Source organism: Castor canadensis, chromosome 14 (genome assembly GCF_047511655.1).
Source record: "Castor canadensis chromosome 14, mCasCan1.hap1v2, whole genome shotgun sequence".
Taxonomy (NCBI): Eukaryota; Metazoa; Chordata; class Mammalia; order Rodentia; family Castoridae; genus Castor; species Castor canadensis.
In genome coordinates, this window is record NC_133399.1 from 22,744,203 (window position 1) to 22,816,291 (window position 72,089).

General features: G+C 40.4%; 2 protein-coding genes, 2 non-coding genes and 2 pseudogenes across 6 annotated transcripts in view; 2 read left to right on the plus strand and 4 right to left on the minus strand.

Annotated features, from left to right (window-relative positions):
• Nucleotides 1-15,380: 15,380 nt before the first annotated feature.
• LOC109677871 (uncharacterized) lies at nucleotides 15,381-38,945 on the minus strand. The gene is made up of 3 exons (XM_074054012.1): nucleotides 38,829-38,945; nucleotides 21,308-21,368; nucleotides 15,381-20,387 (listed from the first exon to the last, which is right to left on the minus strand). The coding sequence occupies exon 3, from the start codon at nucleotides 20,375-20,377 to the stop codon at nucleotides 18,713-18,715; it is 1,665 nt and encodes a 554-aa protein (XP_073910113.1). The 5' UTR covers nucleotides 20,378-20,387; nucleotides 21,308-21,368; nucleotides 38,829-38,945; the 3' UTR covers nucleotides 15,381-18,712.
• A 1,630-nt stretch (nucleotides 38,946-40,575) lies between these two features.
• LOC109677872 (DNA repair protein RAD51 homolog 3 pseudogene) lies at nucleotides 40,576-43,828 on the plus strand (annotated as a pseudogene).
• Nucleotides 43,829-47,429: 3,601 nt separating this feature from the next.
• On the minus strand, nucleotides 47,430-47,570 carry LOC141417134 (small Cajal body-specific RNA 17). Its single transcript, XR_012441740.1, has one exon.
• Nucleotides 47,571-49,177: 1,607 nt separating this feature from the next.
• Nucleotides 49,178-50,910, minus strand: LOC109677873 (zona pellucida-binding protein 2-like; annotated as a pseudogene).
• Nucleotides 50,911-56,599: 5,689 nt separating this feature from the next.
• LOC109677870 (uncharacterized) overlaps nucleotides 56,600-72,089 on the plus strand; it is a 19,053-nt gene continuing 3,563 nt past the window's right edge. Inside the window, exons 1-4 of one of the 3 annotated variants that reach the window (XM_020153633.2) lie at nucleotides 56,600-57,297; nucleotides 64,814-64,940; nucleotides 68,782-68,874; nucleotides 71,644-72,089. The exon at nucleotides 71,644-72,089 is cut by the window's right edge and continues 3,563 nt beyond it. In XM_020153633.2, the coding sequence (XP_020009222.2) occupies nucleotides 57,295-57,297; nucleotides 64,814-64,940; nucleotides 68,782-68,874; nucleotides 71,644-72,089 (669 nt within the window). In that variant the 5' untranslated portion in view covers nucleotides 56,600-57,294. Of the gene's footprint in view, nucleotides 57,298-64,813; nucleotides 64,941-68,781; nucleotides 68,875-70,117; nucleotides 70,255-71,643 lie in introns of those variants that run through there. The other 2 variants (XM_074054022.1, XM_074054023.1) reach the window with 2 other exon arrangements.
• Nucleotides 70,615-70,800, minus strand: LOC141417101 (small Cajal body-specific RNA 16). The gene has a single exon (XR_012441720.1).

A 72,089-nucleotide genomic window follows, 5' to 3' on the forward strand; every position in this document is an offset into this window, starting at 1 on the left:
GTACCCTCTAAATTTAAAACAAACAATGGACCTACATATACAAGTCACTGATTTAAACAATTTTGTAAAAATAAAATTGTTCATGTCACTGGCCTCCCTTATAATCCACAAGGACAAGCTATCATTAAAAAGACACATAAAACTTTATTTTTTTAAATCTTATTCATATGTGCATACAAGGTTTGGGTCATTTCTCCCCCCTGCCCCCACCCCCTCCCTTACCACCCACTCCGCCCCCTCCCTCTCCCCCCTACCCCCTCAAAACCCAGCAGAAACTATTTTGCCCTTATTTCTAATTTTGTTGAAGAGAGAGTATAATTAACCTAGGAGGTAACACACACGCACAGGAAATTAATGTGAGTCAACTCCCTGTATAGCTATCCTTATCTCAACCAGCAAAAACCCTTGTTCCTTCCTATTGGCAGAGTGGCTCATGTGGTAGAGTGCCTGCCGAGCAAGTGTGAGACCCTGAGTTCAAACTCCAGTACCACAAAAAAGTGGGCATTTACAAGACTTGGGATTTTCTACCTCTATTCACACATTGGCAGTTCTATATATCCAGATATAGCAAAATTTTTATTTTAACAGGTTGGGTTGGAAAGAAGTTGAGAACAGCTTTTTCTTAGTATATACACAGGCTTTCTACAAATGGCCAGTAAATCTTCAGTGGGCGTTTCTGATTGGCAAACGTGGCTGTCACACTACTGTTTCTCTAAGGTGGAACTGAGACCAGATGCCTAATGGCAGCCAATCATCGCACCTACCATCATCTGGGCCTCTACTGAGGGCCTTTGTGTTGTCAAGAAGGGATGAGACCCTGTCGAACTGGGACAGAGAGGCCACTACAGAACCCTCAGCTGCTTAGCAACAGGCCTAGAGACAAGTTTTTGAGAGCAGGCTAGCCTACTCTGGCACTCCCTCAAGGGCCTCCACTGTGCCCCATGGCCACCATTTTCCTAGTCATGTCATGCCCACCGGCAGTGAGAGGCTCAGCCTAGGCTGGGCTGGGTTAGGTGGGGGAAGCCCACAGGGTTGGGGACTGGGGTTTGAACTCAGGGCCTTACACTAGACTGGCACTCTACCACTTGAGCCATTCCACCAGGCCTTTTTTGTGTTGAGTCTCATGAAATAGTTCCCTGGGCTGGCCTCGAACCATGATCTTCCCAATCTCTGCCTCCAGAGTAGCCAAGATTACATGTGTGAGCCAGAACCTAAATATTCTTGAGCCGTACATGGTGGTGGACATTTGTAGTCCCAGTGCTTGAGAGGATTAGGCAGAAGGATCACTTGAGTCCTTAAGTTCTAAACTGTTGGCCAACATCATGAGAAAACATGACAAGAAAATTTTAATGTATTTTCATGACATATTATTTCATTACTTTCCCTTATGAGTGCAAAGCACCTTAAGTTTCTGCCATGATTTTTGTAGTGATCTTCAATGTGCTGGGCTTTCCATTTTATTTCCAAACTGTAGATCTAGGAAAACAGTATGAATTATTAGAATATCTGGAAAATTTATTAATTCTAAGTTCATGATCCACTGTGGCCCTGCTGACTTAGTCATCAAAATATTCCCTTTCCAGCCAGGTGCGGTGGCTCACGCCTATAATCTCAATTATTTTGGAGGTTGAGATCAAGAGAATTGCAGTTCAAAGCCAGCTTCATGAATTGTTCCTCAGACTCTCTCAAAAATACCCAACACAAAAACAGGGCTGGTGGAGTGTCTCAAGTGGTAGAGTGCCTGCTTAGCAAGCTGGAGACCCTGGGTTAAAACCCCAGTACTGCAAAAAAGAAAAAAATCTAAATTCCATTTCCATATTTTAAATCACTGAACACCACTGATGATCAAGAAACACTTGTTCTGTAGATGAGTAAGTGAAAGACTGTTGTCATCCTGCCAGGTTCCTGATAGGTTCATAAATTACAACTCTGTAGAGCTTCTGGGAAGGGTCCAGCAGAGCCTTCTGGGGTGAAGTTCACAGTCATATTCTTAAAGGTCACTGACTCCTAAACCATCAGACATAACACCTAAAGCAGGAAGGGTAAGGCAAACAGCCCTGGTTATCTATACCCGATTCATGACAAGTTCCCATGATTCTGGAGCTATTCACATAGTAGGGCACTTGGGGAACTGGGTTCAATCAGGAAAAAAATGACTAGGAGAGGTTGGGTCCAGCAAAGGATAGTAACTACATAGCGGTTCAACGAAAGATGATGATTTAAAACAGTGGTTTGGGGGCATGGCCTCACACCATATTTATCTGGATAGCTTTAAACAATATTGATTTCTACATTCTAGTGAAGGGATTCTGATTTCAGTCTTCACCTGGAACTTGATCTTGGGAGATTTCGAACATCCTCCTAGAAGATCCTAATGTCCAGTCAGGCATCAGGGACTCGGGCTCAGGGCTTGGAGTGCATTAGCTGTGTATGATTTTCCTGTGTTTTATGTGGATTTGTCCCAGTACAACACCTCAGTTTGGTCTAGCTAAAATCAAAGAACAAATTCAAGACTTAATCAGCCGTTTGGCTAAGCTGCTGCAAATGTCAGTGTATTCGGTGGACATGTCATTTGCCTTTATGCTATTTGCTACCATAGTAAGATATTTCAGACATAGTCATTGGATTTTGTCTGTGCTGGAAAGCATAAATAACCTACAAATATCAGAAGGGATGGAAAGAATGTGTATGCCTCTGGCGTGCATATATGCATTTTTTAGTTTCTCCAGTGATGAGAAATGGAAAATATACTGTTGGCCTTTGACATCCTCAGTTATTTCAGTCCTCAATTATTTCCTCAAATTGTGCCAGGTCCTTCCCAGATATTTAAGAATATTCAGTCAAGATCATTCCCATTGTTGAATACTATGTGGACACAAATCCTGCATTTTTGAGTAAGAGTTACTATGCAGGACCTGAATGGACAAGGGAAATTGCGTGAGTCTGTGGTCTGGAAGGTGTTTTAGTTTTGGAGTCATGCAGAGTTGATTTGGAGTCCCAGCTCAGCTGTTTAATGGTTGTGGGACTTTAGACATGTTTCTTGACATAACAGTTATGTAAACTTCACCTATAATAAAAGGCAGAATGCTGGGTGCTAGTGGCTCAGCCTGTAATCCTAGTTACTTGGGGGACTGAGATCAAGAGGATCATGGTTCAAGGTCAGCCCATGCAAATAATTTATGAGATCCCATCTCCAAAATAACCTCAGCAAAATGTACTGGAGGTGTGGCTCAAGTGGTAGAGCACCTGCTTTACAAGCTCAAAAAGTGAAAACAGTCTAAACAAGACAGGAAAGAAGGAAGGAAGGAAGGAAGGAAGAAGGGAGGGAGGGAAAGAAAGAAAGAAAAAGAAGGAAGGAAGGAAAGAAAGGAAGGAAGGAAAGAAAGGAAGGAAGGAAGGAAGGAAGGAAGGGAGGGAGGAGGGGGAGGGAAAGAAAGAAAAAGAAGGAAGGAAAGAAAGGAAGGAAGGAAGAAGGGAGGGAGAGAGGGAAAGAAAGAAAAAGAAGGAAGGAAAGAAAGAAAGGAAGGAAGGAAGAGAAAAAAATAAAGAAAGAGAGAAAGAAAGAAAGAAAGAGAAAATGATTTAGTCAAAATGTTACGTGGGTATTTTTTTTCTTAGTGCTTTGTACTCTGAATTGCTTCCCTGACCTTCCACATAAAAGTAAGGCCTCTACGTATTTCGGATTGTGAGAATTTCCAATCACTCAAAGATGACCATAATACTTTCACAATACATTTTCAATTGTTTATGACTAAAAACATGTTTTTAGCATGGTGCTGCATGCCTGTAATCCCAGCTACTTGGGAAGCTGAGATGAGGAGGATCTTGGTTCAAGACTAACCTGGGCAAATGGGTCACAAGACCCTACCTCAAAATTAACCAGAGAAAAGTGGACTGGAGATGTGACTCAAGCCATAGTGTGCCTCCTTAATAAGTGCAAAGCCCTGAGTTCAAATCCCAGACCCACTATTTATATTAAAGTTTGTTGTCTTGAACTGATCTCCAAATTTCACATGGGAATAAAAAGGAGTACCAAATGTTACTCCTGTTTCTCTTTTCTCTATGCTCTTTTTTTTAAAAACTCAAATGAGTTCCCAATTCTTTATTCTTATTGACATATCTCCTGATGTGTAAAATGTTCATGTTTTACCTTGGTTTCTTCCACTCTGACTCTCCCTTACATCCATCCCCATCTCTTCAAGAGATGACTTTCAACATGCAGATCTCCTCAAGTAACTTACCACTTTTTATTGGCTTCCTGATTTTTTACACCCTGCCATTCAGAAAGTGAGTAATGGTTACTTTAATGTGAACACTAGTAGTTCTTTTGGATTTAGGCAAGAAAACTAAGGATGGCTATAAATATGTATCAATTTATAAGTTATTTATTAATAACAGTGAGCACGCAAATTTTAAGTTACTGAAATTAGTCAAGTATTTAAGTGCAAAACCACCGGCTGATCAGTGATATAGCATGCTTACCATCAGTCTTCCCCATGCACTTACACATAGTGTTTGGTTGTATTTCCATTAACCTGAACTGTACAGTTTTTTGTGGGTTTTTTGTGCTGTACTAGAGTTTGAACTCAGGGCCTACACCTTGAGCCACTCCACCAGCCCTTTTTTGTGATGGGTTTTTTTCTAGACAGGGCCTCACAAACTATTTTCCTGGGCCTACTCTGAACCCCGACACTCCTGATCTCTGCCTCCTGCATAGCTAGGATTACAGGCATGAGCACCATAGCACCCAGCCCTATGTCATCTTTGGAGAAATGTCTATTTGGGTCATTGTTTAATTTAATTGGATTTTTTTCTGTTTAGCTGTTTGAGTTCCTTATATATTCTGAAAATTAATACCTTGTTGAAAAATAGTTCACAAATATCTTCTCTTGTTCTGTAGGTTGACTTTATACTCTATTGATTGTTTTTCTGTACAGAAGTTTGTTATTATTGTAATGGGTGTACATTGTGTGTGTGCATAAATATACATATATGTGTGTGTGTATATATATATGATGCAGGCTTGTTATATATAATACTTGTTGTGGAGGTTTATTTCCTCTATGTCTAATTTTCTGAAGGCTTTATTAAGGTGGAATGTTGAATTTTACCAAATGACCTTTATGCATCTATTGAGATATTCATATGGTTTTTAATCCTTCATTATGTTGATATGACGAATTACATTTTTCTATTCACATATGTTGAATGCTGCATCCCTAAAATGAAGTACCCATGATCAGGGTTTTTTTCGGTGGACTCCAGCATTGTTTAGCTGAAATTCAAGGACTGGGGGTTGGCTCAAGTGGTAGTACACTTCCTAGAGGACCTGAGGTCAATCTCCAATACCTCAAAAAAAAAGAAGAAATATATTTTTCTGATAAAAAATGTAGCACCTTCTGCTAGCTTTTGATTTCTATTTGCATGGTATACCTGTTACACCCCTTCACTTTCAGTGCATGTGTATTTTTGCTAGAAGTAGTTTTTTTCTTTTCTTTTCTTTGGTGGGACTGGGATTTGAACTTTGCACTTTGCAAGTGCAAAGCCACACCTCCAGTCCATTTTGGTCTGGTTATTTTGGAGATGGGTTTTCTGGAACTATTGGCCCTGGCTGGCCTCAAACTGTGATCCTCTGATTTTTTTTAACCTCAGCCTCCCAAGTAGCTAGGATTGTAATCCTAGCATGAACCACCAGTGCCTGGCCTCTTTTGGTAGTTTTTGTTTGGTGCTCTACATTTGGGTTCTGTATTTTTATGTGGTTCAATGGTGGCAATTATTGAACCACATAGTTTTTTTCCACTTATAGTGGAAACTATATACTGTAAACATTTCTTGTAAGGCTGATCCAGTGGTGATAAATTTCCTTCATTTTTGCTTTTCTTGAAAACTCTTTTAACCTTCATTATTGAAGGATAGATTTTTCTGGGTATAGTGTTCTTTTTTTTTTTTCCTATTTCTTTGGTGGCACTGGAGTTTGAACTCAGGGCTTCACGCTTGCAAAGCAGGCGCTCTACCACTTGAGCCATGCCTCCAGTCCCTAGTATAGCATTCTTGACTGGCAATTTATTCAGAACTCTGAATATATAATTCTATTATGTCAGATCTTTAATGTTTCTGTTGAGAATTTTGTTCTTCCTCTTAAGGATGTTCGTGTCTTTATTCTTTCTTCTGAAGTTTTTAGAATTCTCTCTTTGTCTTACACTTTTGGCAGTATGACTGTACTACAACTCAATCTGTTTTGGTTCAATCTATTAGGAGTCCTTTGAGCTTCCTGGATGGATGTCCATCTCTCTCTCTCATGATTGAAAATTCTTTTGTTAAATATGTATTTTTATGTTCCTTCTGTTTTCTACTTGGAACACGCATAATGCAAATGTTTGCTTCCTTAATGACGGAAAATACATATGAAAGGCTTAGTCACTTTTTATATTTTCCCATTTTAACTCTGTTTGGGTTGTTTTTATTTCATTCATTAAGTGCTTTACCTTTAAAATTCCTTTTTGGTTCTTTTTCCGTGGTCTTTCTGCTTTGTTCAGTGTCTCCTACATATCCTGAGTTGTTTTTTTATGTCTGCTATTCTCTTGTCTCCTTACGTTTTTCTAAAAATCATTACTTAAATAATTTCTCACACAGTTAAATTCTATTTAAGTGTGAGATTCCAGCCTATGGAGAACATGAGTGTAAAACCCTCTCTAACAGAAGTTTTAAATTGGTCCATTATCACATCCTGAAGTGGAAATGTTTCTTTCTTCAGTGGATCTAACTTAGCATTTTGGCACAGATCTTACATTAGTTTGCATTTATAGGGCATTGCATTCCCAAACCTGGGTTGATCTTCAAGTTGGAACAAGGATTTTGGCCATGGATGGTAGCAGAAGGCCCAAACCAAGCCTTCCAGGTCAGTCGGTGAGCACTGGGTAGGGAGATCAAGAGGAAGAGAACTATTCAGATATTGACCATGTTTAGCTGATTTCAACCAGCATTTTTTCCATGTACATTCCTGAGCACAACTAGTCTCATGTAACACACACTAGTTTTATACAGTTGTCAAAGATGGTCTTTACATGTAAATCCACCGCTGTTTTTGTTGACGCCACAGATTTCCTAGATTTGCCAAATATCTGATTCCTTTGTGGAATCAGATACTTTCCTCCATCTTCCTTCCTTCCTTCCTTCTTTCTCCTTTTCTTACCCTTCCTCTCCCTTTTCTTTCGTTCTCCCTTTCCCTTCCTCTTCCCTTCCCCTCCCTTTCCTTTCCCTTCCTATTCCTTTCCTCCTTTTCTTTTGGGGTTGAACTCAAGACCTCTTACTTGCTAGGCAGGTGCTCTGCCACTTGAACCACTCTACCAGCTCTATTTTTACTTCTTGCAACACTTCCTAAATGATCACCTCATGGACACTGTCTTTGTATAACTGTGATATCAATAGTCAAACAAGCTGGGTGCTGGTGGCACACACCTGTAATCCAGCTACTCAGAAGGCAGAGATCAGAAAGATAGAGATTTGAGGCCACCCCTGACAAATAATGCAAGAGACCCTATCTCAAAAATACCCAACACAAAAAAGGGTTGGTGGAGTGGCTCAATTGGTAGAGCAATCTCTAGCAACCATGAGGCCCTGAGTTCAAACCCCAGTGCTGCCAAAAAAGGAAAATTATCAGCATAAAGAAGTTGCTTTAATTTGATATATTCAAATATTTAGTATACTTTAAAAAAAAGAATTTCATTTTATTTTATTGTTTTTACATTTACATATATGTGTATACATGTCTATGTATACATTAGGGCCACCCCTCCCCGCCCCCCACTTCTGGGCAGAATCTGTGCCATCCCTCATTCTCCAATTTTGTTGAAGAGAAAAGATATGAGATAATAAGAAAAACAGCATTTTTGCTAGTCTGAGATAAAGATAACTATACAGAGACATTCCTAGCATTGCTTCCACGCACATGTGTATTGCAACCCACATTGGTTCATCTCTACCAGACTTCTTCACTACTTCCTGGTCCCCTTCCCATAGTGGCCTCTGCCAGTTTAAGATTACTATATTCCCTCCTATACATTGAGCACATCAAACACATTCAATCTTTTTTAAACGTTTTTCTAAGTATATAATGGTTGTACAGGGATTTCCTTGTGACATTTTCATATATGTGTTTAAGGTACCCTAGTTTAGTACATCTCCTCCATTATTCTCCCTCTTCCTCCTCCTTAAAATGACTTTAACAGGTTTCAATGTTCCATATTCATTCATGTATAGAAAATACATCAACCATCCTGGCACCAGTGGCTCATAGCTGTAACCCTAGCAACTCAGGAGGCAGAGATCAGAAGGATTGCGGTTCAAAGCCAGCCCAAGCAAATAGTTCTCAAGACCCTATCTCGAAAAAAACCCATCACAGAAAAGGACTGGCAGAGTGGCTTACGTGGTAAAGGCCCTCTTTAGCATGTGGGAGGCCCTGAGTTCAAACCCCAGTCCCGCTATTAGAAAGAAAAAAGCTATTATGATCTTCTCTATTAGGATTTAAGAAGAGATTATGATACAAATTGCTGTACAGATACAACAGTAAAACTTACATGAGGGAAAATGGTTTGAAGTTGTATGTGCGTGGTAACACTAATGAATGTCTGAGGAATAACCTTGAAAGATTATAAAGGTAGTTTGATTCATGATGGCAATAAGATATTTTAATATAACTTCTTAGGAGATGAAAAACTAACTTGTTAATGTACAAGTTTTTGAAATATTTAAAAAATATTTCTAAATAAAATGTGCAGAACTTTTGAGGAAAAGAACACATTTTTTTTTCCTTTGGTACTGGGGTTTGAACTCAGGGCCTACACCTTGAGGCACTCCACCAGCCCTTTTTTGTAATGGTTTTTTTTTTTTTTTTTTGAGATTGGATCTCACAAACTATTTGCCCAAGCTGACTTTGAACCACAATCCTGATCTCTGCCTCCTGAGTTGCTAGGATTATAGGCATGAGCTACTGGTGCCTGGCTGCACATATTTTAAAATTAGAATAAAATATGCCTAAAAATGAATTTATATATTCAAATTTGAGGAAAAGAAACACCCAGAATCTTTTTTTTTTTTTGGCGGTATTGAATTTGAACTCAGGGCCTCACACTTGCTAAGCTCTAACACTTGAGCCACTCCACCAGCCCACCCAAAATCTTCTTGACACAAGGAAGGTCTGTCTTCTCAGATATTGGGAGCGGGTGACAGCATTCACTGCCCAGTGCAGCAGAACACACTCTTCTAGGTTTTTTTTTCTTTCTTTGGTGGGACTGGAGTTTGAACCCAGGATTTCAAGCTTGCAAAGCAGGTGCTCTACCACTTGAGCCACACCTCCAGTACATTTTTCTGTGTTTATTTTGGAAATGGGGGGTCTCATGAACTATTTGCCTAGGCTGGCCTTGAACCTTTATCCTCCCAACTAGCTAAGATTACAGGCATGAGCCCCCAGTGCCCAGCTTATAGTTGTTTTTGATGGCACCATTGTAGCTGTCATGTAATCAGGAACACAAAAACTCACATCAAGGAACAGGTGTTAACTATATTATCAGGACTGTATTAATTCATTCTATAGGGGAGGGGAGTCAGAGCACCAGAGAATATTCCTAAGCACGACAGTCCAAATCCACTGCCAAACAGACTTGTTAGGGTTTGTGGGAACATTCTAAGACATGGAGCATTCATGTGGAGCTGGTAGAAAAATCATGGAAACTGACACCTCTCAGAACATGGAAGTCAGGTGGTTTGGAGAACAGCCTTGATTGGTGGAGTGTGACTGGTCTTACAGCTTCTGGCCAGTTACTCCATCTGCCAGCAAGCTGCCATTTAGTTACTCTGTGCCAAATGGCAGCACAAAATGCCCTTCTTCCCATGGTCTGACACTGCCTGCAAGGTCTGATGCAAGCAGGACTGAATATCCATAAACATAACCTGGTCAAGGTCTGTGTCTTATATTTGAGCCTGTATTTACTTCTGTTTTGATGCTAGGTGACGCTCTGGGTCAGGTTTCATCTATAGACAGAGCCATAAAAATTCTGGCTTGGCAAGCAGCGGTGATAACTTTGGTTATTGGATGAGTTGGTGATGGATGCAAATCTCTAATGTTATTGACTGCTCTGTCAGTAATCTATGAAAATTCATTCAAGCTGGATTTTTTTTTTGCATATAGGGCTTTAAACTCAGGGTCTCACACTTACAAAGCAGGCACTCTACCACTTGAGCCACTCCATCAGCCCTTTATTGTGAAGGGTTTTTTTCAAGATAGGGTCTTGAAAACTATTTGCCTGGGCTGGCTTTGAACCTCAATCCTCCTGATCTCTGCCTCCCGAGTAGGCTGGATCACAGGTGTGAGCACTGGTGACCAGCTCAAGCTGTATTCATATGTCATTCTTTGAGCTGTGAGTTCTATCCCTGTTCAGAAGCACACATTTCTTCTATACCTCAGAGGGAGGTTCACACAATTGGCAAGAAAAGAGTCAGGAAAATGGGCTGAAAGCTGGTGTTTGCAAACCCCAGATGCTTTTGTCTCCTGCATGGTGGCTCCCAACCTGACAAAAGGCTTCATTTCAGTCTTTCAATTCTCATGCACGATAGACTATTGACAAATTCTAACATAGGACCATAAAGGGAACAGATTCTGGAACATCTACTTCCCAACACTGCCACCAAAGATAGATGAGACTGCAACTACAATGATAGATTTCATTTCTCTTATTATGGGTCTCTCTTTTGTTGTTTTTGGTGGTATTAGGGTTTGAACTCAGGGACTCACACTTGCTAGGCAGGAGCTCTACCACTTTAGTCACTCTACCAGCACTTCATTGTGTGTGTTGGGTATTTTTGATATAGGGTCTCACTTTTTGCCTGGGCTGGCCCAGAACCGTGATCCTCCTGATCTCTGCCTCCTGAGTACCTAAATTTACAGGCTAACATTAAGGCACCAATGCCTGGGCCAAAGTGAACTTTCCAAATAAGGATTCACATGAGACTATATGGTAAACTTTACCTACTTACAAACTAATAGTCATTTTAAAAGAAAAAAATTCAATAGGTAGCTACTCAGGAGGCTGAGATGAGGAGGATCGCGGTTCAAAACCAGCCCAGGCAAATAGTTCAAGACCGTATCTCGAAAAACCCTCCACAAAAATAGGGCTAGTGGAATGACTTAAGGTGAAGGCCCTGAGTTCAAGCCCCAGTATCACAAAAAAAAATCAATAGGGCTGTTTCAAGTGGTAGAGTGCATACCCTAGCAAGTGTGAGGCCTGGAATTCGAACCCCAGAACCACAAAAAAAAAAAAGAAAGAAAACCTCTCCATATATTATATATTTAAGTTTGCTCATGGGTTATACACACTTCAACACAGAAAGATAAAATCAAGTGACTTAACAAGAACACAGTACCCATTCAACTCATAAAGTGTTGTTTTTAAATACAAATTTCTCACCTCAAAGATTCTTTGTGGAGCCAGGTGCCAGTGGCTCATGCCTGTGATCCTATCTATGTGGGAGGCTGAGATTGGGAGAATTGTGCTTCGAGGCCAGTCCAGGTAAATAGTTCCTGAGACCCCATCTCTAGGATAACTAGAGGTATGGAGATGTGGCTCAAGCAGTAGGATAACTAGAGGTACGGAGATGTGGCTCAAGCAGTAGAGAAAACCCAAGTTCAAACCCCAGTCCCACCAAAAAAAGGGCTGGGGATGTAGCTTAGTAGTAGACTTGCCTAGCATGTGCAAAGCCCTGAGTTTGATCCTCAGCCCTGAATATACAAAATTGCACCTGGGGATGGAGCTCAGTGGTATAGCGCTTGCCTAATTCATGTGAAGCCCTGAGTTCAAGATCAAGAAGTATAAAAGTATAATCCAATGATCCACATTTTAAGGATGCTGAGGGAGAAGATCACAAGTTTGAACAGGCCAACCTGGGCTACTTAGTGAGACACTGACTCAAAATAAAATTTACAAAACAAAACAAAAAGACTGGCAGATATAACTCAGTGGTATAGCACAAAGTGCCACAAAGAAAGCCAGATCAAAGCCAGAAGGAATGACAACAAAGAACAAAAGATGGAAATAATTCAAATGAGAGTATCATGTAACATAAACCTGACATTCTCACAAGTTTCAGACTGGTTATTAGTATGGATGACAAAATAAGCCTTCTTTGACCTCCCCTCAAAGGAACTTCTTTCAATCCAGAAGGAATAAAAACGTACAACGGGTAAGGGAGGCCTAGCCACAGTCACAAGAGGCCAGGAGGAAACTCCAACACCTCAGAATTGTCGCTTTACAATGGCTCCTTACAGAATAATTTAAAAAAACATAAAACTATGAAAAATAGTCACATTTGAAGAACATTTTGATTCACCCATAAACCCAACAGAATTCAAAAAGAGAAAATGTAATGGATTTAATGTAAAAACACTACCTGTTAAACCCCTGTACTCTTGCTTAATGGGGGCTTCCTGAATTACCTCAATTCAATATCCAACTGCAAGAGTAATAAGTGGAAATCCATTTTCCAGGGATATACTTCAAGTAACAGCAACTGGAAGGGCATGGTTTTTCACACCTTAATCCCATGTACTCAGCATGCTGAGGCAGTAGGATCACAAATTTGAGGCCAACCTGGATGGACAAGTAAGTGAGACCATATTCAAAATAAAATAAAGGCTAGAGATGTAGCTCAGTGGTAAAGTCTCACAAAAAGGTTCTGAGTTCAATACCCAGTACCAGAAAAAAAAAATGAGCAGGGCTGCTAGAGTAGCTCAAGTAGTAGGACACCTACCTAGCAAGCATGAGGCCCTGAGTTCAAGCCCCAGTACCACCAAAAAAATAAGCAAATGATGTATTTATAAGGTTCAGACATTTTTCATGATGTGAATTTTGTGGAATATACAAGGGTTAATTTGCATAAGAATTTTCTATATTGTTACATTAATAAGCATCTCTGCAGTGAGTCTGCCCAAGAATCTCGTTTCACATGAGGAACTAAGTATCACATGAGTATTCAAAATTAGAAACTTTCCATGGTGTCTCCTTTTTGCAGGGTTATATATTTTTGCAGCCTTGTATTTCGCAAGGATGTGTGCCATGGGCTTTCCCACATTGCTTACATTCAGTAAATTGCTCTCCATTGTGTGTTTTGTGTGTGTTTATAAATGGACTTTTATACATTATTTCCATGTAAAGGGTTTTTCTCCTGTGCATTGTCATGTGTCATTAAAAGGCTATGTGACTGCTGATGGCTCTCCCGTACTGCTGATTATCATAGAGTTTCTCTTTACTTCCTTCTGGTTAATATCTGGAGAATTCAATTTTTTTCATATGTTTTATACTCACAGAAATTTTTCTACAATAAGTCTATATTTTTTTGAAGTTTTATCAAGGATTTATTTTAGTATAACGGGATAAACTAGTCAAGATTGGGGTGGTGGTGGAGAGAAATATCTTGTTCCCCAAGTAGGAAATGGGAGCAAAGATTCCAGATTTTTTTTGCAGTAGTAGAGCTTGAATTTACAGCCTCTTGCTTGCAGCAAGCTCTAACACTGGAGTCACTCACTAGCTCCTTGCTCCTTCTCTATCTTCAAAGGGAAATGGGACAGCTGATAGCTTTACCACTGTCCAATGTGAACTCCTCCATATATTTGGAAGGAAAAACTTGCTTTGTCAAATTGTTGGTATTTGTCAGTTTTCCGGTGGGAATTCTTTCAGGTTCAAAAGAAATTAAGAGCCCGGCACCAGTGGCTCACATCTGTAACCCTGGCTACTCAAGAGGCAGAGCTCAGGAGGATCCCAGTGAGGCCCAGTGGGGCAAATGCTTCCCGAGACACTGTTGAAAAATACCCAACACAGAGCCAGGAGCTGGTGGCTCATGCCTGTAATCTTAGCTACTCAGGAGGCAGAGATCAGGAGGATCACAGTTCAAAACCAGCCTGAGCAAATAGTTCACAAGATTCTATCTCAAGAAAACCCTTCACAAAAAAGGGCTGGGGGAGTAGCTCAAGGTGTAAACTCCTGAGTTCAAGCCCCAGTACCACAAAAAAAAAAAAAAAAAAAAAAGAAAAGAAAAATACCCAACATAAGAAAGGGCTGGCAGAGTGGGTCAAGTGGTAGAGCACCTGCCTAGCAAGCCCAAGGCCCTGAGTTAAACCTCAGTAGTGCCAATTAAGGAAAAAAAAAAGAGAATTGGGGCAACTTATGGCTGTATGACATTGTTCAGACTCACAGGTTTTCCCTCCAGTGTGAATCCTTTCATGTATTAAAACTACAACTCAATTTAACTCAATTGGGGTGTTTTTTGGTGGGACTGGGGTTTGAACTCAGGGCTTTGTGATCTACCACTTGAACCACACCTCCAGTCCATTTTACTCTGGTTATTTTGGAGCTGGTGTCTCATGGACTATTTGCTCTGACTGGGTTTGAACTGCAATCCTCCAGCTCTCAGCCTCCCAAGTAGCTCAGATTACAGGCATGAGTTACTGGTGCCCGGCTGCACTAAGTTCAGTAAAGCGTTCTAAAATAACTAAAGCAAATGAGGGCCTTGCCATATTGCTCACACTCATGGGATTTCAGTCCAGTGTGGGCTGTCACATGAATGTGGAGAAGAAAAAAAAGAGTGGGGTTGGGATGTAGTTCAGTGGGAAACTAGTCTAGCATATATGAGGGCCTATCTTCAATACTCAGAACTTCAAAAAAAAAAAAGGGAGGGAATGGAAGGGAAAGGGAAAGGGAGGAAAGGGGCAAGAAAGGAAGGAGGGATGGGGAGGGAAACTTATGAAAAAGGAAGAGAGGAATGGAAAGAGAAAAGAAAAAAAGAAAAGAGCCCAGCGCTGGTGTCTCAAGCCTGCAATCCTAGCTACTAAGGAGGCAGAGATCAGAGAGGATCGCAGTTCAAGGCCAGCCCAACACAATGGATGGTGGAATGGAGGAAGTGGTAGAATGCCAGCCCCACAAGCATGAGGCCCCAAGTTCAAATCCCAGTATTACCAAAAATAAGGGAAAGGGAAAAAGAAAGAAAATGGCATCCACTCTTGAAAATGAGTAAGTAAAATTGTCTGTTCATGAGTTACCAGCCTGACCTTCTATGAGAAAACCATTCCACAAAGGGTGAAACTGTCAGATTTAATAAAGGAATTCAGTAATGGTACTGAATACAAAACAAATACACAAAAATCAGTTGCATACCCCAAATCTCAGCAAATACATTAACTATCTTAAAAGAAATTGATAAAGCAATTTATGAAGACATTAAAAATAGCAAAACACATAGGAATATATGTAATAACAATGAATGACCTTATGCAATGCAAATTACAAAACATTGCTGAATAAATGAAGCAAAACAAATACATGAAAAGACATGCGTGGATTAGAACATTTAAAACTACCAAGAGGATAATGCTTCTCAAAGCACATTCACTGCAATCCCAGTCAAAGTCATAATGGTTTTTATTTAGCAGAAGTAGAAAACTCCATCCTAAAATTCACATTGACTTTCAAGAAACCCTGAATACCAAAACAATTTTTGGGGGGTGGGTAACTAGTGTTTGAATTCAGGGCCTTACATTCACCAGACAGATGCTCTACCACTACTGGTGGAGTGACTCAAGTGGTAGAGCACCTGCCTAGCAAGCGTGAAGCCCTGAGTTCAAACCCCAGTACTGCCTAAGGAGGGGGAAAATGAAACACTAGATTGGGTGTGTGTTTTACTGACAGAGTCCTTGCATGGCATGGTCAATACACAGGGTTCAGTCCCAAGCACCACGTTTTATATACTATGTTTGACCAGAATTTTACATGCAAATTGTACACAGGTTCAAAAGGCCTGAGGAAACTCAGGTACACAGTCAATTATGAGAGAAAAGGATATGATAACTTTTGTTAATATTTGAAATTGCTAAGTCCTTCCCATAAAATGTGATGCCACTGTATCAATTTAATAGTACAAGAAAGGGTATCAAGTTTCCCCTGGTGGGGGGAACTTAAGTACACTTATACTAAGTAGGTTGGTTTTTGTTTGTTTCATTTTAGTTTCTGCAATGGCGGAAACCAAATCTGAGTCCTTGTGCACACTAGGAAAGTGCTCTACCACTGGGCTATATTCCATGCCTTTTTGGATCCTAATATATATCAATTGCTAAAGTAATAGGAAAATGTCATTAACTTTATAGAACTGAATTGTAGCCACTACAGATTTTTCTCCCATGGAATGTACAATGAGAATTAGATTCCACCTTGACTATTAAACATGACAGGAAAATATAATATTCCCTATCTTTAGTTCTGTCAGGAGGTATTAAGAACTGCCAAAATGCACAAACAGCATGGTTGGTTTTCTCCTTTTGTTTAGGTTTTAGGAATGGGAACATGACCCAGGGCTTCAGGCATACTAAACAAGCACTTCACCAGTGCTATGCCCCGTCTTGGTATCTTTGCCTTTCTCATCACATACAGGACACTGTAGATGTTATCAGACCTCAAACAGGCAGCAACATCACTGCCTGCATAAAGCAGTGGCCTACCTGGCTTACAGACACCTTATGGCCTGTGCATGTGCATCATCTCCCGTGCTCCTTGAGGTTTTTGTGAAACAGAAGGAATACCCCCTATAGTCAAGGCCTCCATAAACTCTCAGCTGTGTCCTGTTCATCTCTCTTCCCCATACTTTCATCCAAATACAGCTACTTGTGTCCTGTGAAAAACCACACTGGAGTTACACCATGGTGGTTGTTTCTAATCTCTGGTCAAAACTACCACTGTGGACTTGATCTTCTAGAGACAGAACAAGGCAGTGAGTTGTGAGGATTACCTAATTCTGTCACTGCTCTTCTCCGATCCACCTAACTCTATGAAACCTAATGATCCACCCATCATTCATGTGGACACAATCTGAGGGTGAAGGCGTCATCTTCCCATACAACCAGTTTGTTCACTGATTGCTACTCTGTCCTGTGATTCCTGGGCTTTGACCTGTGGGGGCGTTTCAATCAGGCTTTTTCAGGCCAGCAGCTTGCCTGGCATCCTCGAAGATACAATGTCTTGAAGTACAGCAGGCTGACATCCTGCAGTGCCTGGGTCACTTTCGTCTCTGATGACAGTAGCATGTCAGGGAAGGTTATGAGGCCAGGGAGATCTCTATCTTGCCTCCCACTGCTGTGCTGCTGAGATGCATCTGTTTCTATAAATGCTAATAACTGGAGGAGGGGCTTAGTGGTACTAGGGATCAAACCCTGTGAGTTACACATCCTAGTAAAGTGGTCTACCACTGAGCTACATTCCCATGTCTGCTACATTCTCATACAGCAAAACAGCAACACCCAGAAATGAATAAAACAGTACAGAGATTGTGAAAGCACTATGGAATTCCACTGAGGGAATCCAGAGAGGCAGTTTAGGTATAGACTGCTTGCAAAGCATGCAATAGACCCTGAATTTGACCGCCAGCATTACCATTAAAAAAAAAAAAGGAATGAGAGCTGAAGGTGTTTAGCTCAGCGATACAGTATAAGCTTAGCATGTGCAAGCCCTAGGCTTAATCCCCATCAACACACACATCATGAAGATAGTAACATCTCAGGTCTCAAGAAAAAAAAAAAGGAAGAGTGGAGAGAGGATAAAGGAGAAAGATGGAGGGTGAATCTAACTAAGATATATTGTAAGCACGTTTTTTTGTAAATGCCACAATGTACCCCTGGTACAAATACAATGTCCTATTTAAAAAAAAAAAGGCATAACTATAATACACTAACCTAGTGTTCAATCTTTTGCAGAACATGAAGGAGCTCTATGAATTTAATCCCCAGGTTGAGTGGTAAAAACTGTAAGAGAATCCAACCATATAAAGCCACTGGAAATCGTCCTGTGGTCAAAAACAAGTGGAGAAACACATGCTGAAGAAATCTCTGTAAGGGATTGAAGATATAATTCACTGGTATTATAAAGATATAATTGCCTAGCATTTGCAAGACCCTGGGTTCCATCCCCAGCACTGCAAAAAAAAATGTAAATTTGGTATTAGTGTAAGATTCTGGCATTTGGACCAAGGCTACAACCTCTCTACCCTCACAGATCAGATGGTATACTCCACTCCACTGCTGTAGCCAAGAGCACAGTGCTCTCTCCCCTTTGAACTTCCATTGAGGATTTTCTTCTTGTGGGAGTAAAACATCAGTACTTCTCCTGCTTCCTAAGTTTTGTTGCTATGACTTTATCCTTTGTGAATATGGTGAAAAGAGAGGGCTCCCTTCTGCTATCAATCCTATGCTTGTGTAATACCAGTTTAAAAATATTAGGGCCAAAAATACCCTTACTATGGCTCAAGATAGTTTTTCCATGCCAAGAGGTGCAAGCTCTGCATACTTCAAGCTGCTGCCTCCTTCCTCCATTTTGTGCTGAGGCTCTCTAAATGGTTGTTACTCAGAAAGAACAAGACCATTGTTTCAGACCCAGATGCAAAGTACTGACACACAAGATTTTACTCAGTCACTAAATACTCCTTGTCTCATCTCATGTCTAAGTGAAGTTATTCCCAAACTCAACATATTTGTGCACTTTTTTCTGCCCTATGAGATCTTTCATGTACTTGAAAATTTCTGGAACGAATGAAAGCTTTACCACACTTTGTACAATACTAGGATTTTTCTCCAGTATGCATCTTTTTATGTTTTTGAAAGTCACTGGAATGACTGAGGGCTTGTTCACATTCTGGACATACTTAGGGCTTCACTCCAGTGTTGAGTTCTTTTGTGCTTTTGAAAGGAACTTGAACGAGTAAAGGTCTTATCACACTTTGCACACTTATAGGGTCTTTCTCCAGTATGAGTAATTTCATGTCTTCGAAAAGAACTGGAACAACTGAAGGCTTTCCCACATTCCTTACATTCATAGGGTTTCTCTCCAGTATGAATTCTTTTATGTACTTGAAAGGAACTAGAATTAGTAAATGCTTTACCACAGTGTTTACATTCATAGGGTTTTTCTCCAGTGTGAATCCTTAGATGTATCTGAAAGGAAGTTAAACGACTAAAGGCCTTACCACACCGTGTACACTCATAAGGTCTTTCACCAGTATGAATAACCTTATGTCTTCGAAAAGAACTGGAACAACTGAAAGCTCTCCCACACTCCTTACATTGATAGGGCTTCTCTCCAGTGTGAGTTCTTCTATGTATTCGAAAGGAACTGTAATTAGTAAATGCTCTACTGCAGTGTTTACATTCGTAGGGCTTCTCTCCAGTGTGAATCCTTATATGCATTCGAAGGTACGTAGAAAGACTGAAGGTTTTCCCACATGTCTGACATTCATAAGGTTTCTTCCCAGAGTGACTTGCTTCATGCCTTTGAAAGGAACTCGGGCAACGGAACGTTCTCCCACACTCCATACATTTATAAGGTTTCTCTCCAGTGTGAGTTCTTTCATGTCTTTGAAAGGAAGTGGAAGTACTTAAAGTTTTACCACACTGTTTACAATCATAGGGTTTCCTTGCACTGTGTGCCTTTTCGTGTATTTGTAATGAAACGGACCTAATGAATGCTTTCCCACATTCCTTACATTTATAAGGTCCTTCTCCTGTGTGAAGTATCATGTGCCTTTGAAACATCGAGAGAGAAAAGAAAGGTTTCCCACACTGTTTACACTCATTGTATGCGTTCTTTCTAGTATGAGTTCGTTCATGGACTCGAAGGGTACTTGAACGGCCAAAGGCTTTACTGCACTTTTTACACTCATAGGGTCTTTCTCCAGTGTGAGATCTTTTATGTCTTTGAAAAGAACTTGAACAACTGAAGGCTTTCCCACATTCTTTACATTTATAGGGTCTCTCTCCTGTATGAATTCTTTCATGTATTCGAAAGGACCTGGAAGAACTTAGACTTTTCCCACACTGCTTACATTGATAGGGTTTCTGTTGAGTATGAGTTCTTCCATGTGCTTGAAATAACCTGGAAGAATAAAAGGCATTTCCACATATCTTACACTTAAAATGTCCATCATCATTGTGGGTGCTCATGTGTCTTTGAAAGCTTGCTAGAGAAGTATGTAACTTTCCACGTTGCTTACATTCATTCTGTTTCTTTCTAGTGTGAGCTGATTCAGACATTTGCATGGAGTAGAAATGACTGTTGGCTTGTCCACATTGCTTATCCTGATGTGCCTTCTCTCCATCCTCCTGATACTTAAATGATTTGTTTGCAGTGTGAACTCTCATGTGTCTACGAAGGGGTGAGTGACCAATGAAGACTTCTCTACACACAGTGCATTCATAGGACTTCACTTCACTTTCCTCACACAGACTGAGATCTGGAATCTTGCTGAAGGTTTCTCCACACTGACTACCTTCTTTCCTTTCCCAGAGTCTTTTCATCACATGGCTTCTGTAAGCATGAAAAGCAAATACAAAAAATTAAAATATATTATATACATGTATGGAAATATCAAATTAAACTCCTTTGTACAATTAATATATGCTAATAAAAAACATTATTAATAAAGTTCTGTTTCTTAATAATTTTGTTTGGTTTTGGCGGGACTGAGGTTTGAACTCAGGGCTTCATGCTTGCAAAGTAAGTGCTTTATCACTTGAGCCACATCTCCAGTCCATTTTCCTCTGGTTATTTTGTAGATGAGGTCTCACAAACTATTTTCCCCAGCTGGTCTTAAACCACAATCCTCCCCATCTCAGCCTCCCAAGTAGTTAGGATTAAAGGCATGAGCCACCAGCACCTGGCTACTTTTGTATCTAGTACCATGAATTACATTACATTGTTAATACTATCAAGGAAAGAGAGGGCTTTATGTCACCTTAGAATTTCTTGAACACAAACTGATCGAGAAAGATATATATAGCTTGATCACAGTTATAATCAAAGTGTTAATATTCACACATAGGAATTATTAATGCTGATTCCAACTGAACTACCTATGTAAGAATTAAGTATTTAATTCTAGACTTTTTTTTTCTTTTTTTCCTTTTGCGGTATTAAGGTTTAAACTCAGGGCTTTGCACTTGCTAGGCAGGCACTTTATGACTTGAGTCATCCTCCAAGCTCTAGAGAAAATTTTTGCAGATTAAAAATTTTGAAGTTGGGCTTATTTCTTAGGCTTTGTTTTTAAATTTTCTCAACCAGTACATGGTGGTGCACGTCTGTGGTCTCAGGTACTTGAGACACTGAGGCAGAAGGATCACTTGAAACCATCCTAGCCAACATAGTGAGAAACTGTGACAACAAAAAATTTAAATAAAAATGTATGTTTATAACACACTGCATTTCTCTCCCTTTTGAGTGCAGAGTACCTTATGTTTCTCCCAGGATTTTTATGCTGATCTTCAGTGTGCTGGTCTTCCCATTTTATTCCTAAAATACAGACCCAGGAGAACATTATGAATTATGAGAGTATTTTGAAAATCTATTACATTCTAGGCTCACACTTAGACACCACTTCTTTATTCACCCAAGTATTCCCTTTCCATATTCTACTTCTTTTTTAGCAGTATTGGGATTTGAACTCAGGGCTTTGCACTTGCTAGGCAGATGATCTACTACTTGAGTCAGACCTCCAGCCCTTTTCTATATTTTAAGCCAGTGAAGACCACCAATGATCAAAAAACACTTGCTATGCAAATGACTAACTAAAGGAATATTGTCACCCTTACCTACAGAGGCCAGGTTCCTGATGGTTTCACTCATGACATCTTTGTAGAGATTCTTTTGAGAAGAATCCAGCAGAGCCCACTCCTCCTGAGTGAAGTTCACAACTACATCCTCAAAGGTTACTGAGTCCTGAAACATCATATATAATGTATGGAGCATGAAAGGTGAGACAGACAACACAGGATATCTATACTAAATTCATAAGAAGTTCTCATGTTTCTGGCCTTCGAATATTAATTTTATGACTGGGTCCTCAAATTATTTCTCTCCATATTCATATCCTGTCCTGTGGCCCTAGATGAACAAATGAATCATTAATAAGGAAATAATGAAATCAGGATGTGGGTCCCCTTTAATTTCTCTTTTGAGAGATGTCTAATACCTGTTTTGACAAAGCTGTACTCATAAAACAGCAAAGATTACAATACTGACACTATTTTTCCTTTGAAATGCCGGCTCACAATGTTCAACCTTGGCCCCTATTGGGGATATTAAATATTTGAAGGAATCCTACCATACTAAGTGGCCAGGAGTAGCTCATTCCATCCTAATAGCTTATACAAACAACACAGTATTTGTTATACTCCTGCTTTCATACAGAAAAGACAGTGCCTACATGAAAATTCCTCAAAATCAGAAGCATTGAGTAAGTTGCTTTGAGTCTCTAATGCACTTCTTCCCTGTTTGAAAACATTTTGTCACATGGAAATATTATATTGAGAAGTCATAACCTGGCTGTTTTCCCCTAAAACAAATTTAATCGAGCACTAAGTAATACTAATGAAAAATATTTCACCATCCTGAGAGGAAAACTGAATTTTTATTAGGTGATGTCAAGTAAGAATGAAATAGATGGAAGATGGCACATGTTCCAAAAAGGAACTCAATGCTACCAAGATATCATAAATTAGATGTCTGTATAAAATTCCCTAAATCCAAAGGTAGGCATTTTAGAAGTCAAGAAAACGACTTTCCAAATCTAATAAAGGAGTAAAAATGTCATGCCAGAGGAGTGGTTCTGTGGAAGATCAACTGCCAGCCAGCACACACAAGACCTTGGACTCCATCCCAGCCCTGGAAAAATTATATAAGGAAAATCTAAAAATGGTCAAAGTCTTTTTTAAAAAACTACTGGAGGTTGAGGTCAGGGTCATGTGCTTGCTAGGCAAGAGATCTACCACTCGAGTCATACCCCCATCCCTAACAGTCAAAATCTTACTAGAAAGAAAGAAATGATAGTATGGGCACACGGGGAATGTCTGCAGCCCAGCAAGGCAAGAAAATCACATTAGCCCAGGAGTTCAAGGCCAGCCTGGGCAAAATACCAAGATCCTGTCTCAGAAAACTCTCCCACTTTATTCACACACACACAAAAAGAAAGGCTTGTAAGACTATAACATTCTAGACACCATAGTAATATCCCTGATAGAAACAAATAAACCAAGAGACAATTGCAAGCACAAAGTCCTGACTTCAATCCCCAATCCCCTCCACACACACAAAGAAACAAAGTGCTCCTCAATTGGCCAGCATTTACATGAAAAGTGAATTATAGGGTAGACATGGCATAGTCAAAGTAAAAAAAGTCATGAGCTCTCACATGTATGGAATCTAGAATTCAGAATCCAGTTGGAAAACTATTTCAATGCCTTCTATTCCATGGGCAACAGTCAATTCATTGTATGTGAAATGTGAAAGATGTAACTAAAAGGTTTTAATATGTCTTTTTGTTAAAAAAAATATATACAGAAATTCCTTGTATAAGGCATGGTGGCACGCACCCATAATCTCAGCACACAGGAAGCTGAAGCAAGAGGACTGCAAGTTTGAGGACAGTCTAGCCCATATTGGTAGTAGTTCAAGAACAGGTTTCACTGCATAGTCACTGCATTATGTCATTGCATAATGACATAATGTCTCAAAAACAAAACAAATATTAAACAATACAAGAAGTTAGGGATAAACCCAAATACATTAAAATTAAGGGAGGGCTGGAGGCATAGCTCAAGTGATGAGTGCTTGCTTGCCCTGCAAGAACAAAACCCTGATTTCAAAACCCAGTACTGCCAAAATACAAAATAAACATACCATACTAGTGTGAGGTGTTAATAAAAGGGAGAGCTGGACATGGGATACATGGATACTTAAAAAAAAATACTAATTAGCCAACATGACAAAATAGAGGAGGTCTGAAAAGACCCAAATTAATAAAATCAAAGATGAAAATACTAACAAAACCCAGAGGGTCATTAGAGAGTACTTTGAAAACTTATAGTCAAGTAAACTGGAAAATCTAGGTGAAACGGATAAATTTCTAAATTTATATAACCAACCAAAATTGAGCCAAGAAGATATTAATCACCTAAATAGACCTATAACAAGAAATGAGATTGAAGCAGTAATAAAGAGCCTCCCTACAAAGAAGAGCCCAGGACCTGATGATTTCACAGCTGAATTCTACCAGACCTTTAAAGAAGTAGTAAATACTCCTCACACTTTTCCAGGAAATAGAAAGAAAAGGAACACTATCACACTCATTCTATGAAGTCAGTATTACACTCATTCCAAAACCCAAAAAAGATGCAACAAAAATGAGAATGACAGACCAGTATCTTTTATGAATACAGACACAAAGATTCTCAACAAAATACTGACAAACATAATTCAACAACATGTCAAAAAGATCATACACCAAAACCAAGTCAGTTTCATCCCAGGGATGCAAAGATGATTCAACATATGCAAATCTACAATAATACAGCACATAAACAGAACCAAGGACAAAAACCACATGATCCACTCAATAGATGCAGAAAAGGCTTTTAACAAAATTCAGCACCCTTTCATGATAAAAGCTCTGAAGAAACTAGAACTAGAAGGAACATTCCTCAACATAATAGTATCAAAATACTATACTAAATGGAGAACAACTGAAACCATTCCTGCTAAAGTCAGGAACAAGACAGGAATGCCAGCTTTATCCATTCCTATTCAATGTAGCTTTGAAATTCCTAGCCAGGGCACTAAGACAAGGGCAAGAAATAAAAAGAGATTCAAACAGGGAAGGAAGAAGTCAAATTATCCCTATTTGCAGATGACATGATCTTATACCTAAGAGACCCTAAAAACTCCACCAAAAAGCTATTAGAACTCATAAACTTTTGGCAAAGCAGCAGAATACAAAATCAATATACAGAAATCAGTAGCCTTCCTATGTACAAACAATGAACAGACCAAGAAAGAAATCGGGGAAATAATCCAATTTACAATACCCTAAAAAAAAAGTACCTTGGAATAAATATAACAGAGAAAACCAAAGTCCTTTTGAATGGAAGCTGTAATTCTACTGAAGAGAGAAACTGAAGACGACATCAGAAGATGGAAGGATCTCTCATGTTCATGGATTAGTAGAATCAAACATTGTGAAAAGACCCATACAACCAAAAGCAATCTTCATGTTCAAAATCCCAAAGCCATTCTTCACAGAGACAGAAAAATTATCCTAAAATACATATGCAAGCACAAAAGACCTTGAATGGCCAAACCAATTCCAAGCAAAACAGTCCAATGCTGGAGTTATCACAATTTCCAACTTCACTATGCAACAGAGGCATAACAATAAAAGCAGCATAGTACTGGCACAAAAACAGACAGGAACACCAATGGATTAGAATAGAAGACCCAGACATAAACCCCTGCAGCTACGGCTGACTGATCTTCAACAAAGGAGCCCAAAACATACGCTGGAGAGAAGATAGTTCTTCAACTAATGTTGCTGGAAAAACTGGGTATCTGCCTGCAGAAAGCTAAACTAGATCTGTCTCTCACCCTGTACCATATCAACTCAAAATGGATCAAAGACTTTAATATAAGGCCTGAAAATATGAAACAACTATGGGAAGTAGTAGGATATATATTGGAACATATAAGCACAGGGGAACTCAAAAGGCTCAGTATCTAAGAGAAAGAATGAACAAATGGGACTGCATCAAACAAAAGCTTTTCACAGCAAAAGAAACAGTCACTAGACTTCAGAGACTGCCCACAGAATGGGAGAAAATCTTTGCCAGCTATTCATCAGACAGCTATTCATCTGATAAGGAACTAATATCCAGAATCTACAGGGAACTCAAAAAACTCAACCCCCAAAGAATTAACATGCTAATGAAGAAATGGGCACATGAATTAAACAGGGCATTCTTAAAGAAAGAGATACAAATGGCCAATAAATACATGAAGTGTTCTATTTCCATGGCTATAAAAGAGATGCAAGTCAAGATTTGAGTCTAAAACTGCATCTCACCCCAGTTAGAATGGCCATATTCCAGGGCAATAACAACAACAAAATGCTGGTGAGGAAGTGGTGAAACAGGAACTGTTGGTGGGAATGCAAATTAGTACAAACATTATGGAAAGCACTATGGAGATTCCTTAAAAAGCTAAAGATAGAAATGCCATAAGATCCAGTGATATCGCTCCTGGGCATATACTCAAAGGAACATAGTCAGGATACAATAGATACACCTGTACACCAATGTTCATCACAGCACTAGTCACAATAGCTAAGCTATGGGAACAATCCAAATGCCCTACAACTGATGAATGGATCAAGAAAATGTGGTTTGTATACACAATGGCGTTTTACTTAGCCCTAAGTAATAATGACAACATATGGTTTGAAGGTAAAATAAATGCAACTGGAGGACATCAAGTTAAGTGAATTAAGCCAGGCTCAGACAGACAAAGGGCACATGTTTTCTCTCATGTGGATGATAGATCCAAAAGACAAACATACACAAAAACAAACATGATCATACACAAGTCATAAGTAGAACATGTTTGTAATAGTGGAACTCAGGGAAGGAAGGAAAGGAAAAGAGAATGATAAGAGCATCAACAATATCATTAAACATAACCATGAAGGTAGAGGAAATGAGGCTATGTATTGAAAATTGCTGAAAAATGTGGGGTGGGAGGTAAAGGGATAAGGGAGAGCAACAGAAGGAGTTGAACAGACCAAAGTAAAGTATACTCACAGCAGGGATACCTTGAGAAACCCCCTGAAGATTGACTTAGATATTAATAACCAAAGAAAGGACTGTAAAACAGGTACAGTGTGTGTGTGTGTGGGGGGGGGTACTTGTGGGAGAGGGGTGCATGAACAAAGGAGATTAAGACAAGGGAATATGATTAATGGACCTCATAAACATACCAAATAGAACAAAGAAACCTCCTCCAATAGTTTTAAACTGGGGCAGGGAGGGGAAGGGGAAAAGGCGGTGGGGGTAATCCAATCAATGTACAATATAAGCCTACTTAGAATTGTCACAGTGAATCCTCCCATACAATGAATATATCCTAATAAAAAATTAATAGAAAAAAAATACTGAAGAAAGAAGAAGTACCATACTGGTGTGAGGTACTGATAAAAGGGGGAGCTGGACATGGGGTACATGGGTTCTTAAAAAAAAATTAAGGATATTAAAAGAAAACAGAGCATTAGAGTGTGCAAAATTATCTGCAATGCATGCAATACAAAATAATTATGTGTAAAGATGAATGAGTATATACTCATATACATCCCCTCAAATATATTCTTACACACACACACTTTCAAATATTTGGGGGAGGTGGTACAGGGTTTTGAACTCAGGGCTCCACACTTGCTAGGCAGGTGCCCTGCCAACTGAGCCTTGCCACAGCCCTCTTTTGTGATTTTCAAGATAGGGCCTTACTATTTGCCTCATCTCTGTCTGCAAAGCAGCTAGGATTGCAGGCAGGAGCCAGCAGTTCTCAGCATACATATATTATTTCAAAATGAGTGCAATGCTAGCAATCTCTCTGTTTAGCTATCTTTGTCCCAAACTAGCAAGAACACCATGTCTTTCTTATCTCTTCAGCAAAATCGAGTAAGAGGAGGATGGAACAGGGTCTGCCTGGAAGTGGGTGGGTGGGGGGGCACAAACAACATATACATACGTAAGTAAAAAAAAAATGAGAATGTTATCAAAAAAGGTTGACAGAAAATGAAAGACTGTATTTGAGACGAGGTCACTCTTCTTGAGAATGAGGAAAGCCAAATATAATGTTAATTACATGACATTACATATTAGTTGAACAGATAATAACAAGAGCTGATGACCATGAGAGGGAACAAACACAGTACCGCATGAATGATGGAGCAGTCACATGACATACTGCATTACTTCCTGTAGTAGACATTATCACAAACTGGAGCCCTGCAATTTCTCACTAAGGTATCAAGACTTTACAGTGGATCTGCAGTAAAAGATTAATGTAAATTGAAAGAAGCAATATTTTTCATAAGAGGAAAAAGCAAACTTGAAAACACGTAAATACAATAAGCTCTGAAAGGGATTAGTGAATTGGATGGTCTCCAGCCTGAGATGCTGGTAAGTGTGAAATACAATGAGGCAAAGAATCCACTAAATAACCTTTTCATTATAATTTCACTAATACTCTTTTTTTTTTAGATATACGAAAGGAGGTCAAACTAAAAGAAGACTGTTTAATAGCAGGGCAGGAGGTTGAGCTAATGTTAGAGTACCTCCCTAACATGTTCACAGTCTTTCACTCAATTCCCAGCAATATGAAGGCGAAAAAAAGATAAATATTTAGTTATGATTAAAGAATCAGAGCGTGGACATCAACAGGACAAGATGGGAATGAACCAGGGAAGGAACCATCAGAATATAATGACTGCCCAAGGAGCAGTTATGAACCTTGGTGAGGATTCCAAGGATATTCATATTATAATTACTACTAAATCCATGCACAAATTTTCCATTCATTCTTTGGTGAATATAAAAGTTTAAGGTAGCTGCTGGACGCCAGTGGCTCACACCTATAATCTTAGCTAATTGGAAGGCTGAGATCAGGAAGATCTTGGTTCTTGGTTCAAGGCCAGCCCAGGAAAACAATTCAGAGACTACCATCCCCAAAATAACCAGAGCAAAATGGAACAGAGGTTTGGCTCCAGTGTTAGAGTGTAGGAGCCAGCAATGGGACTGTGCCTGTGTGATTTGGTGTTTGGCCTTGTGAGAAAGCCCCAAGGAACTGAGGCAAAGGCCTCAGAACCAGACATCCAGAAAAACAACAGTGCTCAAGGTTCCCCAGATGGCTTCATGTCCTTCAGATGTAAATAAGAAGGTTATGCTGACTGTGTGCTTCTCCTGCTTCTCTGTTCCCATTTTAAAAGAGACATAACAAAGAGTTAATTTTAACTGTGCTTCTCTGTACTAATGTAACCTTGACACTTAATACTTGACATGCTTTTTCTGACCAAATGCTCTCTGTGAGAGAGGAGTTTATAAAAAAACAAAAGTGATCTTCATTAAAGTGGCTATTGAGCAAGATTCAGTAGTCCCCTCATCTTTTACAGCTCCGGTCACCCAGGTCCAGCCGATAAATGACAACAGGAGAGTACCTGGTTTACAAATGTAAAGCCCCTGAGTTCAAACTCTAGTCCCACAAAAAAGAAAAGAAAAACTTAAGGTGGCATCTACCTGTAGTGCTATGTAGACAAGGCTGAGGCAGGAGAACTGCCTAAGCCCAGGAGTTTGAAGCTAGCACAGGCAACAAAGTAAGATCCTATCTTTTAAAAAAAAATTAAAGAAAGGATCTGGGGGTGTAGCTCAATTGTACGCATGAAATTAGAATGTGTGAGGCCCTTGGCTCCCTCCCCAGCACTGAAAAAGAAAACAAAAATTAAAGAATGGATTAAGTTTGGAAAAGAATATAATCCAACATTTTCTTTGTCACAATCTGAGTTATAATTCACAGACTGGTCAACAACAACAACAACAACAAAACACTGAACAAAACTGCTCACAGGACAAGTCTTTAGCAAAGAGCAGGTCAGGGTACACGCCAACATCAGGTAGCAGAGTAGGTTAGCAAGGCACAATCAAGTGTGAAATGCCTCAAGAGACCAAGGAAAGCAGTTTGGCCTGGGATTTTCTTTGACATTAAGAGGTGAGGTCAAGCTTCCTTGTGGAGTCCACTGTCAACAAAGACAGAGTGCTCACACAATCTAATCAACTTACTTGACCCTGGGCACAAGGGAATGAAGAGGAGTTGAAGCTTAAAAGTTGGAAGCAGGTTGGTGATGTGGTTCAGTGGTAGACACTTACCTAACATGCGTAAAGCCCTGGGTTCCATACATAGCAAAAAAACAAAAAAACAAAAGCACCACCTTTCAACAAATATGAAATACTGAACTCGGGCTAAGCCTGCTGGTACACACCCATAATCCCAGCTACTTGGAGATAGGAAGATCACAGCTCAAGAGCAGCTTAGACAAAAAAAAAAAAAAAGTTAGTGATACCCTATCTCGAAAAATAGCCAGGCACTAGTGGCTCACTTCTATAATCCTAGCTATTCAGGAAGCAGAGATGAAGAGGATCACTGTTCAAAGCCAGACCAGGAAAACAGTTTGTGAGGCCCTATCCTGAAAAATACCCAACCAAAAAAGGACTAAGTAGTAGAGAGCCTGCCTAGCAAGTGTGAGGCCCTGAGTTCAAACCCCAATACCACCAAAAAAAAATAGTAGTAAGATGGGTGTGGTGGTACAAGCCTGTAATCTCAGCTATAGGTTAGGTGAAGATAAGATGATACCAGTACAAGGCTTGCCCCGAACAAAGGTATGACACCCTATCTGAAAAACAAACTAAAGCAAAAGGACTGAGGGCATGGTTCAAGTGGTAGAGTGTTTGCATAGTAAGTGCAAAGCCCTGAATTCAAACCCAAGTTAAAAAAAAAAAAAAAAAACCCTGAACTCAGATACTTCTGATTTTACTCTAGTATGGAAAAACACAGAAGACCACACTGATATCCTGAAAAGGAAAAAGGAAATGAACTGAAAATCAACCACTCTTTTACACCCATCAGAGACATGAACACTCATGGCAAAATGTCCTCAAATAGACAATGAGACAAAACCACGAAATACTACTTATTAGAGCAGTTCACAGGTAACTGGACTCTGAAAAGCAGTCCAAGGGTAACAAAAACCAAACTAATTTTTAGTAACTAAAGGCTGAGTAGGACAAGTTTGAGAGGTAAAAACTCAGGTTCCCAGTGTTAGGGCAGACACCCAATTTATTTAGCTCCAGAAACTCTAGTAGGTCACAAAGAAGCTCAAAGAAAAATCACTGCCTGTTTCCAATGTAACTGTTTTGTAATGTGCTTAGAGAATTATTCTAACAAGTCTCTCCTTGAAAGGAAATCACATAGCTGTCAGGTGCTGGTGGCTTATGCCTGTAATCCTAGCTACTCAGGAGACAGAGATCAGGAGGATCGTGGTTCGAAGCCACGAAGTTAAGAGACTCTATCTTGAAAAAAACCCTTCACAAAAAAGGGCTGGTGTAGTGTTTCAACATGTAGGCCCTTAGTTCAAGCCCAGTACAGAAGAAAAAAAAAAAAAAAGAAAGAAAGAAAGGAATCACAGGGCTTGGGCTAGAGATATGGTTCAAATGGTAGAGTGCTTGCCTAGCAAGTATTAAGTTCTAAGTTCAAACCCCAGTACTGCCCCCCCACCACAAAAAAGAAAAGAAATCAGGGGGTGGGGTGTAGTTCTGTGATGGAGGGCATACCCACATAAAAAACTAAACAAAAACAAAAGAAACTACAGTATCCGCAAGTACACGGTTTCAAGGAGACTGCTGTTGAAGAAAAAACACAAACGCTCAGGAAGCACAGGGCTCAGTACTGTACTTCAGATACTTGATTCACCCCATGACACCACTCATTACCACTAAAGACAGGCCACCCTCAACAAATCTAAAATTTTTACTTTATCACTTAAGCACATTAACTTTTACCTTGCTTTTGGTACATTTGCTTTTTGGGAGGCAAATTTTCACAAAATTAAGGGCAGGGAAAAGCTTGGCAGATCACACACCCATTACATGCAACTTATGATAACATGGAACTGAGTGAGAACTTCAAATCCACTGAGCTCCTAATGCATGCATGGGAATTAAAACATTTTGTTTTTGAAATTTCTTTTAGAAAAATAATTTTTTTAAAATTACTTATCTTTTGACTAGCTTTTTCAAAATTGTGTGTAATACATTTATAAATAAGACAGGCCTACTGTACAGTTATCCCTCAGTCCCTGTGGGGGACTGGTTCCAGGATCCCAACAGATACTAAAATTCACAGATGCTCAAGTTGCCTATGTAAAATAGAGAAGCTGTTGCGTGTAACCTGTGCACATCCTCCTGTAGAAATTAAATCATCTCTACATGAATTATCATTCCAAACAGAATGTAAATAGCACACACACGGTTGCTCTACTCTTACTGTTAGGGAAAAAGCCTATACACACTCATAATAGACACGATTGTCTAAAAAGCCTAACACATGGAGACATTATCAAGGTGAAACTTCTAGTGAAAAGGAAGTAACTAATTCCCTCTCTAACCTTCCTGCAGCTACTAAGAGGTAGTCAGAGGCACGGATGAAGGCCATGACCCAGGGAAACCAGCACCACATGTGCCTACTCCCACATCATACCACCACATGCACAGGGCTCCTGTCCATCAGGTCCACACAACCTAAAGAACTGCTGCTCAGAGCTTATTTATGTCCAGGGTTACAACCAAAAACTGGATGACCATGATGAAGAAGACAGATTTCTAGAGCCACAGAGAAAAATCTTAGCTTACCTACAACTAGGAAGGATAAGGACTCAGTAATTGAAAACACCCTGATACACCAGGTACCAGTGGCTCCTACTTGTAATCCTAGCTACTTGGGAAGCTGAGATGGGTAGGATCGAGACCTGCCTTGGCAAACAGTTCACAAGATCCCATCTCCACAATAACCAGAACAAAATGGACTGCAGGTGTAGCTCAAGAGGTAGAGCATTTACTTTGCAAGTGTGAAGCCCTGAGTTCAAACCCCAGTCCCACCAAAAACAACAAAAAAATACTGATATGGTTAGAACATTTGTATGTAACAAAGTTCTTGTCGAACCTCACAAAGCAACAGTACGAAGAGGTGAGACCTTCAGGAAACAATTAGGTCATGTGGACTCTGCCCTTATGGAGGGACTGGTTCCTTATGAAATGACTAGCGAGAACTAGATGGGCCTTTTCCCTTCCACCTTTCCTCCTGTTGGAAGCAAAGACCAGACTTTCACAGGCACCTAACTTACGGGTTCCTCAACTTGGGACTCATGATCCAAATAATTTTCAGATGGTAAGTTACCCAGGCTTGGGATTTTTTTTTTTTTTTTTTTTTTGCTGTACTAAGGCTTGAACTACACCTTGAAACAACTCCAATTCCATCAGCTCTTTTTTGTGAAGTGTTTTTTTTTCCAAGATAGTGTCTCAAGAACTATTTGCCCAGGGGTTGGCTTTGAACTTCGATCCTTCTGATCTCTGCCTCCTGAGTACCTAGGATTACAGGTGTCAGCCACCAGCAACCAGCTAGTCTCAGATATTTTGTCGTAGCAAAATAAACAGACTTCATAACCCCCACCAACAAACAAAATCCAAGGACCAAATAAGTTTCACTGCTAGAATTTTTTTTTCTTTACCTATTTAAAATATTAATGCTAACCTTCTGCAAAGTCTTTCAAAATATTGAGGAAAGAACACTTCCAAATTCATTCATTTTTTTTGGTTCAGTGTTGGGAACTGAACACAGGTCTTTGCCCGTGCTAGGCAGGCATTTACCTACTGAACCGAATCCTTAGCTCTTACTACATTCATTCACTCTATGAGGCCTGACAAAGACAAAGACTCTATAAGAACAAGAAGTGCAGACGAATGCAACTTATTTTTAAACAAACACTCTCAAATACTTACTCAAAGCTGCAATAATTAAAACGGCATGGAAAAGGCATAAAGGCAGAGATATAGACCAATGGCACAGATACCAGAAAGATATCCTTGACTACGTTAAAAAAAAAAAAAGTTATGCCCATAATATGTGCTGCAGAAAAGACAGCCTCTTCAACAAATGGTGCTGGGAAAACTGGATTTCTACCTGCAGAAGATGGAAACTAGATCCCAGCCTCTCACCTTGTACTAGCATCAATTCAAAATGGATTGAAGATCTCACTGTAAGATCCGAAACAGTGAAATTACCAGGAAAAAACAGGGAACACACTGGCCCACAGAGACATAGGTAATAACTTTATGAATGGAATTCCCATAGCTCAGCAATTAAGAGAAAAGTATTGACAAATGGGACTGCATGAAACTAAAAAGCTTTTGCACAGCAAAGGAAAACAGTCACCAGACTGAAGAGAGTCTACAGAATGAGAGAAAATCTTTGCCAGTTAAACATCTGACAAGGGATTAATAACCAGACTATACAGGGAGCTCAAAGAACAAATCTCTCAAGGAATCGACACCCACTGAAAAAGGCAAATGAACTGAACACACAATTATCAAATGAAGAAGTGCAAATAGCCAATAAACATATGAAGAAATGCTCAACATCTCTGGCCATAAAGGAAATGCAAATCAAAACTACACTGAGATTCCACCATATCCCAGTCAAAATGGCTACCATCAGCAACACAAACAACAGGCTGGTGAGGATATGGGGAAAAAGGAATTCTCCTACACTGCTAATGGGAATGTTAAAATTAGTACAATCACTATGGAAAGCAACAGGAAGTCCCTCAAAAAATAGAGCTGCCATATGATCCAGCCATTCGATTCCTAGGCATACATCCAAAAGAATGTGCTCCAGGATATGATAAAGCCACTTACACACCCATGTTTATTACAGTGCTTTTTACAATAACCAAGCTTTGGAAGCAGCCCAGATGCCCCACAGGTGAATGGATTAAGAAAACGTGGTAAATATACACAATGGAGTTTGATTCAGCCATAAAGAAAAATGAAATTACATTATCTGCAGGTAAATGGATGGAACTGGAGAACTTCATGTAAGTGAAGTAAACCAAGCTCTTTTTCAAAATAAGTCAAAGGTCGTATGTTTTCTCTCATATGTGGAAGCTAGATCTATGTTAAATGTATATATGGAAACATATATAACCAGATAGATAGAGACAAAGAACAAAATTGTATTAGTGAGCCTGTCTGAGGGGCATACAGGAGGTGGGAGAAAGAAAATGTTAAAGAATGAAAAATATTGAAATAATCCATCTATATATGGATATAACATAATGCACTGCACAGTAAGCTGTTGAATATTAGGGTAGCATGATGACAGAGAATGAGTAAGTAACAGAAGGGAGAGGGTTAATTTGATAAAAGCACAATATATAAAGACCTGAAGTACCAAGGCAAAACCCACTTGGACTATCCATATACATTTGATTTAAAAAAATGAAGGACACACTGCTGACGAATGGATTGAGAAAATGTGGTATTTATACACAATGGAATTTTACTCAGCCACCAAGAATGAAATTTTGTCATTTGCAGGCAAATGGATGGAACTAAAGAACAGCATCTTAAGTGAAGTCTGTCAGGCTCAGAAGGCCAAAAATCACATGTTCTCCCTAATATATGGATTATAGACCTAAAACAAATGCAGCAATATTATGGGACACAGGTCACACTAAGGGGAGGCTGCGCACGGGAGGGATAGGACAGAAGAAAAGCAAAAATTTGAATGTGATGTGCTCACTCACTGTACATGAATGAACACAGAAATCTTAAACTGGCCAGGACCACCATGGGAATTGGATTAGGGAGGAGTGAAGAAGACTAGAAGTGATGAACCAACTGGGGTTGTAATACATATATGCATGAAAACAACACAAGCAAACTCCTTGTGTTGCTATCCTTATCTCAAACTAGCAAAAACGGCATATTTCCCTTTTAATCTTTTATTTTTTTCTACAAAATAGGAGAACAAGAGGGCAGAACAGGTCTGGTGGGGAGGAGGGTAGATTATGGTGCAAATAATGTATACACATGTATGTAAATGCAAAAATAATACCTGTTGAAATTATTGCAGGAATCAGGGAAAGGGGGATGAAAGAGAGCAGTGGAGGGGGTGAATTCAAGTATGATATATTTAATAAATTGTAAGAACCTCTGTAAATGCTACAATGTACCCCCACCCTGCACAACAATTAAAAAAAAATGAAGGGCAAACTGGACACCAGTTGCTCATGCCTATAATCCTAGCTACTCAGGAGGCAGAGATTAGGAGGATCACGGTTTGAAACCAGCCCAGGCAAACAGTTCTCAAGACCCTTCCTCAAAAAAAACTCTTCACAAAAAAAGGGTTGGTGGAGTATTTCAAAGTGTAGTCCCCAAGTTCAAGCCCCAGTACCAAAAAAAAAAAGAGCCAAGCACCGGCTAAAAGAAACCTGCTCTTTCCCCTGCAGCAGGCTTGGCATTCCATTTAAAATCACCCAAAGAGCACACCCAAGTTACTACTTCTGGGGAAGAAAAACATAAATAAGAAATTTAGCTCCTTCTCTTCAACCAGACAGCTGGGAGGATACAGAAATGCAGATCTTCGTGAAGACCCTGATGGGTGAGTGCATCACCCTTGAGGTAGAGCCCATTGACACCATCGAAAATATCAAAGCCAAAATCCAAGACAAGGAGGGCATCGCACCCAACCAGCAGAACTGATCTTTGCAGGCAAGCAACTGGTGGGCTGCGGCATTCTCTGAAACTACAACATACAGAAAGAGCCCACCCTGTACCAGGTGCTCCTCCTGTGCTGCTGCAGCATCACACCTTTCCTGTGCCAGGTGGCACAGAACAAATGCAACAAGATGATCTGCCCCAAGTGCTATGTGTGCCTGCACCCCCATGCAGGCCACAACACCACCCTGTGCTCCAAGAAGGTGGCCAGGGGTAAAGTCCCACACCCACCAGGGGTGGCCTCCTGCCGGAACCCACAGCCCAGGGGTCTCAATAAAACTTCCCTAACCTTGACTGGAGCAGCTTAAAAAAAAATTAAGAAATTTTTAAGAGCAGACATGTAACCTTTTTTGTCTGAAATCACCCTAATTTTTTCTTGTCTTTTTGCAAATATTTTATCTTGTAACTCTACCAAGAAAATATTTTACAATTAATGAAAATATGAAGTAGAAATAACTGAAAAAACTCCTTTCAAGGTGATAAACCCAGGAAGAGTAAATGCTGACAGGGAACACAGACATATCTGAAATTAGTGTCAAGTAGGTCATTCTACCATGTGGGACATCCTCCATCCCCACTCAATGTCCATTCTTCCAGCAGACACTGAATTAGCTCCCTATGTATCCAAAGTGCATTTTGTGTTTAAGGTTCTTGCACCATCCTGCTTGGGTGGGTTTTTCTTGTCTCTGGGGTAGAGTTTCCCCTCTCACTATACTAAGAGTTCCTTCATGGCAGGAATCATTTGTCTTTTCCACCTCAACACCAATGTCCAATTGCCTGATCACCAACAAGTCTCCAAAGAATGGAACAGGGGCTTAGTGAAGAAAAATTGAGCCTCCTGGGGCTGTATATTTAGATGAGCTGCAAACCAGGAGCTGCTCCCCTGAGAGGCCCCACACCCCCTTCCTCACTCACCCTTTTCTCTGGTAGGGGTGACCAAGGGGCTGACATTCACTAGACATATGGATGTGTGTATCTTCTGAAACCCAAGGCAGGAGGGTGGGCAGAGGAGACATTACCCTGTAAAGTTTCCAGAGTGGGACCCCAATCCAGAGTCATTCTGCTAAAATGTGCGGGTTTGGGAAGAAAAAAGGAGAGACACAAGGATTTTTTTTTTTTTTTTAAAACACAGTGGCAGGTGGTGTTTTGTTTTGGTTCTTCATGTACTGGGACTTGAGCCACTCCACCAGCCCTTTTTTGGTGATGGGTTTTTTCAAGAGAGGATCTTGTGAAAGATTGGCCCTGAGCTGGCTTTGAACTGAAATTCTACTGATCTCTGCCTCCTGAGTTGTTAGGATTACAGGCCATGAACCATTGGCACAAGTGGGGATTGAAGACCCCAGGCAATGTATGTACCAGCATCTTTTTTTTTTTTTTTTTGGCAGTATAGGGGTTTGAACTCTCAGCTCTGGGCTTGCTAGGCAGGTGCTCTACTCTTGAGCCACTCCACCAACCGCAGATGGTTCTTTTATGCTTTACTTTCATGTGGAAAGTCCACAAATAGAGATGGGGTGTAGCACAGTGATAGGCACCATGCCTAGTATGTGTGAGGGTTTTGGTTTGGCATCAACACATCAAAAAAAAAAAAAAAAGCACAAATAGAATACAATGCTTTTTGAAAGTCCATCCACTAAACTTGTTCAAATATACAGTTACATACCAGGCACCCACACCTGTAATCTTAGCTACTCAGGAAGATAGATTAGGATTGGGGTTGGAAGCCAGCCCCAGACAAATAGTTCAGGAGACGCCATCTCAAAAAGACGCCAACACAAAACAGTGGCTCAAACGGTAAGAGCGCCTGCCTAGCAGGCACATAGGCCCTGAGTTCAAACCCCAGTGCCACCAAAAATAAAAATACAATTACAAGACTGTGGCTCAAACAGTAGAGCGCCTGCTTTGTAAGCCTGAAGCCCTGAGTTCAAACCCCAGTCCAACCCTCCCCCGCCCAGAAAACCAATACATAATTACAAAAATGTGTGAGACGGCTGGTGGCGGGGCATGCCGCAGTTGTAGCGCTCTTGCCTGGCATGGGCAAAACCCTGAGCTCTATTGTGTGGGATGGAGAAGTGTGCGTTCAACACACATAATGAATGTTATATAGTTGATAGTGGGGTGAAATGGAGAGCAGAATTTGGTATTTGGGAACACGGGGAGGAATCCCGAAATTTACAGATTTCTCAGTTCTAGGAAAAGCAAGGCTGGCGCACAAGGCTGTGGATTCGAGATCGTGCTTTCCACATACTCAGAAAATTCAAGGTACTCACGTTCGCCCTAGAGAGGAAGGAGGAACTGAGGTCACCACGAGTCTCCCCCATGACCCTCCCTCCATCAATCACCCCAGTGTCTCGGTTAACAGAGGGCTGACGGCCAAAAGATGCCAAAGACAGCTCCAGGCTGGTCCCAGTGATTGAGCAGGGACGGAGCGGGATGCCGGCTCCGCGCAGCCCTCGAAGCTCAGCGGGGAGGCCCGGTCCCAACACCGCGGGTTCCGACTGGTTCTCGCAACCAGTTCGCCTGCCCCCCGGGTCGCCCGCCCCACACTCACCATTTCAATGCTTATGGGTGTCTGCGTCCCTAGTGCTCTGTCACAGAGGGCCGGACGACGCACTACAGTCACCCGAGGCCCTCAGGTAGTTAATGGACGTGACACGCTTTCCAGTGGATGACCGGAAGGGGTAGAGGCGTTCCTTCACGTACCCAACGTCCCTTCACGCGCTATATCCCGCAGCGGTTCTGATTGGACAGTTCGCATAGCCCCGCCCCCTCGCGAATGAATGACGGCGAGGAAGGTAATGTAATGCCCATTGACCGGCAGCTTCCGCTCCCAGCCATATTCCTACTGAATGAGATCCGGGACCTTCCCCAGAGCCAACGCAGAGGGTCCCCCCAAGCTTTCTATGATCTGGGGACGGTGTGCGCAAAGAATTCCGGACTCGTTTTCACACGGGATGACGCCCCAGTGCTGTAAGACGGACGCCCAGGCCAGGCTAGACTGGAGGAGCAGGATCTCCGTGTACTGAGAGTCAGAGGTTTAGCAGAGAGCCCTGTGGAGATCAGGCCCTACTCTAAGTTATTCATATTGTACAGAACAGTAGCTAAGTAGCTTTCAGGTTGTGCCTTGCCCTCCGTGACCCCATTTTATTAAACAACAGTTTGACTGGAGGTGTGGTTCAAACGGTAGAGCGCCTGCTTTGCAAGCACAAGGCTCTGAGTTCAAATCCCAATGCTGCTACCAAAACCCCCCCCCAAAACAGTTTGCTCCATTTTAAATGCAAATGCTGAGGAAAAGTGACTCAACAGGGCTGGTGGAGTAGTTCAAGTGGTAAAGTGCCTGCCTAACAAGAGTACCACCAAAATAAATAAATAAATAAAAATCAGTGACTAAACAAGTAAACAACTACCATCTGTCCAATACATCCCATGAGGAAGACTGATAACCTATTTACACAAATAAAAGATTTCCACCTGTGAACTTGTCAAACTAAATCAGGAACACATAAGCATGTGTTCCTTATTTGAAAAACCAGACCCACAAACTTAAACACACCAGACCAAGGAATGACGCATCCCCTCCCCTGGACATATAAAAGGATGAACACCCAATGCCTGGGTATTGTAGCACACACTGACCTATTATCAGAACATCGGGTTTCAAAGACACACTGAGAGACATTCACTTGGATCTTTGAGGGGTTTGGCAGTGTGAAACAGACATTTCAAAATATCAAAAAGGTAAGTTGGGGATCCTTCCTTGGCAGTTCTTTAAGACTCCTTAAGTTTCCCATAGTAATGAAAAGTAATGTACTCATAGGAATCACAGCTCAAAGAATACTATGATATTCTGTGTGCACATAAAAGCATTCTTGTTGTTATTTCAACATATAAACATACTATCCCAAGTGTAGTGGTGAATTTTCTCAGATGTATAGTTGGCCATTCCCAAAATGGAAAACAACCACATGTGGGAAGGAGTCTGGTTTGTATTCAATTCTTCCATCATAAACCACTGCTCTGGGTTATATCCCTATGTCTTACCTTTATTAGAAAATTAAGTAAATGGAACAGCATGTTGCCCTATGAGTCCCATTTGTAAATTTGATGCCATATTTGCAAAAGAGTATAATCATAGAAACCTGACAATATTATTTTTGTGATGTTGGGAGTAGAACCCAGGGTCTTGCGTGTATTATGCACTGCACTCTCCCACCCCTAGACACAGGGATACAGCCCATTCCTAGCCCTTGAAAATGTTCTTCTGAGGTTGATCATGTTAACAGTATCTGGGACAGATGATGGCAGGCACGCTGAGATCCCATTATTATGTGGAACGTGAGTTTGAGAAGGGCCAGGTGCTAATCTTTCTTAAGAAAAGGGAGGGTATGAGGAAGGTGAAGAAAGATCTAATAGAATCCTTTAAAAGTGAAATCAAATCTCACAGAATCAGGAAAGCATGATTAAAAATGAGAAGATGGAGAAAAAAAGATTTCCTTCTTTCTCTAATAAAACACAATGTTGTTAAATTCCCCACCCCTTGGTCATAACATGTGCTGAAATCTAAGTATATGTAAATGATACCTCCAAACAGTAAAATTGACTTTGGGCTTTTCTGGACCATTGAAAGACAAAGCTTCCAGCTAATTTATTGATAAAAAGAAAATTTTAAATTCCCAGTTTTAGATTGGAGGTGTGGCTCAAGAGGTAGAACGCCTACTTAGCAAGCACAAGGCCCTGAGTACAAACCTTAGTATCACCAAAAAAACTCAAAAATTCCCAGTTTTAGGATTTTGAATATATCTGAAAATGTTAAGCATTGTCGTCAGTTTACTTCACCCCTTCCTTGAATAACTGAACATATCAATAGCTCTTTCCAGTGTTTCAACTGTGGACTTGAAAGGATGTCACTTCACACATAGAAAATCCCATGATGAGTAAGCACTGTGCAAATAACCATAAAGTTTTTCTCAAGCTAGGAGGTACTCTGTGATATAAAGGAGGTGGGGCAAAATGTCACTTACTCTGTTCAATAGCAAAGAGATAGTGCAAGAAATAAAGGGCAGTTGAAAATCTTTGCAAATGACATGAAACAGGGGTGAGAATGTAGCTAAATAATAGAGGGCATGCCTTGCTTGTGCAAGGTCATGGGTTCCATCCACAGCAAATGACCATGGATACACACACACACACACACACACACACACGAGAGAGAGAGAGAGAGAGAGAGAGAGAGAGAGAGAGAGAGAGAGAGAGAGCAAACACAAGAAATACTTATGGCCCAAAGTAATGAGATGTGGAAACTAACATCCCAAATAGAGATCACAAATTACCCACACTAAAACTTTTAACCATTGCAAGAATAAGAATGACCTATACAGCTGTGCATGAGTGGCTCGTATCTATAATCCTAACTACTTGGGAGGCTGAGAGTAGGAGGATTGCAGGGCAAATACTTCAAGAGACCCCCATCTCCAAAATAACCAGAGCAAAATGGACTGGAGGTATGGCTCAAGTTGTAAAGAACCCGCTTTGCAATTGTAAAGCCCTGAATTCAAACCTCAGTCCCACAAAAATAATATAAAAAAAGATGAATACATTTAACTCTATGAAGAAACACAACTGCTCATCTCAAGAATGTAGGACATGTATACAGATCCATACTGTGCTCATCAACACACTGGAGCAATTCCTGAAACAGTGTCCAATGTGTATAAGATCTGGAAACAAAAGGAATCAATAATGACATCCTCACTTACTGCTCTTGTTTGCATATGGTTGTGGCTTCCATGTTTCCATGAGTTGAGATTTAAATCCCACTGGGAGATATTAATACAGTGGAAAGCTAATTTACCTATCCCATCTAGACATGGAGCTTTTGGGAGATGATCTAGATTAGATAAGGGACTAGAGGTGGGCTCAAGCAGTAGAGTGCCTGCTTTGCAAGAGTGAAGCCCTGAGTTCAAGACCCAGTACCACCAAAGAAAAAAAGAAATTGGGACAACTTAATTTTATAAACTAACAACAACAAAAAGATACAAAAAAACCGAATGAAAACGAAAAGAAGGAAAACACAACAACAACAAAAAAGATAATGGGATGACTTCCCTATTCTTGATTCAGTTTGTAAACAACAAAACACATTTCATTAAAAGTCATCCACTGGGCCCCGCGCTGGCGTGCGTGGTCTGGCCGCGCGGCGTTGTGCGGCTCTGGGTCTGCGCGACTGCAGCTGCGTAGGAAACCGCCGGACTTTGAAAGGCAGCGGGATGTAGTGAGTTTCCCGCTGTGTCCAGCCGTGCGGGTGGAGCTTGTTTCTGCAGGTTTCCAAACTGCTGAGGAACTTCTAGAAGTGAAGCCCTCTGCGCTCAGCAAGGAAGTTGGGATATCTAAAGAGGAAGCTTTAGAAACTCTGCAAATTATAAGACAATGTCTCACAAATAAGCCGAGATAGGCTAGTACCCCTGAGTCAGGCAAGAAGTGCGCAGCCCTGGAACTTCTCGAGCGGGAGCGCACTCAGGGCTTCATAATCACCTTCTGTTCAGCACTAGATAATATTCTTGGAGGCGGAGTGCCCTTAATGAAAACAACAGAAATTTGCGGTGTACCGGGTGTTGGAAAAACACAATTATATAGGCAGTTGGCAATAGATGTGCGGATACCAGAATGTTTTGGAGGAGTGGCGGGTGAAGCAGTATTTATCGATACGGAGGGAAGTTTTATGGCTGGTAGACTGGTAGACCTTGCCACTGCCTGCATTCAGCACCTTCAGCGCATAGCAGAAACGCACATAGGAGAGGAGCATCAGAAAGCGCTGGAGGATTTCACTCTTGAAAATATTCTTTCCCATATTTATTATTTTCGTTGTCATGATTTCACAGAGCTACTGGCACAAGTTTATCTCCTTCCAGATTTCCTTTCAAATCACTCAAAGGTCCGAATAATAATAGCAGATGGCATTGCTTTGCCTTTTCGTCATGACCTTGATTACTAAATGGCCTAGCCCAGCAAATGATTAGCCTTTCAAATAAGCACAAGTTAGCTGTAATTTTGACTAATCAAATGACAGCAAAGATTGATAAAAATCAGGCCTTGCTAGTTCCTGCATGAGGGGAAAGCTGGGGACATGGCTGCTACGATACGGCTGATTTTTCACTGGGACCAAATTGTCAACATTGTACAGTACAAGTCTCCAAGCCAGAAGGAATCCACCGCGTTATTTCAAATCACACCTCAGGGATTCAGAGATGCTGTTGCAACTGAACGTTCGTTGCAAACAGGAGACTCACTGAATTCCCGGAAACGGTCACGAGAACCAGAGGAAGAACACTAGCCCCCGAACTAATCTTAAAACATAAATAAATGGGTCCGAGTAGTGGATGCATTACTTTAAGAAGTAAACACACACTTTGATATGAATGAGTAAAGATTATATGAAGTGAATGGGAAAAATAGTTAAGGAATATGTGTCTCTGAAAAAAAGGTTTTCTAAAGCAGTGTTCTCCAGTTACATTTCAGTGTGTTTTCATTTTTAGTAACATTCAGTAGAGGTGATATGAGTATTACATTTTCCAGTTGTAGAAAGCTAATCTCATGTGGCCTATCTGAAGTTACCAATCAAACTGGCAAATTTCTTTGCCAATTAATTGCCTAGAAAATTCTATGAATAAAAGTTTTCTTCATATGCTTAAAAAAAAAAAGTCATCCACTGGGTTGGAGGCATGGTTCAAGAGGTAGAGTGCTTTCCTACCAAGCCTGAGGCCCTGGGTTCAAACACTAGCTCCTCCCCGAAAGGAGTCATCCACTAATACTTAATACTTGTTTTTGTACACTGGAGTAATGGATTAAGTGCTGTCTTAGAAATGCCATATCAAGTATTTTTATGAGCGTATATTAATTGTACAATGGGGTTTCATTGTTATATTTCTATACCTGCATATAATGTACTTTGATCAAATTCACCCCCTCTATTACTCTTTCTTATTCCCCCCCCCTTCTTTCGGTGGTACTGGATTTTCAACCTAGGGCTTCATGCTAGTGAGGCAGGGGCTGTAGCACTTGAGCCGTGCCTCCAGCCTCCTTTTCCTGCTTTTTAAACAATTAATTAATTCATTAATCCTTTATTTGGGGAATAGCTGGCAATGATTTTCTCTCATTCTATAGGTTTTCTCTTGATTCTGGAAATTGATTCCTTTGATGTGTAGAAGCTTTTTAATTTGATATGATCCTACTTGTCAACTTCTGCTCTTATTTCCTGAACAAGTGTAGTTCTATCCAGAAAAGTATTACCTATGCCCATGTTTTCAAAGGTTTCCCCTATACTTTCCTCTAGTAGTTGCAAAATTCTTAGATTTAAATCTTTAATCCATTTTTAAATTAGTCTTTGCACAGAGTGAGAGATATAGGTGAAGTATAAGTGGATATCCAGTTTTCCCAACACCAGCTGTTGAAGAGGCTGTTTTTTTCTCCAACAGGTGTTTTTGGTACCTTTGTCAAAAATCAGACAGCTGGAGCTGTGTGGGCTTTTTTCTGGATCTTCTGTTCTATACATTAGCCTATATGTCTGCTTTTGTTACAATACCATACTGTTTTTGTTACTATGACGCTGTTGCATAATTTGAGGTCAGTTATTGTGACACCGCCAGCATTACTATTTTGGCTCAGGATTGCTTTGGCTATTCTGGACCTTTTTTACTTCCATATGAATTTTAGGATTGATTTTCCTATGTATGTGAAATTTGAGTGGCATTAGAACTTTGATGGTGATTGCATTGAATATGTAGATTTCTTTTGGTAGGAAGGCCATTTTCAGAATATTAATTTTTTTGGCAATACTATGCTTTGAACTAGCCTCGCACATGCTAGGCAGGCACTCTATCACTGGAATCACCCCATCAGTCCTTTTTATGTTGGGTATTTTTGAACTATTTCCCTAAGCTGGTTTCAAACCTCATTCCTCATTATCTCTGCTTCCCAAGTAGCTAGGATTACAGACATGAGCCACTGGCACCTGGCTTCAAAATATTAATTCTGCTGATCCATGAACATGGAGATCTTTCCATCTTCTGATGTTTTTTCAATCTCATTCTTTAAGATTTTACATTTTGCATTGTAGAGGTCTTTTACTTTGTTAGGTTTATTCCTAGGTATTTTCATTTTGATGCTATTATGAATGGAGTTGTTTTCCTTATTTATTTATCAGCTTGTTTGTTTTTGGTGTATAGAAAAGCTATTGATTTTTGTATGTTGATTTTGTATCCTGCTACTTTACCAAAAGTGTTTAGAAGACCTGAGAGTTTTTTGGTTGAGTCTTTAGTGTCATTTAAATATCATATTACCTGAAAATAGGGATAATTTGTTTTCTTCCTTTCCTGTTTGTATCCCTTTTGTTTCTTTCTCTTGCCATATTGGTCTAAGCATTCAAGCACTATATTGAATTATTGTGGAGAGAGTGGACACCCTTGTCTCATTGTTGCCCATAGAGGAAATGTTTTCACTTTATCCTCATTTATTACAATGTTGGCTCTAGATTTGTTATACACCTTGTGTTGTTCCTACTCCAGCTCTGGTAGAATTTAGCAGTGAATCCATCTGCTCCTGCACTTTTCTTTGTTGGGAGTGTCTTTATTGCTGCTTCAATTTAATTGCTTGCTTTAGATCTGTTTAGGTTATTTATAACCTCTTGGTTCAATTTTGGTAGGTCATATACACCTAGAAATTTGTTCATTTCTTTTTTTCTTTTTGAAACACTAGGATTTGAGCTCAGGGCTACATCCTTACTAGGCAGGTACTTTGCCACTTGAACCATTCTACCATCTTATCATTTCTTCTAGATTTTTCAGTTTATTAGAATATATCTTTGAAAAATTCCCAATGAATTTCTTAGATTTTTGTTGTGATATTCCCATCCCTAATTTTACTAATTTTGGTCTTCTCACTCCTTCTTTTGGTTATTTTGGCTAAGGGCTTATCAATCTTCTTTATCTCTTCAAAGAATCAGCTCTTTATTTCATGATTCTTTGTACTGTTCTTTTAGTCTATTTCATTCATTTCTGCTCTGGTGTTGATTATTTCTTCCCATCTACTGCTTTTTGATTTGGCTTGTTCTTGTTTTTTTAAGAGCTTAAAGTGCATCATTAGATTAATTTTTTGGTGGTACTGGGGTTTAAATCCAGGGCTTCATACTTGCTAAGCAAGTGCTCTACCACTTGAGCTCTCTTCCAGCACAAGGGACTTCCAATTTTTTAATGAAGTCACTCATAGCTATAAACTTTCCTCTTAGCTGTGCCTTTACTGTGTCCCAAGTAAGTTATGTTTTCATTTTCATTTGATTCTGCAAACTTTTTTTGTTTTCTCCCTTTTCTCTCTCTCTCTCTCTCTCTCTCTCTCTCTCTTTCTCTCTTTTGCAGTACTGGGGCTTGAACTCAGGGCTTCATGAGTGCTCAGGCACTCCACCTCTTGAGCCATTCCACCAGCCTCTCCCTTATTTCTTTAATGATCCACTGGTCATCCAACAGTGAATTATTCAGGAGTTAATTGTTCAGTCTCTATGTGTTTGAACATTTCCTGTAGGTTCTCTTGTTATTGATTAAAAGTTTTATTTCATTGTGTCTGTAAAATACAGGAAATTACTTCAATGTTCTTGTATTTATTAACACTTACTTTATGTCCTAATATGCGATACATTTTGGAGAAAGTTCCATGAACTGCTGAGAACAATGTGTATTCTGGTGCTGTTGTGTGGCATATTATGTAGATGTCTGTTAAGTCCATCTGATTAGTAGTATCATTTATTCTGAAATTTCTTTTTTTTTTTTTAGGGACTGGGGTTTGAACTCAGAGCTTCCCATGTGCGAAGCAGGTGCTCTACCACTTGAGCCGCACGTCCAGTCCATTTTGCTGTGGTTATTTTAGAGATGGAGGTCTCATGAACTATTTGCCCAGGATGGCCTCAAAACACGAGTCTCCTGATCTCTGCCTCCCAAGTAACTAGGATTACAGATGTAAGCCACGATGCCTGGCTCTTCTGAAATCTCTTTGTTGATCTTTTTTTCACTGTCATCATTGACAGGGCTCACAGTTACAGTGGCAGAGGCATCCCTAACCCTTCCTCCAGCCCTGCCTTAGCCTTTCTCCCTCACCCCTCATTTCCCTGTCCCAGGTATCCTCACCCCACTTAACCTGCTGATTGTATAATCCTCTAGGGCTCCAGGCAAGCAGCACCACCCACTGGGGGCCTGATTGTACAAGGAAAATGCTGTGGGCTCACCAGGGGCCTTCATTAGTAACCCAAGAGCACTCTGCAATACTACGCTTTCTACACCCACTTTTCCACCCACCCCAGCTACCCCAATTCTGTTCATTTTTTGCCTGAGACTTATCTATTGGTGAGAGTGTGGTATTAAAGCAAGCAACTGTTATTGTGCTGTGGTCCTTCTGTGTTTTTCTGTCCTTAGTGTTTGCTTTATGAAATTTGGTGCAGTAATGTCTGGTGCATATATCTCTACAATTATTATCTTCTCCTGCTGGATTGTTTTCTTTATCAATATGAAGTGATTTTCTTTGTCTTGACTAATTTTAGTTTGACATCTGCTTTATCAGGTATGACTATAGCCAGCACTTCTTGCTTTTATGCTCCCTCTTCTTGGAAATCTTTTTCCATCTTCTCACTCTAAGCCTATACTTGTCTTTGCCATTGAGGTGCAGTACTCTCAAGCAATAAATGCCAGGTTTTGCTTTTTAATCCACTCTGACAGTCCGTGTCTTTTGTTTGGAGAATTGAGGTGATTAACATTCAGAGTTATTGTTGAAAGCCATGTAGTAATTCCTTCCATTTTATTGGTTTTGTAGTGTGTGTTACTTTCTTACTTCTCATTTGGTTATGTACTCATTTAGGGAACTTTATTTTATCCCATATTTTCATGGTTGTGTTTATCTTCCTTTTCTGTGTATAGGATTCCTTTAAATATTTTCTGTAGTGCTGGTTTAGTGGCCATGAATTGCTTTAGATTTTGTTTATTAAAGAAGGTTTTTATTCCTCCCTTAATTATGAGGGAGAGCTTTGCTGGCTACAGTAATCTAAGTTGGTCATTATTTTCTTTCAGGACTTGAAATACATCATTCCATGCCATCCTTGCTTTTAAAGAATCTTTTAAGAAATCTGCTATTATTATGTTGTGCTTGCCGTTATAGGTAACTTGGTATTTCTCTCTTGGTTCCTGCAGTATTCTTTCCTTGTTCTGTATGCCTAATGTTTTTGATATAATATGACCTTTTCTGGTCTTATCTGTTTGGAATCCTAAAATCCTCTTATACCTCAATGGCCATCTCTTTCTCAAGACTTAGGGCCAGATACCAGGGGCTCACACCTGTAATCCTAGCTACTTGGGAGGCTACAATTGGGAGGATCGAGGTTTGAGGTCAGCTTGGGCAAATAGTTTGCAAGAACCCCATTTCCAAAATGACCAGAGAAAAATGGACTGGAGGAGTGGCTCAAGCAGTAGCATGCCTGCTTTGCAAGCACAAAACCCTGAATTCAAACCACAGTCCCAGCAAAACAAATAGTTGGGAAGTTTTCTGCTGATATTTTATTATGTATGTTTTCTATGTCTTCAGTTTGCACCTCTTCCCCTATTTCCATGCTCATGACTCATAGGTTTGGTCTTTTTTTTGTTTTTGTCTTTTCTTTTTGGTGTTGGTGGTCGAACCAAGGGCCTCACACATACTAGGCAAGTTCTCTAACACCAAGCTACATCTCAGCCCAAGCTCTGCTCTTTTAATTGTGTCCCAGAGGTCTTGCATGTTCCATATGTACTTATTTAGGTTTTATCACCTTTGTATTCATCTGCACAAACAATTAATAATTTCATCTCTAGACTTCCTACTGTGATTTTCGTTTGAAGTTTATGAGCAAGATTTAACTTCATAGGCCTGATCAGAAATAAAAATATCAACATCAGGACTAAAAGTCCCAGGACTACAAACCAAACAACAGTTAGCACAGTTGCTGTGTAGACTTCCATTTTTTTCCAAAGCCTGGTTGACAGCTATCCATATGAATGACTTGAAAACTGATCCATAAAATGCATAGCTGGTAGAGTTTTATTAAAGTGATGGAAGAAAATGCATGCTTGCTTCCAAAAGAATTCTTATATCTCATCTCTTGCCTTGAGGATATTATGATTAGTGATATCTTTACGGTCAACAGATTCATGCCCCTTCCTACCTTGGTGCAATAGGTTTAATCTGAAAGGCTAGGAATATCTCATGTATGAGGCCATGTTCTGGAATTTTAAGAAAGTGGCATTTACAAAAAATAAAAGAGAAAAAGAAAAAAAAAGAAAATGGCATCCATACAATGGTTCTTTGACATGGCATAGAAGCTAGAGATTAAGTTTTCTGAGATTTTTTTTTCTTTTTTTTAAATTTTATTATTCATATGTGCATACAAGGCTTGGGTCATTTCTCCCCCCTGCCCCCACCCCCTCCCTTACCACCCACTCCACCCCCTCCCTCTTCCCTCCACCCCCTCAGTACCCAGCAGAAACTATTTTGCCCTTATTTCTAATTTTGTTGTAGAAAGAGTATAAGCAATAATAGGAAGGAACAAGGGTTTTTGCTGGTTGAGATAAGTATAGCTATACAGGGCATTGACTCACATTGATTTCCTGTGCATGTGTGTTACCTTCTAGGTTAATTCTTTTTGATCTAACCTTTTCTCTAGTTCCTAGTCCCCTTTTCCTATTGGCCTCAGTTGCTTTTAAGGTATCTGCTTTAGTTTCTCTGCGTTAAGGGCAACAAATTCTAGCTAGTTTTTTAGGTGTCTTACCTATCCTCACCCCTCCCTTGTGTGCTCTTGCTTTTATCATGTGCTCAAAGTCCAGTCCCATTGTTGTGTTTGCCCTTGATCTAATGTCCACATATGAGGGAGAACATACGATTTTTGGTCTTTTGGACCAGGCTAACCTCACTCAGAATGATGTTCTCCAATTCCATCCATTTACCAGCGAATGATAACATTTCATTCTTCTTCATGGCTGCATAAAATTCCATTGTGTATAGATACCACATTTTCTTAATCCATTCGTCAGTGGTGGGGCATCTTGGCTGTTTCCATAACTTGGCTATTGTGAATAGTGCCACAATAAACATGGGTGTTCAGGTGCCTCTGAGATTTTTTTAGCACTCTAAAGAGCAAGTCATTGTATCTTCCTACACAAGACTTTGTGATAAAACACACAGTCATCCCAATAGGTGAAGATCACAAAGTCATAACTCTTTTTTTTGTGGGACTAGGGTTTGAACTTAGGACTTCCTACTTGCAAAGCAGGCACTCTACTGCTTGAGCCACACCTTCCAGTTCAACTCTTCTTTATCTTCTTCTTGGGTTTCTGCTTTAAAAGAGTACATACGTAAAGTCCAGACAAATGCTCCAGAAAACCTTTCACCATATGCTTTCCTGTGTTTGTGTTTTTTAGATTTATTTGACAATTTCCCAATAATATTTTTTCATGAGGCCCAATTGACAAGTATTTGTGATCCAATGTTTCTTTATTAACATTATTAAAATCCATACAGATGAGAATGTGGCTATTTTGATATAAGTTCACATATATTTTCACTGGGTGTCTTATCTTGCCATAAGTTAAGTCTTTCTTATTTAGTTATGTATTTTTAAGTTTTTGCAGTGCTGGGTATCAAACTCAGGCCTTGTGCACACCAGGCAAGTGCTCTACCAGGGAACTATATCCCAGCAATCCTTTCTTATTGAGTAAGGAATAATGTTGTCATCCAACTTTGCCAACCCCATCGCCTCCCCATGGCAACTCCACAGAGCAGGGCAAACCACTAGATGACCTCTCTAACCAGTCCATGGCTTCCCTCAGGCCAGACATGCAACATAGCACATGTATGTTCCAGGCCTTAGCAGCCAGCATGGACCAAAGGCAGGCCCCTAATTTGTTTTTAATCTATTAAGCCTCCCAAGTGGTCACATGGTGATCAGAGAAAAATTAATGCCTCTTTCTAGCAAGCAAAGAAAAATATAACCATTTCAAAATATGTCCACAAAATTGTCTTCTTGTTAACAAGTCCTTCCTTCAAAAGAAACCACAAGCCAAGTGCTGGTGGCTCCTGCCTATAATCCTGGCTACTCAGAAGGCAGAGGGCAGGAGAACTGTAGTTCAAAGCCAGCTTCAGGCAAACATTTCAGGAGACCCTATCTCAAAAAACCAATCACAAAAAAGGCTGGTTGAGTGGATCAAGCAGTAACAGTGCCTGCTAGCAAGCATGAGGCTCTGAGTTCAAGCCCGCAGTGCCACGAGAGAAAGAGAGAGAGAGAGAGAGAGAGAGAGAGAGAGAGAGAGAGAGAGAGAGAGAGAGAGAAGGAAACCACGGAGTGGTGGAAGTAGCTCAGAGCACACTCCCAAACAAAAACAAAAACAAAGAAAAATATAGTCATTACCCAGTATCTGTGGGTATTGGCTTTAGGACCCCTAAATACTAAAATGCACAGATGCTCAAGTCACTTATGTAAAATGGGGTAGTTTTTGCATATAACTTGCATACAACCTCATGTACCTCTTAAATCATGTCTAGATGAATTATAATGCCTAATAGAATGCAAATACTCTATGAATACTTGCTCTACTCTTGCTTAGGGAATGCCAATGAGAAAAAGTCTGTGCATATTCACTACAGATAATTACTGTCGTTCAAATATTTCTCATCCTCCATTCATTAAATGTGCAGAGGCAAAACCTGCAGATACTGAAAGCTGACTACATGTCACAAAAGTCCTATACCAGGGGGCAAGGAAAGTACCAACTCTCACCCATTTTTTCTTTCTTTCCTTCTCCCTTTCTTTTTTCATTTTTTTGGTGAAACTGGGGTTTGAACTCAGGGCTTTGTGTTTGCAAAACAGGTGTTCTACTGCTTGAGCCATAGCTCCAGTCCAGTAAATTCCAATTCTAACCCTCTCTAACCTTCTTGAAGCTACTAACTAGGGCTGAGAATGCTGAGATACCCATGAAAATCACAACTTAGGAAATTTGCATCCTAAAAATAAAAACTAATTATGCATCCCCAGAATGCTTTGCCTTCCTTCACCACGTAGCACTACATCAACAGGGATCCTGTCCAACAGCACAACATAACTGAAAGAATTGCATGCCTCGTAGCTTATTTACAGTCTCTGGGGGTACAATCAAAAACTGGGTAAAACTAACAAAGTGGGCGAATTTCTAAAAACACAGAAAATCTACATACAACTAATAAGGTCCTTAATGCAATAATCAAAAAAAATCTCTGTTATAGTTGAAATGTTTGTGTGTTCTATAATTCATGTTGAAACTTAATCCCCAAAGAAACAGTATGAAGAAGTGGCACCTTTAGGAAGCAACTAGAGCCTCAGAGTCCTTTATGAAATAACTGGAGAGAACTAGGTAGACCCATTTCCCTTCCACCTTTCGCAATGTGAAGGCATAGAAACAAGGCACATTTTTGGAAGCAGAGACCAGGGACAGTGGCACAGTGTATATATTTACTCTATGGAGGCTAGGAGTATGAGGAGTGTTAAGTCTGCTTGTAATTACTATAACAATGGATTACATCTCAGTACCTACAAAGAAAGGAAGTTTATTTTGGCTCACAGTTCTCTGAAGGAAACATAGGACAAAATTTCCTGACATCATATATGCTAATGATTTCTTGGATCTGACAACACAACAAAGGGGATTGTGGACGTAATGGTGAAAGAAAGAAAATTTTAGTGAGGGGGAATAATTTCAACAGACGTATGGTACAACAGGGCAACTTTAACTACTGATAGTCTACTACAGTATAGTAATTTCAATTGTCTGACATTGATATTCAAAACACTGGAGAAGGAGTAGAATCTGTTGTCTAAAAGCTACTAAATTTATAAGATTCAAATGCCACTTTTAAACAACAAAATCACAAAAAGAAAGCAGAATATGGCTCATTATGGGAATAGGTATTAAAATAATACCACAGATATTGTACTTAAACACTTTAAAGCCATTGCTTTAACTATTAGCCCAAAGCGTTAAGCATAACCATGAATAAAGTGATAACAATAAGAATCATAGTCCTGAGATGGTAGCACTTGCCTGTATTCCCACCACTAAGGAGGCTGAAGCAGGACAGAGTTTGAGGTCAACCTTGGCTACATAAGGAGTTCCTCTAACCAAAAAAAAAAAAAAACCCTTCCAGTTCATGGGGCACTGGTTCCCGTGATCTGATAAGCCTGAAGACCCTGAGTTCAATCCCCAACACCATGAAGAAAGAAAGAAAGAAAAAAAACCAGAGTTGGTTTTAAACTTTAGAATCAACCTTCATATGGGGAGGCAAACACCCCAAATGACTAATATGATATACTTGAGGATAAAGGTGCAGGATTGCCACTACATGATATGGAAGCACTTTTGTAGCTTTGTATGAAGCTATAATAATCAAGACAGTGTGTTATTTGCAAAAGAGGACAAATAAATAAACACAACAATGAACCCCAAGTAAAACCACACAAATACTGCAAAAAATATTTGACAAAAAGCAAAGGCCATTCAGTTGAAATCTACAGTCATTTCAACAAATGGTGCTGAGAAGCCTTGACATCTGTAGGCACAGAAATGAATTAGCCATATATTTTACAACTTTTGTAAGACAATGGATGTATTTGCACAGTTGGGCATAGTTAAGGGGAGGAAATGGGGAAGTGGGTAAGAAATTAGTATTCGAAAGGGGCCCTTAGGTAGATCATATAAAAGGAAGAGACCTGGGTAATGGGTCTTTGAATAAGTGACCTCACATCCTTAGTATTAGACCCCAAAAGAACTTAGGACTCTGGTAACTAGGAACCCACAACCTTGAGACAGTCCCTTATCCAACTCACATGAAGGGAAATGCTCAAGAGAACAATCTGTTCTCTTGATGTATCCCAAATTTCCAAGGCTTTAGTCACAAAAAAGGTGCAGAGTGGGAGCACCTTTAGATTCTGGCTCAACTCTGGATGCCCTGGGCAATATTAGGAGGTTGCCACAGGTAGCAGAGGACAGCCCAGAGTAGGTTCATCCAGGACAGTCCTCACCTGTGATCTGTGATCTCATATAAGCAGTCCTCTCCCTTTCCTTTCCCTATGTTGTGTGTGTGTGTGTGTATGTGTGTGTGTGTGTGTGTGTGTGTGTGTGTGTAGAATGAGGTAAAGAGGGACTTTCCTGGACAGAAGCCAATTATTAGGTGTTGGAACCCTGCTTGGTCATTCATGTTCATAGCCCAGGTCATGGGAGGTAGGATGAAAACTAAGTATTGGGGACCAGTTTGTCCACTCAGATTGGGCTATAATTTGCCTTCTATCCTGGTTGGAAATCTAAGTATATGCTCCTATGAACCTGATCTGGAGAGAATGTGTAATGGCCATGTCCCTTTGGGCACAAACAAGCAGGGTTGCTGATGCCTCCTGGCCTGATGGATGAGCTCTCTTTTGCAGAGCTCCATGCAGATCAGGGTGGAGCCATTTGATAACCCAATCCTTGGACCAATAGCAGATGCACGATATTACCAACCAAGACCTATGCCACTGTGGGATGAGAGTAGGTGTAGAAGGGTCTCCATGGACAAGAACTTAAAGAGGAGTAGGTGGTAGAAGGTAACACACACGCACAGGAAATCAATGTGAGTCAGTGCCCTGTATAGCTATCCTTATCTCAACCAGTGAAAACCCTTGTTCCTTCCTATTATTGCTTATACTCTCTCTTCAACAAAATTAGAGATAAGGGCAAAATAGTTTCTGCTGGGTATTGAGGGGGTTGGGGGGAGAGGGAGGGGGCAGAGTGGGTGGTAAGGGAGGGGGTGGGGGCAGGGGGGAGAAATGACCCAAGTGTTGTATGCACATATGAATAATAAAACAACAAAAATTAAAAAAAAAAGAGGAGTAGGTGGTTCCAAGACCCAGAATCAAATATAGGGACACCCCTGGACTCTGTCCTAGGGCTTCACCATTTGAAACCAACAGTTTAGTTCCCAACAGAATCTGGCTCCATTACTCTGCAATAGTACCATCCCTAAGAACAAAATTCTAGATCTCATACTTGTAGAAATATCAGAGAAAACAGTTTTGTATCATTTTCACTTTACATTAGTCCAAAAGAATCTTTGTGACCAAGCGCTGGTGGCTCATGACTGTCATCCTAGCTGCTTAGGAGGCAGAGATCAGGAGGATCCCGGTTCAAAGCCAGCTCAGGGAAATAGCTTGAGATCCTATCTTGAAAAAAACTCATCACAAAATAAGAGCAGTGATTACCCCCAAAAGGAGGTTAAACTATCTCACACTTTTTTTTTTTTTGTAGTATGCCATCTCATAGAACACATCACTGTAGAACTACCAGTACAGCAGCTGTGGCCCCATTCATGTTCATACCCTAGGAGAGAAGGAATATTCCAATAAGAAGTGTCATTTCTTGCATCAGAACAGACTTTCCATGTAGTAGGAATCTGATCTTTCAAGTGTATTTTCAGGCTGGTGGAGTGGCTTGAGGTAGAGTGCCTGCCTAGCAAGTATGAGGCCCTGAGTTCAAACCCCAGATCTACTGGGAAAAAAAAATCAACTTTTTTCATTTCAACCTAAAATGTTACATCACCTGAAAGGCTGTGTTAGCTTCCAATGGTTGTCAGTTAACAGCATAACTTCATTTCTCTCATAATTCTGGCCAGATGGTTTATTCTGAGACCTCTCTCCTTGGCTTGCAGATTGCCATCTTGATCGCTCTGTTCCCATCATGTACTGCTCTGTGCCCCCTCTGTTCTTTTTGCTTCTTTTTTACGATGACAGTAAACTAATCAGACTAGTGCCCGTTTCAATTAAATGGCTTAATATGAATTATGTACAGTCTGAAGCACCGTAACTGAACGCAACGGGATGGAACCTAAGTGGGTGCTAAGCCAAGCTAGCATGCTAAAGAAATGTTAAAAAAAAAATAAATAAAAGGCTGGAGGAAGATTACCTGCAGCAGGTAAGGAGAGAATAGTTATTTACAAAGAGGAAGTGTCTGTGTGTGGGGGGGTTATCCCTGGCCCCTATACCTATTCATATGCGAAAGCACTTTGGGGGCGGGTACATTTCAGAGCATGCATACTAAATTCACAATGCACTTATCTTGAGAATACTCAGTATACAGTTCAACAAAGAACGACGTGGACAGGAATGCTTGAGGCCCACTCAGTTGCGTCACAAAGATGGCGACAGGAATGCTTCTGGCGCGTATGATACGTCATAAAGATAGCGACAGAAACTCTTCAGGCGCATGCAGTTGCGTCATAAAGATGGCGACAGGAATGCTTCCATCGCGTGAGGCTCGCGGCATAAAGATTGATTCCTGCAGTGAGTTGGTTTTTAAGTCCGTCTGCACTCTGGGGAGCATCTTGTCAGAGAGATCAGGCAGGGCCTGCCCAACCAGTCCTTTAGCTGCAGCCAAAAAATGACACTTTGAGGTACGTGAGTTCAGAAACATTGTCCTTTTGACGTCTGCCTCAAGTTGGCCGCTCTCATGTGTTAAGAAATCAACATGTATTTTTGTGAGGGGACTCAGTTTACTTCATAACGTATCCTAGACTCCTGCTAACAATTCATAAGGCGATATCACCTGCAATACAGGGTTAATGGAAATGTTTAATTATGAGGCTGAGTCTTGCCGCTGGAAACCGTTCATTGAAATAGCAGGCTGCTGCATAGAACTTGTCATTGTGGCCTCGTTCAGCCATCGGTTGGTGTGAATTCATGTCATTCATGGACTGAGGGGACAGGACCAGAAGCTCTGCCCAATCACACACGCAGAGAGCAGGGGGCGGGCTTTCCCAATCTTCCGGGTTTTTGTCGCGGAAGCCCGCCATCCACCCGCCATCTTGTAGTCCTTCAAGCTGTTTCTCTGCCCTGGACATCCAGCCGGCACTGTCGCCCTGTTACGTGCCAGTGCTAGGGAGGACTCTGGACACCTCGGGAGTCAGAAATGGTGAGTGTGCGCGGCGCCCTGCTGACATTGGGGGAGGGAGACTGTTCGTATCCGGCGGGAACAATCTGTGGCGTTCTTGGGTCCCGCTGCTACCTGCTCCAGAGTCTGCGGGCCCGGGCCCCGCATTAGGGCAGCTCCGCCCTGGGTCTGCTTTTGCTATGGGGTGTGGGGTAGGCTGGTACTCGGGCCGGGAATTGTCCTGTCAGTTACTGATTTCATCCCTGTTGGAACCCTCTCTGGGTAGCGGGGTCCCTTACGGCTTTTCGGAGGGGTCTGGGCCAGCAGCTGCATGACTTCATCTCCAATGGAGACCTCTGGCACGCTATGCCCAGGCCTCCCTGTCTCCCCATATGCTGTGGAGGTGTGCGGATGTGTGGCGACGATAGGGAGGATCGTGGTAGGAGGATCCTGACACAGTACACAGGGTTCCCTCCTGAGAGGAGCTATGGTCCCCAGGCCCCGGTCTGCCCTCCTCTTGTTGGGTCCACCAGTTTTCCCCCCAGCTTTCCAAATGTGTGGGAGGCAGGATCTCAAATCCGGAGTTCTGTCCCCCCACTCTCCAGCCTATAAATCCCTAAATACTTCCTCCCAGCCCACATTCCCGAATACCAGTTAACTCTTTCCTCAGCATTATCAGCTATTTGTTTCTCACAGTACGTTTCAGACAGTATTTTGTCGTCTTTTTCGAGGTACTAGAGAAAAGCATTTTTTTTTTCTGTTTGTTAACTTTCCCATGATGTTTGTGTCTCTGTTTGTGTTTCTTTGGCTTTCCCAGGCACAGACACCTTATCAGAGTGCCTTTGGGTTGAGCTTACCCTTTGGAGATGAAGGGTGATGTGTGATGTGTCCTCATCCCACCCTCCTGTGGTTTCTTGTCCTGGGTTTCGGAATTGCCCACCATTGGGTGCTCAGACGTGTCCTGTGTCTGGTCTCTTGTTTCTTGTGCATAAACAGAAGTGTGGTTTGGAGGAATCATATGATAGTTCTGTGTTTAATTTTTTTAAGAACTGTTGTACTTGGGCTGGCAGAGTGGCTCAAGTGGTAGAGCGCCTGCCTAGCAAGCGTAAAGCCCTGAGTTCAAATTCCAGTGCTGCCAAAAAAAAAAAAGAAATCAAAGAACAGTCATACTGTTTTCAAAAATGGCTGTACTAAATTTGTGTTCTCACTACATTTATATCAGGGCTCCCTTTTTGCTATATCTATCTCCTCTCGAGTACATGTTATCTTTCAACTTTTTCTGAGAGGGGGAGGGCTGGGTTTGAACTCAGCATCACCCAGAAAGGCAAGTGCTTTACTGCTTGAGTCACACTTCCAATCCATTTTGCTCTGGTTATTTTGGAGATGGAGTCTGGAGAACTATTTGCCTGGGCTAGCCTTGAACCACAATCCTTGCAATCTCAGCCTTCCAATTAGTTAGGATTACACTGGGCATAGCCTTCAACTTTTTTTGGGGGGGTGGTTTAGGGGGATGGTACTGGGGTTTGAACTCAAGGTTTGGCACTTACAAAGCAGTCATTCTACCACTTGAGCCACACCTCTGGTCCTCAACTTCTTGATAAATCATTCTGATAACTGTACTCAGGTTGCAGGGGGCGATCTACACATTGGTTCATTAAATACCTGGTATAACTTTGTTAGAATCTGGGCTGTCACGTAGCCTGTGGAAGAATGCTGTAAACCTCTTCTGGGAACAAGGATCTGTGCTTTTAAAACCTTCTTTGCACTACTGCCAGGATTGTAGCCCATTTAAAATCATGTTTTTCTGAGATCCAGGGATATCTACACATGCCCAGTCTGCTTTGCTCCCAGACCTTGGAGGATTAGGATTTAGTCCCTGGAATGGACAGTGTTAAAGCTTAGACACCCAGTGCGTGGACAAACTGATAGAACTGGAGTTGTCAGTGGGGTGAGCCTGGGGAGAGGCCTAGAAAGTGCTGAGCTCCTATCCAGACTGCCAGAGGGCTGCTGGGTTTTTTTTGTTTGTTTGTGTTTGTTTTTTGTTTTGCTTCCTTATTAACCTCTTGGAGCAGGCTAGATAGAAGCTCCACTGTCAGCTGCAGCTGACTGTGCTAGAAAATCTCTTCCAGGAAAAACTGGATCCTTTGAATTTTAACCCCTACTCTGTTCTGATCCCAGGAGATGAAGCCAGTGGAGGTACTTGGATGACCATGTAACATCACCATTTTGTTCTGTGTTCTAGAGATTCTGTTGTGTGCCTTGTCTTTTTCTCTCCCAGTACTGAGTGAATTAAGATCCACCCACAGGGAACTTCAGAGTCAGGGTGCCACATGTATGCTCCCAATCTTAATTCCTCAGGGTGATACTGGGTGTTTGGGATTCTTTCTTGGGCATATCACCCAAGGCAGGACTCATGCCCACATGTGCCTCACCTTTCCAAGCTCATTTGATGTTGATGTTTTCTCACCTGCCCAGTATATAGAAGTCTCAACTCATTTGTGTCTTTGAGAGTGACTTGATTTGTGAGTAGATGTTTATTCAGCTTGTGGTCCAAGGATGGGGGGAAAGTCAGGGGCCTCCTATTCTGCTAGAGGTGCTGGGAATTGATCCCAGGGCCTTGCACATTGCAGGCATGTGCTCAACCACTGTGCTGTGTCCCCAGCCCCAACACCTGCCTTTTGATTGGATTATTTAATCTATTCAGATTCACTGTTACTTTTGATATGATTGTATTTAAATAGTACCTTTTAATAGCTCTTAACAATATAAGCCTTATGTCCATATGTGTCCATGTATTGCTTTTGTTGTGTTGTGATTCCTTGGTCTTTCTTACTGCAGTGTGATGACGTTTTATATTTGTTAGTTTCAAGTAATAATAACGAATCCTACTGTTTCTTGGCTAATTTCACAGACAGGCACACATACACACACATAACCTTCCAGATGTATTTTAAGATTTTGTGTTTTAATTCCTTCCTTTAAAAATTAGGCATGTTGAAATTATGGTGGGATAGTATAGACGAATTTGTGCATGCTAGGCAAACAACTACTGAGCTCCAGCTCTAGACCTAAAGTCTATTTTTTAACAGGGGCCAAATTCCAAAAGTATCTGAAGTCTTCTTGTTACTCATATTGGCTGCCTCTACCAAGTTTTCTCTTGATTATTATTTAGTTATCACACATACCTGCTTACTAGAGGGAAGCTGCTGTTCTTATAAATCTGATTTCTTCCTATTCCTATGTGTGTTTGATATTTTCTTGTGTATTGTGGGTGGTGTCTCCCACTGCTTGACAGCACCAGGCCTGCAATAAAGATCTCAGTACAAATGCATTTGTATACATTATTCAAATAGAATTGATGAGGATGGAATTACCATGAATAAAAGTCGATAATGAGGTGAGTGACAGAAAAGACTTGGGTACCTGAAAGTTCAGGGCAACCAGGCCAGTTCAGATGTTCATGGAAAAGTGCTGGCTCTGCCCATGGTAGAATGTTTCTATTCCCTTAAATCCAGAATGATTTCTTCTATCACCTTTATTTTTTCCATCACCTTCACCACTTCCTCTTCTCTTGAAAATGAAGCCCTCCTTCCCTCTGCTTCCCTACTCACATGTACTTTGCATGAGGTATCAACCTGAATTTGCAGGCTGGAATGATAAACGCACAGAGGCTATTCTATGAGTGATTCTTGGCTCTACTCACCGTGTGTTCTTGGACTCTCTCCTGTCCGTTCCATCCCCACACTCAGTTCTTCCTCCTCATTATGTGGTGGTTAGAGGGAGGACTAACATGTCATCCAGGGGCAGACATAGTAGGGGGGGATAACAACAGGGGAAGAGAGAAATGATGATAAAGCAAAGGTTAGAACTGCCCTACTTTTACAAGTCTGGAGGAGGCACTTTACAAGAAAGTGTCTTCCTACGTCCAAGGTGTTTTGGCTGCTAGCCTGTGTACACAAATTGTCCATCCATCCTCCACCCTGTGAGTGACAAATATTCTCTCCTCTATCACACTCCACCTCTAGAAGGCTCTTGTGGGCCCTCTTCTGTTTTGGCCTTAGCTTTGGTCTAAGGAGATGTGAACAAACACTAATGTAGTTTCTCATCACTTAGGGGCTGTCATCCAGAAACGACCTTTGCCCTATTAAAGTGTGCGCCTAAACACGCTTTAATAAAAGTGTGCTGATACGTAAAAGGCTATGTAAGAATCTCCTGTTTCTTGCTGCCAACATCTGAAGACAGGTCCCCTGTCTCCCTGCCTCTGTGGGACAACAGGAACATGACTTCTAAAGCAGCAGGTAGTTCACCCAGATGTGTTTCACATGGGCCAGTGAACTTCCGGCTTACGTCCTTAGCACTTCTAGTCTCTTGGTCAACCTCTCTGTCTTATACTCTCTTTGAAATAATTTGTCATCTCTGTACATACTGAAGTTGAGTTTACATTATTCTCTTCTAGTACAATAATGTATCACTGATTATAATCTTTCCTGGCCAATTTAATGAGTGTCTACTTTTATCTTTCACCTGGGGCTATTTTGCCACCTGCATAGATACTGGGATGGAGCATCTGGCTTGCTTTAAGAGTACATGTGTCCCCTGTTGTGGGCTAGGTTCATGCTAAGATTGTTAAAAATATCATGCTAGAGGTGGTGGAGTGGCTCAGGTAGTAGAGTGCCTGCCTAACAAGTGTGACACCCTGAGTTTAAACCCTATTACTATATATATATATATATATATATATATATATATATATATATACACACACATATACATATAAACATTCATCCAATCCCCATCTTTCCAAGATCCCTTGGAGTTAGGAGCAGAGGACTAGTCAAAATTAATGAATCACTTCCTAGCAAACTAGAGGAATGCAAGTGTCCAACCTGGGTCTTGGACTAGACACAGCTGCTATAAGATGGTGGCATAACAAGCCACTGGGGTCCCTGATTCACTATGGGGAGTACTGTCCACTCCTAGTTGAATTACATGAGGAGAGTGAGGAAGCCAATGAGACAAAGCCATTATTAATTATCTTTTGATGTTTTGTTTTGTTTATTTATCTTTTAATTTTATCATTTTTACATTTACTTACATGTGCATACATTGTTTGAGTATTTTTGACTTAGGGTCTCATGAACTATTTGCCCAGAGCTGACTTTGAACCATAATCCTCCTGATTTTTGCCTCCTGACTAGCTAGAATTACAAGTGTGAGCCACCAGTGCCCAGCTCAGTCATTATATTTAATGAATAATAATTCAGTAAAATGAGGTGGGACTTAGAGTTGCACCATCTCTCCAGATCATATTGAGTGAAACATGAGACACACTGACTTGAAAATGACACAAGTGGGTTTCAGAAAGGTAAGATCCTGTGGAGTTTGAGGGTAGCTCCTGCTGGACCACCATCCTGTATCTGCTTATCTTTAAGGACCCCATCAGCACGTAGAATAATTTGCAACCACAAGCCAAAGAAACCAGCCCCCATCAGAATCTAGAATGATTGTCTCCTAAGGCCTCTGGAGGCTGTATGGTTCTGCTATAATGTTGATATTAGACCAGTGTCACTGATCTTGGATGTAACTTACCCATAACTAAAGGAGAATAATTCCTAACTTAACCATTACATTTGTTATAATTTTATTTTTTGGTTGTACTGGGATTTGAACTCAGGACCTTGTGCTTGCTAGCCATGTGCTCTACCACTTGAACCATTCCACCAGTCCTGTTAAAAAAATTCTTTTTCAGCAGCAATAGGAAACCAGGCTTTCTTACAAGTTGAATGTGTGCATCATGGAAGTGTAGCCAATGTTAGGTAATTGCTGGAAACATGAGTGAAGAGTTACTGATCTAGTGTCATCAACAGCTTGATTAGGCACCTTCTTCACTCTGGTTACAGTATTAATTATTCATTCCTTAACTGCACATTCTTTGGAATGTGATCTAGGTGATGGAGCTTGACAAACATTCTCTTCAAGCTAGACATGGAGGTGTTCTTTTCACTTTAAGTATGTTTGAAAACTTATACCTTAACTAATCTTTTATTCTAAAAATAATTGGGACAATTATATATGTCTCCTGTTTTTTGTTTCCTTGGGGGGAGCTGGCAGTACTCCAGTTTGAAGTCAGGACCTCATGGTTACTTAGGCAGGTGATCTAACACTTGAGCTACTCTGCCAACCCTTTTTTGTGTAGGATATTTTTGAGATAGGGTCTCAACTGTGATAATCTGATTCCTGAGTAGGATTATAGGTGTGAGCTACAGGTGCCCTGCTCCGACAGCCCTTGTTCGTTGTTTTTTTTTTTTTTGGGTGGTACTGGGATTTGATCTCAGGGCCTCATGCTTGTGAGTCAGGCACTCTACTATTTGAGCCACTCCACCACTGTTTTATGTTGGGTATTTTCAAGATAGGGTATCACAAACTATCCTCCCTGTCTGGCTTTGAACCTTGATCCTCTTATCTCTGTCTCTTGAGTAGCTAGGATTACAAGCATGAGCCATGGGTGCCTGACTGGCCGGCCCTTTTTCTGTTGGTTATTTTCTTTTAAGATATGGTCTCACTTCATGTCTGAGCTGACCTGGGCTGCGATCTTCCTGCTTGTGCTTCCCTGTGTAGCTGGAGATGACAGGTGGGCACCATGGTGCCCAGCTATTGTTTGACATGAGGTCTTAGCAAGGTTTTTGGCCTGGCTGTCCTCCAACCATGATCCTCCCTAACTCTGCCTCCCAGATAGCTAGGATTATAGGCTTGAACCTATGTGTCTAGCTTATCAGTAATTTACTAATGGGCTAGCAGAATGGCTCAGATGGTAGAGGAGCCTGCCTGCATAGCATGCATGAAGCCCTAAGTTCAAACCCCAGTACCACTACCACCAAAAATAAAAAAAAGGAATTTACTAATAACAATGAGCACATGAAATTTAGGTTATTGGAATTAATTAGCTTAAGTTTTTAAATGTATAATCAACGGATTATCAATTACTGAATATACTTACTGACTTTATCACTATCACTCATCCCCTTGCAGGAGCACTGAAGAGCACTTAGACATAGTGGTAGTTGTATTTCTACTAAGCTGACTTGTGTTCCTTGTACTTTGATTTCTGTTGCTTCACATTCCTGAGAACATGTTCATCATTCATGTAAAAGATATGACCCTGTTTGGCACTTCAGTGAAGCATAACCTGCTGATGTAGAACAACCTTTTTGTCTACTTCATGTACATGAACATGTGTTTTGGCACGTGATTGCAAGGATGTATGTATACCTAGATCTTCAGATTAAATATGGTCTTGTCAGGAGGAGAATTTTATTTATCCTGTTCTTGCTGGGAGTAAGAACTGTTCTAAGGAAGCCTCCATAATCATGTATTTTTTTGAATCACTAAATTAATACAGAGGTAATATATTTGTGTTAGCTTTTCTTTCTTGTAGAAAATAAGAGCACAAATCAAGCTTTGTCTTATGTAAGACAGACATACCCACAGAAGAATGAACTCCTATCTCCTTCCTGTTCCTAGAGCTTAACTTGGGTTGAAGAGAAATGTGTCATTTCAGGGGTTGCTGTCATTTGAGGATGTGGCTGTGGACTTCACCCGGGAGGAGTGGCAGGACCTGGATGATGCTCAGAGAACCCTCTACAGGGATGTAATGCTGGACAACTACAGTAGCCTGGTGTTCGTGGGTAAGTGAAAGCCCCAGGCACTCAGTACAGACAATTTGTTCCATTGCTAAATACAGGAATCATTTCTAATGGTTCTTTTATGCATTTTATCTGACACATAAAATTGCACTTGTTTATACAGTACAATATGGCACTTCAGTGTACCTATACAGTGTATAATGACCTGACCTGGGTAATTGGCAAAACTCAGACATATAAGGGCTGGTGGAGTGGCTCACATGGTAGAGTACCTGCCCCGGCCTAGCAAATGCAAGGCCCTGAGTTCAAACCCCAATACCACCAAAAAACCAAAAAATCTAAATGTTATTCCTCCCATTCATATGCCCCTTGGCACATCTTTACCTTCCTCTATCTGTCTGTTGCCTGCACCCTTCCCAGGGTCTAATAACCACTCTTGTATTCTCTTCTTCTTTGAGATCAACTTTAGCTTCCCCATAAATAAGTAAGCACATGCGGTATTTTCTGTGCCTGACCTATTTCACCTGACATAATGTCCTCCAGTTCTATTCATGTCATAGCAAGAGGCAAAATTTTGGTTTTTGTTCATTTTTTGGTTTGTTTGTTTGTTTGTTTTTCCAGTGCTGAGGATTGAGCCAGGGCCTTGAACAGCTAGGAAAGTCCTTTACCACTTGAGCCTCAGCCCTTGTTTTGATTTGTTGTTGTTTGTCTTGTTTTATTTTTGGTGCTGCGGAATTGATCCTAGGCCTTTGTGCTTACTGAGCATTGGCTGTACCACTGAACTGCATTCCCAAAGTTTTCTTGTATTTGAGACAGAGTCTCGCCACTATCTTTGTTCGGGTTGGCCTCCAATTCACTATTTTCCTGACACTACCTCCTGAGCAGCTGGGACTATGGTGTGCACCTCTGTTCTTATCTCAGAATTATGCTTTTAATGACTCCATTTTTAATGGTCCATTGTTTATGTATATCACAGTTTCTTTGTCCATTTTTCTGTCGATGGACAGCTAGGCTGATTACGTATTTTGGCTTTTGTGAACAGTGCCACAATAAACATGCAAGTACAAGATTTCTCTTCAAAATACTGATTTCATTTCCTTTGAATAGTAGGATAGTAGTATTATTGTCGTAGTTCTATTTCTAGTTTCTTCTTGGAAACTGCTGTTTTTTGTAGTGGCTGTTGTGATATTTATTCGCCCTAGTAACATACGAAGAGTTACCAACATTTGTAGTCCTGTGTCTTTGGTAATAGCCATTCTAACTGCAATACAGTGATCCTCATTGTGATTTTGGTTTGTATTTCCCTCCTGACTAGGGATGTTTAGCATTTATTCACATATTTATTGGGCTATTTGTCCTCTTTTGAGCAATGTCTGTTCAGCCATTTGCCCAGATTTAATGTGATTATTTGATTTTCTGTTGCTTAGCTGTTTAAATTTCTTGTATATTATAGAAATTAATATACTGTTGAATAAATAATTTGCAAATATTTTCTCTCATTCTGTAAGTTGAATCTTCCCTGTATTGATTGTTTGCTTTTCTGTAATTCCATTTATCAATTTCTATTTTTTGTTGAATGTGCTTTTGGGTTGTGTCAAAAGAAAGTTTGCCTGGATAATTGTCTGCAAATGTTTTCCTTATATTTTATTCTAGTAGTTTCAGGTCTTCCACTTAAGTCTTTGATCCACTTTGAATTTATTTCTGCATATCACTTTTTGATGAGAATTTCCTTTGTATATGCTTGCTTCCTTTGTTGTAAAGCAGACTGAATATGTTTGTGAGCTTCCTATCAGTGATAAAATACTTGAGATAAACATCTTAAAAGTAGGAAAGATGTATTTTGGATCCTGGTTTTAGAGATTTTAGTCCACCAGAACATTACTTCCTTGCACTGTGTTCCATCTCCTGATAGCACCACAAACTGTTGACCACAAGTCTTTAGCATCATGGCCTTTGGAGGATATTTAACTTTGAGCATATAGTGACTGTATATTGATTTATTTCTGGGTTCTGTAATCTGTTCCATTGTACTGTGTGTCTTTTTATGCCAGGACCACATTATTTTGGTTAGAATGTCTTTTCACTATGTTTTGAAGACAGGCGTGGTAACAACTCCACCTTTGTTTTCCTTGTGCAAGATTGCTTTAACTGCCACACACAGGTGGCTCATGCCTGTGATCCTAGCTACTCAGGAGGCAGAGGTCAGAAAGATTGTGGTTCGAAGCCAGTCCAGGCAAATAGTTTTCGAGACCCTGTATTGAAAATACCCAACATAAAACAGGACTGATGGAGTGGCTCAAACAATAGAATGACTGCCTAAATAAATAGTGCTTTAACAACGTGGGGACTTTTGTGCTTACAAACAATGTGTAGGATGTTTTTTCTAATTCTGTGAAGAATGTCATTATTATTGAGAATAGGATTTCATTGGATCTGTAAATAATTTTGAGAACATGGACAGTATTTTTGTTTTTTTGAGACAACTCAGTATATAGCCCGGGCTAGTCTAACTCTTGATTTCTTATCAGCCTCTCGAGTACTAGGACTACAGGTATACACTACCATGCGTAGCTTGGCTACTAATTTCTGAATGTTGACTTTTTAATCCCACAACTTTACTGAATTGATTTATCCATTCAGACACTTTTGTTGGGGTCTTTAGGTTTTCTACACATAAAATCATTTAACCTGCAGACAGGAATGATTTCACCTCCTTTGTGATTTGGATACCCTTTATTTCACTCCCTTCCCTTATTGCTATGGTAAAACTGATGAAAAAGTATTAGAAGAAATCATTTCAGGGTTTCACCATCATTAAAATATGGGCTTGTGGGTTTTTTTTAAATAATCCTTGTTGCATGAAGGTACATTTCTTCTTTGTCTAAATTTTGAGGGTCTTTATGAAAGTGGGTGTTGAATTTTATCAAATGACTATTATATATCATTGAGATTCATATGGTTTTTTAATCCTTCCTCTGTTGGTATGATTAATTACATTTTTATATTTGTATGTTAGGTATTGCTTCCCTGAGATAAAGCACCCATCATTGTGCTGTAGAAGTGGGTTTTTGTTGTTGTTGTTTTCTTTTTTAGCAGTACTGGGGCTTGAACTCAGGGCCTCATGCTTGCTAGGCAGTAGCTGTACCACTTGAGCCACTTCACCAGTCTGACTTGATTCTTTTCTCTGTCCTTTTTTCCTCTTATGCTTTTTACAGAGTATGATATGATTGATAATCTATTTTGGTCTAATCTATCAGGGGTTGTTTAAGCTTCCTGGAAGTGGATGTCCATCTCTTACCATGACTGAAAAATTTTTCATAGATTATATATTTTTATGTCCTTTCTATTCTCCATTTAGAATACCCATAATGCAAATTTTTGCTACCTTAATGATGGCTGATATGTATTAAATGCTTAGTCACTCTTTATTTTTTCCTTTTCTATAATGTGTTTTGGTTATTTTTAAAATAACCTGTCTTGAAGTTCAGGTTCAATTGTGCTATTGAGTCTTTCATCTCTTTTTGTTTTTATTTCATTGAGTTCCTTGCCTCCAAAAGTACTGATTTTTTTTTTCTATGACCTCTCTCCCTTTGCTCAGGTTCTCCTACATATCATGAATTATTCTTTTAATTTCATTATATTGTCTCTGTTACTGTCTTTTGTCTCCGTAAGTTCTCCTAAAATCATTATTGGGGATAATTTCTTACAAATTTGAGTTCTACTTAAGTGTAAGGTTCCAGCTTGTGGAGAACATGAGTGTAACCCTCTCTAACAGAAATTTTAAGTTGGTTCCATCATTTCAAATGTCCAGAAGTGGAGATGCTATCTTCAGTGTATCTGACTTAGCATTTGTCACAAATCTTACATTATTTCCCATTTACAGGGCGATGCATTACCAAACCTGAGTTGATCTTCAAGTTGGAACAAGGATTTGGGCCACGGAAGGTAGCAGAAGGCCCAACCCAGAGCCTTCCAGGTCAGTCAGTGCACACTGTGGAGGGAGATCAGGAGGAAGAGAGCTCATAAGATGCTGGCTGTGTTGAGCTGTTTTCAACAATTTTCCTCCCACATCCATGTCTTAAAGACAGCTGGTCTCATGCATAAGATACCACTTTTATATATGTTCTAAAGAGAGCTCTCATGTATATCTAGCTCCCTGATTTTCTGTTGAAGTAAATTTTCTTAGATATGCCAAAAATCCTATCCCTGTGTGGAGCTGCACATAAATTTGTGTTGGGGAAATATTTTTTCAAAATTCTCAGTTGTCCTTCTTAATTTTAGTAGCCTGGTTTTGATCATGCACTTGTTCATTTTAACTTCTGTTAATGCTTCCTATTTGATCCATTTGGGAACCAGTTTTTGTTTGTTTTTCACAGTACTAGGGTTTGAACTCAGGGTTTTGTGCTTGCTGGTCAGGGACTCTACCACTTGAGCCACTCCACTTACCCCCTCTTTTTCTTTTCTTTCTTTATTTTTGCTTTTTGTTTGCACTGAGGTTTGAACTCAGAGCCTCATACTTGCCAGGCAGGTGCTCTATCACTTGCGACACTCTGTCAGCCCTCCCTAATTCTTTTCAGTGGAAAATAATACTTAGAAAACAAGATCTGATTACTGGCTGTGCACACCATGGTTTTCAGGCCCTTTTGATAGAGCAAGATAATGTGTGCACTTGCATATTAAAACCGATTTTACCGATAGCTGTTTTTTATTGATACCGCATATTCTAATTAAGCAAGACATGCTACATTCCAGTGTTTCCTCATTCTTTATTTGTAACTCTTAATCTGACAGTGATAAACCTAGATCTCATTATCTGCAGTATGTTTATTTATTTGCTCAATTTTGTTTTATTTTTTTACTATGTTTTGGTGCTGGGGATCATACACAGGGACTCCTACAGACTAGGCAAGTGTTCCAGCACTGGACTGCATCCCCAAAACAGCTGCTTAGTTTTAGAACATAGAAAAGCTATACAGAATTGCTATCACACCTCACTGGAAAAACAAATCTGGGGCTGGAGGTGTGGCTTATGTGGTAGATAGCCTGCCTAGCCAGTGCGGGGCCCTCAGGCACTGGTCTTTGTAATTGTAGTAATATCAGCAATAAACGCATTTCCTATTAAAGCGCTTACCTTTTTTTCTTTCTTTTGGCAGTATTGTGGTTTGAACTCAGGCCTCACACTTGCTCGGCAGTTGCTCTTCTACTTGAGCTATTCCACCAGCCCATGACTTACCTTTCTTGAGAGGAAAGTGGAAGGTTGGCAATGAGATAAGGCCGCCAACATTATTTACTAGGAGCAGAGAAGTCGCATATGCACTGTTCTGTTGCAGCGGTCACCTGTGGAGTTTGTAGGAAAGTAAGAGTTCTAGGGATGGAGACTTGGCTTAAGCTGTAGGCCACCCCACCATGTACAAAGCACTGAATTCAGAATGCTAGTACTCTCCCTGCCCCGACCCCCAACAAAAGATTTCTAGAATCAAGACTTAGGTACATACATAAGAATTAATGAAGAGTACCTTGCGTAGCAGCATGGTAATAGGTAATCCTGGACTAGGTAGGACAACCAGGAGGTCTTGTATATGAAGGTGAAGTGAATCAAACATTTCATATTGAAGGGCTTGGATTTTGTGTGTGTGTGTGTGTGTGTGTGTGTGTGTGTGTGTGGAATTGAATTTATAGTTAGTATTTCATTCTTCCCTCTCTCTCTTTTTTTTTGTTCTGCTTGTGGTATCATACATGATCATCAAACTGCTGCTAGAATGCTCACACCTGTTACTGCAAATTCAAATCCTGGGAAAGACTTCCTAGGAATTTACTTTAGGTCAAGGTCAGGCTTCCTGATACAAGGCTGAACCCACCTGCTGGGCAAGTTCAACAGCACAGGAGCCCTTCCCCAGACCATTCACCTTTCTCTTTGTGGAAATAATTCACAGACAACCTCCAAACAGAAAATGAAAGCCTCAAGAACCAGGAAATTCCCAAGTAGAGTGTATGTTCCTGGATCTAAGGTTAATGCTAATAATAATCTAGAAAAAATTATTTCAAAGGTGGTAGGCACAGCTTAGTTCAAATAAACACATTCTTTGATCCAGCAGGGAGGTAGACTGAAGATTCTTGAATCTCTTATGGTTCTGAGAAGTATAAGACAGATTCAATTAAAGATTCAGAGGAACCTGTCTTCTAGTGTAGGAGGAAGGTAATTTCCATTTAAAAACTGCTGTAGATTTCTACTCCATTTCCTCAGGGAAAAGTACCAAAAACTGAACATGGATATCTACCTATCCTTTCTCTAAACTGAATTCGTGTTTAGGTAAGAGACTTATACCTGCATTCTACAAATAGCTAACCCAGGAAAATCTTGCTATTTCCTATATGAAAGAGGAGTAGTGTAGGATGAGATTATATCCCATTATTGTATAAAAGAACTTTGGGGAAAGAACAGGGATAACAAATGGCAGCTGAAAGTTGCTGTGGTGAAACCTACAGAGCCTGGTAATAGGTCAGTATTTTGAAGGTGTCCACATTTTTCAAGAGTGAAGGAACTTGAAGTAACAAAGTAACTCCATTAATGCCATTTGTTTCTGTTAACTCATTGGAAACAAAGTCCACACTTTCATAAGTCCATACTATTTTGAAATATTACACCATTAGAATAAGAAGTCCCTCTTGCCTGTATGTTTGAATTCCATAATGATACTTTGGCTTGGTTCATGGATATTGCTACTTTTTTTAAATTTTATTTTAGATGTCCATAAAGTGAATGGCCTGATTGAGAACAGCCAGCAAAATCAAGAAAGACAGTTGTGGAAGGTTGTAATCACTAGCGGCAACATACCTGAACAGATGGTTCAACAAAGAAGAACATTTCATGGGATCTCAAAGTGTATTTCAAATCTGAACATAAAGAATGGAAACTACTCAAGAACGAGACCTGAGGAGCTTCATGGAGGGCAGAATGTGCTGCTCCACAGTGAGCCTGAGGAGATGCAGGCTGCACAGGAGCATGATGGTGTTATTGTAACTGAGAAGTCCCTCCGACATCCTGAGCATCTTAGTCTGCATAACAAGACTCACAGCTCACAGAGGCATCTTCACTATTTTGGATCAGGGAATGTGTTCAACACAAAGGCATTATTATTGTCTCACAAGTTTCATAAGGAAGAGACCTCTAGGAAGTTCAATGAATATGGC

What these genes read in the sequence shown, in the direction of transcription:
- LOC109677871 (XM_074054012.1), bottom strand. Translation starts at nt 20,377, where the DNA reads ATGAAAAGACTCTGGGAAAGGAAAGAAGGTAGTCAGTGTGGAGAAACC.